We start from the raw sequence: 72,089 nt of genomic DNA on the forward strand, positions 1-72,089 counted from the left end.
CGCGTTATAATGTTTAATAATATTATTATAGTACGGTGATTGGCAGTTCTGATTTTTTTCTTATTTAATTAAATTATAATTATTAGAATTTCCATTAACAATATACCCACGCATGTAGAATATAACATAATATCATTATGACAATATACGTATTCTGTATGAACGAAGCGACGCTGTGATTGACAACTGCGCTAGACAGGTCTGGGGAAAACGATGAAAGCAATGTTCGGTTTGGTTGTTTTACACTGTATATGTATAATATATATAGTTGACTCGAATCGACGTAAATTTAAATAATGATGAAAATTCTCCGTCGACGTCATAACATAATATATTTATTATTATCACCAGCAAAAACATAATAATATTATTTTGTAATTATTATAATTTTCGCAATAATGGCATAATGTATACACGTTTTACGAAACATAATATAATAATAATCATACCTATATTTAAGCTAATAATTACTCTAACGACTAGGTGCTTTTTATATAATTAAAAATAAATATTTTTACATAATAGAAGTTATTATTTGGAAATCAGCGTATATTATGCATTTATCCTTCCTTCTCATCCCAACATAGCAAATATCCTGGAGAGTTCTATTTATGTATAACTACGAAATGATTTAATCAACCTGCATCCTTGTATTCTGCATTGTAATTAGATGTATAATAAAAAACATCTAAAAAAAAAAAATTCAAAGAATAATAATTTAAATATTGTTATTTTATTAACTACGTATAATAGATCTGGATCTACCACCGTCCACTTCCTCCTCACAACTAGTGTATTGTTCATTATAATATATATTATATTTAATACAATGACGGGTAATTTTTTGCATTGAGTTTTCTTTCAATTACAAGACCCCACGGTCGGTTGACGTTCTGCGAAAATGCCTTAGGAGACTTAAGTCACGCACTCAATAATATACCACGGTGACGCAACTCTGCAATGTTTAAACATTTCATACTTACGTAACTGTATTCAATAAAGCCCGTAATATAACATTCACGAAATCCCAGAAGAGACCACAGCAGCCGTCGATATACATATTATATTACATTGTTGTTATTGCTATCTTCCTCATCACGCTTTGTGAATAACTGTATCGATAATTCGAACGAGTAGGTATGTACTCAACAGCCTACTCGCGTTTCGGGGAAATCTGATACCCACAGCTTGTACGTATCACTATCACAACATTTTTAAGAGATGTCTCAAGCAATCGGTATTTTTTATTAGTTCAGACCATATTTTCAAAAATTTAAATCGGATAATCGTTTATTTTATTCCACTTTCGTGTGGTATATCAGTTTTAACTATGGAGTACAAAAATTGTGTATCTAACTTGAAAAATGTTTTATAACTATCAATTTTTCTTTTCATTTTACCAATTAAAAACAATCATTTATAATACTATTATATCATTATTCGTTGTTGCATTGTTCTTGTGATTACCCGCTACATGATAGATACAGAGGGACTTTCGAAGTGAGTTTCAACTCCTCGACTTTCGACTACTAGACCTACCTAATGTGTTAATGATAAACCGTGTTCTCTGTAGTGAACTGAGCAAACAGCAAGACTTAAAACTATTTATCGTAGTGTTATTTCACTTGCTCAGAGCAAAATATTTGAAGATTAATGTCCCAAAAATATTCTACGGAAGGGGGACTAGTGAAGGGTAGGATATCACTCGAAATAATCATTTTCAATTGAAATATTAATAATCAAGATATTGCCATTATCACTCAATCAAAATAATCGAAATGTTCTGAAAGAAAAATCGAATAATATCTAGTGATGGGAATTATCAAATTAGTTATCATGACAATCGCTTGAAACCAAATTTTTAAATAATTCTATTCAATTGGTAAGAAATACAGATTATTTTTTACTATAGTAAACTTTTAGCTATTATACTTATTATGTCTACTGAATAATAGAAAACATTCGATGCGTTATAAATTTATTCAAACATTTTAATTGTTAATAAAATACTTTTATAAATATACCTACATAGATATATATGTATATATATATATATATATAGATAGAGTACTAATAATATTAATAAAATAAAAACTGAATTTAAAAGATATTCAAATTACTCCGTTGTTGACGAGTCGGAAATACGAAGACTCGAAGTCAACAACAATTTAATAATAATTCGATTATGATTTATGATAGTTAAAAGCAGTTTTCTCTCATTTCATGGATATCATTCAAAATAATTTTTATTCGATTTCAATTATATACATTTTGAGATCAAAAATTCCTTATTTTCAAAACAAACGAGATATTATTCAATTATAATATTATCATCTATTTTATTTCAATAATCGAAACATCCCGATTGTGCCCATTACTGTGTGGAACCATAAGCACTTACGGACTATTTGGTTGTTGCATTAATGAGACAGTAACATACTAAATTCTTAAGTGACGACCGCCGTTTCAACGTACAAATTAAAGAATTTCGTACTATTCGATTATACAATTTTAATAGAATTCATTAAGAACAATAATATAGTATTACCTAATCTACTGTAGGGTCTTGGCGATTAGTCGGTAGCGGTGGATACTTTGACTTCGATACATGCGAGTTTGTTTTTGGGCGGACTACACCTATACGCATTATCATGTCCCCAATAATAATCCAGAGGAGTTAATTATCGTTAACGAGTCTTAAAGTTTCTTACGGTAACAATGAGGTACAATTGCGTTATATTATTTTATACGTTTTATATTTGGAGTAAATATATATTTTGAATCTAAACATTGATAATCGTTAAGGCTATCAATAATTTATTTTAGTATGAATAATATTTAAGTAAATTCTAACATTTTTAATTCCGCGAAGATGGTGATTGATTATAATAGTATCAAACTAATATAATAATATTATTATTATTAGTATTATGTTACCAAATACATTCTAAAATTATGATTCACTTAATTACATATTACAATTTAAAAACGGATTTCATGGTTTTCCGAAATACAGCATTGAGCGCTTAATAGAAATTAATATACACCATGTCAATAAATGTATAAACAAACCGCTAAATAAATAAGTGGACTTTAAAATGTGAAATATAAGTTGATACTGAACATTTTCTGTTTTCTAAGCTATACAAAATAATACTGTAATGAAAAGATATACAACTGTTCAGTAAATAAATAAAATAAATAATATTATCATTACACAAATAAAAAAGTAGGAAAAGAGAAGAAGGTGAAATTTGCTCTTGAAGACGTTATTATTGTATTATATTTTATGTCTTAGGTTTCTGAAAATATCAAAATTCATAAAATTTACGTATATTTTACATTTATAATAAATATTATAAAATATAATATAGATCACGCCACGTACAAAAGATTGATCGGACAGAACTGCCACCGAGTCCCAAAACAGCCAAAACAAACTATCGTATTATAAATACGACGTAGTAAAGCGCACATAAAAATTCGTGTTGTTTAATGGCAATTATTTCGTGTTAGCGACTTCACGCACGGAACATTATTGTTGCTGTTGTTGTTAATATTATTTTTCTTAAGTATTTTCAGTGTTATTTTTTCATCGTTCAACTACTACTCATTCTTGCATTAATTCGGGTCTTACACCGACACGCAAACGTAAAACTTATTGTTTACGATTTTCTACGACTACGCACGACATAATACCTTTAACCGTGCAGTCTGCTGACCTTAAGGTAAACTTTTTGTTAGAAACATTTTACTATTTCAATGCGGTTTCGGTAGAAATCGTCATGCGTTTGGCGCAAGTCGATCAATACGCGTCTGTGAATATTTCATATGACCAGCGTTTGTATTATATGACTACATCATGACGTATTATATTAAAAAAGGTATATTATAATATTGTTATTATTTAATTAGGTTTCTGAATTATGAGTAGATATACAAAAATAATACTAAAAAGGTAAGAAAGTGGGTACTGCTCTGCCGTAGATTAGGAATCAAGTTGTGGGTCACTATTTTAGGTGTGTTAGATTTTTCATTAATTAATGATTATATCATTGTATACGAAAAACGATTCTGAGCGAAAACGGTCCATTAACCTATATCACCAAATGTTATGGTTTTTTGTTGTTATATTGTATATATATATATATTTAAGTCATTTATTTTATTGTTATAATAATTAATAATATTTATTTATACCATACTATATCAAATTATATAACATAAAGCTTAATATCTAATAATAGATTTTATATACCTATAAATGAAATATAATATTTTAAAATAAATCAAAAATATTATTGCATACCTATAGCAAAATAATTTATATATATTATAATATAAATTACATAATAGTTTAAGGGTCTGAACAGACGACAGGCAAAAGCCGGACGTTTGAATCTCACATGGGTTTGCCGGACGGGCTATCCGGCAATTTTGTATGTTAAATTTCGGGTCACCGGACGGAGATCGCCGGACGTGTGTTTACTCATATCATTTTATATATATTTTACTATAACGCGTAATAATTATCTTCCGGTGTTTTGCCGTCCGACTGCCGGATACCATCTAGCGTGGTAATTTAGCCGGACTGGTGAGTTCTGCGGTGAACTGACCGTTCGGCGAAAACCGTCAACGTCTGTTTACTCTAATCTAACTCAATGTAAATAAAGACCGTCCGATTTTTGCCGTCCGCCAAAAACCTGTCGTCTGTTCAGACCCTAAGTTTCCATGAGTGTTTTCAAATTATGATAAAATAATTAACACACCATATCGCTATTTATCGTTTAAATAAGTAATTTCGTCCAATTGAAACTTAAAATGTCTATAAATAATAATTGTCTAAACAATTTTTAGGTTTTATGATTTCAGTATGATGTATTTATTTAGAATCTTATGTAATATTTTAAAAACATAGATACAAAAAGAAAAGTTTTGATGAACTTTTAACCATAAAATAGCTTGCAATTTTTTATGATTATGACGAAATACATCAAAATTCTAACTTCAAATGTATATAAAAAATTATGACTGTTTTTTTTTTTTAATATATTTTTAAACAAATATATGAATAACTTTTGTAATATCTTGTATTAAACTTTCAAAATTTTTTTATTAAAATTGAAAATTTCCCATGCCTATAAATAACTCAAAAATAGTTGAAACATTTTGAAAACATTATCATACAATAAAAATAATAATAGAAATAATTGGTAAAAATTTCAAGTATATATTAATAGATTTATTTTTGTTTTTCAAAAATTGTTTAAGGAGAAATTACTATTTTACAAGTATATTTCTTACGTCTTAAACATTTGAATGTGAAATAATCATAAAAAAATTAATTTGGTTTTCCAGTAGAATTTTTATTAAAAATAGAGCAATGTTTATGTTTGTATGTTTTTTTACGGTTATTTAATTTTTAGAAAATAATGATAATTTAAAAAAAATAAAAATAATATTTTAAATCCTCGTTATTCACTAAAATATTGTAATGATTTGGATTACATATTATTATACTCATACAAAACGTCTTTCATTTTATATTTAATTTAGTAAAATACTAAGATCATTATATCATTATTATTCAATACTACTATTATTTATTATTTCAGTATTTACTATAAAAATTTTATAATTTATAATATACATGTCTACTATAGTATTAAATATACTTTGTTCATAATGTTTTTACATCTATTTGGAGTGAAATCAATTTATAATCATATGACTTAAAATACAAAGCTAACTATTGTTTTTAATATTTAATTATTTAAAATTAAAAATAATTATGTTTTTACTTTAATTAAATAATTGTAAAAAAATTTGAACAAAAGTTGTATGAATAGTCATCTAAATAAAATTTTATTAATTTTGATTAACGCTCTTCTCTGCCTGCCGATAACACGGCGTACTAATAGACAATTTAGCTACACTGCGGTTTGGGCCAATAGTTACATAATAATATTATTGTTTCTAGCATATTATTTTACTAAGAAGATTCGAAATGTATAGTTTCTAATAAATTCTGTGTATGTAATACAAAGGGTAAATATTATACGATATTATAATATAGGTACTATACGTATTATAGACTAAATCGATATTTATTTTCACTATAGCCTATAATACAATACATCGATCCGATGATAATTTTTTTTTTTCATACACAGATTTGAATGCCATAGTATGTTTAATTTGGAATTCACAAACAACAAATGTATTCATCTGTTTATAGTAAATTCACTATTCGCAATATTTACACATCATAAATAGTTAAATACTTTGATGAGTGTAAGTCAAGTTTATTTAATGTAATTTTTAGTGGGGTATAACGAAGATAAGACAATGTGTATCCAAACACCTTATCACCTTATCAGATGGAATAAAAATATGCCATTCATTAGAAAAACAGTCTATTTTGAATCCTTTTCATGATAATAATGTAATACCTTCTGTTATACTTATCAAGTAGGTAATTCAGTTCAAAACGGATTAAATTCAACGCTTTGTGATACTTCCGTTTTTCATACAGCTGTTTCTTATAACAAAATTTATTGAATTGACAATAGTTATTGTTATTTTAAAATAATATAATATAATATTTATATGGCAATTGTCATAATAATATGATGTGACGATAAATAATTATGTTTTAACAATCGATAAAATAAATAAAAACAATAATAAATATCACTTGTTGTCTTATAAATCAGAAATCAATAATACAGTAATAATAAATTCGTATGAGCAATTCGTTACCATTAATATATACGACGTGATAGTTAAGTAAAACGACGAGTATTTTTTCATATTTTTTAACCTAATTTTTGCACTCAAATACTTATGACAATAATATATTATGTATATTGTTATTAATCGCTGAAATCGTGACATTCTCGTGACTTCCGGTGATCACTTGGTGCCTTTGGTCTTTTCGTACTCGTCCTTAAGTAACCTCCTCAATATTTTGCCAGCTGCGCTTTTTGGCAAAGATTCAACGAACCGCACACCAGCTGAGATCTGTTTGTACGGTGCCACTCGTTCCGCTACGAACGCCTTTATGTCTGCCTCGCTGGCGGCCGGTTTGTCCTGGTCTAGCACAATGTACGCCAACGGTGCCTCGCCTGTTCGATCGTCCGGCACGCCGATGACAGCTGCGTCCAGCACGGCCGGGTGAGTCCTCAGCACTCCTTCCAGCTCAGCCGGTGGAACCTAAACCATGAAATGTCTATTATTAGAAAAAAATTGTTGTAGGTATATTACAATTGTATCCAAATGAATAAAATGTAGCATTTCACTTTCAATGAATTCAACATAATTTGTTTACACGGTAAAATTAAGTCTGGTATTTGTTTTTGGATTTTTTTTTTCTAATATTATAACATAACAATTTATTATTGCAATGCTGAACGAGTTAAGGCTGTTGAAAGCGAACTATTTTTAAGGGGTCATATTTAGGCAATATTCGTGAGTTAAGCGTAACTGTGTGTGTTGTGACTGATCATTAGTGTGCGTGAGTTCCTCGAACGCTATAGGTAATTAAGGATAGACTGCGGGCTAAGATTCTTGGAAATCAGTAACGTACATACGCGCAGCCACATATCACATAATTTTGCGATAAAAAAATGTTTACATAAAAATTCCAAAAAACGAAAGAACAATTCACCCAGTACCTAAAGTCTGATTTTAATAAAATTTTATTATATTATATTATATTTTATATTTGAACTCCTTAGTCTCTTTACTAGGTTTTGTAGGAAATGGATTTTTGATTTTTTGTATTGTTTAATTACTATAGTAACAAATAAATCATACTTAAATATATTTTTTTTTTCAAAATTCACCTTAATTTAGTGTTACTAAAAAAAAAAAAATCGAAAATGCATTTGCTACAAAACCTAGAAAAGAGAATAAGGAATTCAAATATGTTTTCAAATTAAAATTGGACTTTTGTTACTAGATAATTTTTTTTTCGCTTATTGGTCTAAAATTTACGAAAAAACGATCAAAAATCGACCCGCTTTCATCAGCTTTAATAAAAGGTTTATTATAAGTTAATTTTAATTTATTCACGAGTATTGCATTTTTGTTTTTTAATAACATATTATGTTTAAAAATAATTATAATATTACAACAAAACACTAATTTAAGCTTTTAAATTCATTTAACTAAAGTAGTTATAATTATAATAACAAATCAGTTAGTTATTATTTTTAAATTTAAGTTATGTATACAATTTGATAAAATATTGATGTAGAGTTTAAGAGTATAAGTCACGTTATTGTTTATTTCGATTTAGTCTGTTTGGTTAGTTCATTATTTTGAATTATTGAGAAAATTCACGTTTTAATTCGCTCACTTTCCATGAATTGAATAGAAACTACAAAAAATTAACCTGATAGCCTTGGACTTTGATCAGCTCCTTAATACGATCAACTATGAAGAATTCATCTTTATCGTTATAGTAACCAATGTCCCCAGTACTCAGCCATCCTTCCGGACTTATAGTGTTAGCCGTGGCTTTGGGGTTGTTGTGGTAGCCGATCATCACCTATACACAATATAATTTGTTCATAGTTATAAATAATATTAATATTTGTCAGATTAATAACCATTTGTTTCCATTGTTTATAATAGTATGTTTATTGTTATTGCTCACCTGTGGCCCTTTGACCTGAATTTCTCCAGTTTCACCGGGACCGTATTCAACTGAGTTGTCTGTGGGATCGACGACTCTAGCTAGAGTGTTAGATACGGGAGGACCAACAGTCAAATAATCGAACAATGAAGAATTCCTGGATACAAACACGGCTGGTGATGATTCTGTCATGCCATACGCTGCCATGTTCATAAAAAAATTTCCGAGTGAATATTTTTATTTTTTAATAGATTTAAATTTATTCTATATAGTATATAATATACACATAAAATATAACATATATATATTATATATATAATATATACATAAGAACTTCAGCATTTTACGATTCAAAATTCGATTTAGACAATATTTGAGACAACGATGATTAATAATTGTACAATAATAGCTAATTGAATTATGTTGATATATTTTTTAATAGTTTGTGTACTACATTATAAAGAAATTCGTGGAAAAAATTATAAATAATTAAAATAAAAACTGTTACAAACCTTTTACTAATACATAACAAAATAAAAATAATCGTAAATAATAGAATAAAATAATAAGATATATGAATATATCTGTCACTGAAAATGAAAGCTTGTATTATAGGAAGGTAAATGCGATCAAGTTTTGTTAAGTCATATGTATGATCCACGGTCAAAATTCAAAATTTCAAACTATCTCTTTGTAAAAAATATATATATTTTGCATTTCGTTAGTTTTGGTTTGAAGTTAATAATATATTGTTATTTTGATATCATTTTTTATTTTTTCGTATTCAACAAGTACTAATAACTAAATTAAATTAAAAAAAAAGTTCTACACACCTTGACAAAAACGTACATTTTTATTGTTGGTCCTGGCAAGTACTTTTTCAGCGTCTGCTTCTTTCACAGGACCAGCACCATTACAAATAATTCTCACACTTTGAAAGTGTTCAGGTGTAATGTTTTTATTTTGACCCAACAACAGCACTATTGGTGGTACTACGTACAATAAAGTCGCCTAAAATAGAATACAAAAAAAGCAAATAAAAAACGTTACTTTCGCGTATAAAATACAACATCCATTATACCTTATGGTTTTTAAGTATGTTCAAAAATGATTCCGACTCAAGTTTGGGCAATGTCACCAATTTACATCCAGAGCTTAGCCCCCTCAAAAGAAGCATTGTCAAACCATAAATATGGTAAAAGGGTAAAATAGACGGCAACACATCTTGATAATTTTCTACGAAAAAAAAAATTATTACTTCAGTTGGATGTTTTTCATTATTATTCTTATTAATCATCATTATTGACACTAGGGATTTCTACTGTTTAATCGGTGAACTGAAAAATAATATAATACATCAAAATACGAATGGGATATAGTTTTTTCATTATTATTCATACCTCATAATATTATTATTTAATGTAACACATATTATAATTATAGGTGCAATAGGTGTATGGATTGGATATAACATAGTATTCAAACACTGTTGTTGAAATCGTTTCTGCAGTTATACAATATAACTATCTATTTCCACACAATCTATTGTTCATGTTCAAAAATATCATTTTTTAAATTGATTTTGATTTTTGACCACAATAAACTAACAGCTTTTTTATTTAGGTATATGATACTACGAAAATGGTGTACCAAGTAGTACACGTTTATTGATGAAATAGATTTATTCAGAAAAACTATACTATGTGAAAACTGAAAATACAAGAAGACTTATAAATAATAATATACATTTTTTAAAATCCAAACCATAGGGAATGTTGAAAGAAAATTGCTAACCTCCTTAATCCCTCTTAGTTTGTCAGTTTTTTTCAGTTCATTCCATTTTGTATTGTTTGAAACAATGGAATTTCATACCTGTGATGAGTTTACAACCAAGTCTTCAAAATAATAAAAGGTTGATATTTTTGTTGGACTTGATAAATCATTTTATTTCGTTATAGTATTTATTTTCGTTTTGGGCGTAGATGTCTAAAGTTTATAGATTTTTGTGTTTTATGGACAATTTCTATTCATACAAGTGAGTGAATAAACTAACACTAAAATTATGTATGGTTTAGCGACACAATAATACAACTACATGGCATAGCGATCGATAATAATAGTATTTTTGTTCATATTTAATAAAACACAGATTGGTTCGACTTCGTCCATCCGATCTGTATATAAATATATTTATTAAATATGATGTGTATATATATATATATATATAATTTTCTAATAATTAGTGAAAAAAAAGTTATATTAAATTAAATAACATTGTATTTCTATAGGTCTAAGTGGTTTACTACTAAAAAAATCATTCAAGTTACAATAAACACAACTTTGTATGTAGGTAAAGTCAATAGATATTAAATAAAAACTATACAATAATTATTTACATCTACTTTCTACTTTACTTATTTTCTAAAAGTCTGTTATACTGTTTAAAATAATTGAGCACTGTTAATATCACAATAATAATAGCGTATAAAAATATATCATGACACCAACGAAGTTTTTACGTTTCTAATTTAAATATTTGAAGGTGAACAAAAAAAAAAAAAACATTGAAGGTAATGATAATGTTTTACTATTACCGAAATAGATTATCACTACATACATTTTTGAATTTATTATAGTTGTGTACCGAAATTTTCTGACAAACTCGATTTATAGAATCATATAATATTTATAACTTTTTAAAATTAATTGTATATCGTTATCAAAATATTATGTACACAGCACTGCAATAACTGGAACCATTCACAACATATATAATAACTTGTTTACGGATACTCTATATTTTGTAATATTTGTATATGTTTGTTTAATTTTATGATAATAAAATGCAATACATTATAATTTTAACAATGACCTATATTTAAATAATTTTATAACCGGCGACCGAAAATCCGAGTGAACTTGTGTTTGACATGATGATATAATTATCATTTTTTCATATTATGTATATACATAATATATATCATTATGCAAAAACAAATCGAGATTTCGTATGTGTAAGTATTCCAATGGCATTAATACATATTATACTATGAATACATATTATAGTAAATTGTAATCAATGTTTTATAGCTAAAAACACCCAAGCAATTAATATTTCGTATTAATATAATATTTTTAAGTGTTAAGTTACCGATTTAATTGATAGTGCAATACGCATAAACTGTAAGATATTTGAAGTCGGATTATTTTTGATTGTTTTTTTATTCTAAAAGTTAATCATGGTCCAAAATTAACACAAGGTTGGATTCAAGTTAAATCAATATAAATGTAGTATTACACTTATTTAATTAATAATAAATAGGTATATCATATTAAAATATTTATATTAAATACACATGTTATAATAATTGTAAAACAACGAAAAATTCACGCAAAAAACTTCAGTCAGAAATATCTAGTTGGCTAAAACCAAGTACGCAAGTATAAACCGATGTGATAATTTTGTTTAACTAAGGGTCACAACGATTACTAAATAATAAATATAATTATAATGTGTGTATTTTTTTAAAACTAGTTGATGTTTATGTAATATATTATTATTTATTTAGAGTTAGGATGTTTATGAGTTTTCATATTTTTGCTATTAGTCGTTTATATTGTAGGCCAAGTTTAAAAATTCGTTTGGCATGATATAAAATCAAATACATCATAATTAATTTCACATACATAACATGAACTAAACAGTGAAAAATATTAAATTTTAATAAAAAAAATATATATATATATTATATTTTATTGGTATTTATTTATGTAACCGTAAAGGTTTTTCTGTCGTTAGTTGATTATAGGTGTCACTATTGAGTATTGACACGAACATGCGACTATGATATACGTAGTTCCCATTATTACCCATTATTATTTACATTTATTGATGATTATACTTGATCGTTTTTTAAAATCAAGAACCGTGATTGTGTAACAATGTAGTTGCCATCCAGCTATAACTTAAAATAACTCATGAACTGTTAGTTAATATATTTGATGTGTCGCGAAAGAATTGTGTTTCTGTATTATTTTTGTGTTTGAGTTTTCTTAAAGTATTTTATCTTCATTAAAATGACCAAAGTTAAATTTCAGATGCTACGAGTCAATCTAAATTTGTAATACAGAGTTCAGAGAAGAAGTATTTTCAATAGATGGTTTAGTAGTTTTTTGTAAAGTATGTTAAGTTTATAAATTATAAATGAAAAAAATATTTTACAATAACATGCCTATTATTAGTGAAAAATGTTTGAGAGCATTCCAACACAAGGATACTTAAGATAAAGTTACAATAAAAATACGTATTTATTTCCAACACCAAAAAATTATCCTTCAATGAAGAATTTGATCAGATAGTTTTTAAAAAAATGTACCAAATGCGATGGTTCAAATAGGTTAGGCTTATTCGGATCAAAGAAGTCCGTTTCACAAAATTGATACACTAATACAATGTTTCAAATCAGAAAATACATTAAAAACAATAAATATTGGTTCTGATTGATAAAAATATTGATATAAATGGAAAGTATGTTTGCAGTTTAATAGTTAAAATACTAGAAGTTAACAAGATTGTTCAATTATTTGACAGTTTATTTCATGTTTTTATTATTTTCAGAAAATAAAAGACTTGAACATTTAAAAAAATTTCTCACGTTACACGACAAAAGCTGGAAGTATAAAGAATAGTACAATATATAAAATGTCAAAATCTAACGTGTTTGAATAGCCAAATAGCTTATGAAATTAGAAAAAGGTTTCCGGGAATAAACGACATTAAAATATATATTATATAATTGCGAAAAGTATTATTAAAACGCTTTATCATAAACGCTTAAATGTGATTTAACAAGTCGAGTTGTGTTGCCTTTGGCAAAAACGAGTACATGTTTATTATGGTAGTTAACTATTGTTATAAGAACTACTCTGAAATTAAATTTGTTATTTTCAAATTAAATCACGAAGACCCTTTTATTACGAAAATGCACAAAAATTAATTGAAAAATAAAAATTAAAAACCTGCTTAATTTTTATTAAGGCTAATTTAAAAATTATATTAATAATATCCAAAATATCTCGCTTAAAAATTCACTTATTAGTATCTGAATCTATCTGAATAATTTACAAAATTTAAGAATAATTGAAAAATGAACCAAATAATGGTGGTTAAATTGTTAAATACAAAATGGAGTAATTTTAAATTCGGATAAAAAAACAGTATTGAAGATAACTAAAATAATTGCAAAAAAAATTGAAAAGAAACTTAAAAATTTAGTTCATTCAGACGAATTGACAGTTGATGATTATTGTGTATATTTTCGAAATGTCGATATTGAACAACGTTTTTCCTCTTAATAAAATTTATTATCTGACAACTAACGCAAGTTCTTGTTCAAAAACATGAACAAATTCTAATCGTTCAAATCGATTCAGAAAGTATGTAAAATAGTATGTAAAAAAAATAAATATTTTAATTATTTTTATCTACAATTAAATTTGTGCATTATTATTTATTATATAATTAAATTAAAAGCTAAAAAAAAAATAAGTGACATGTAGTAACACTGTTATACTAAAATCCATGCATTTAAATTACCTAAGTAAGAAAATTGTATACTAAAATTATCAGTACATTTGAAGCTACAATATGCTTGCATATATTTTATAATGTCATAAAAATCCTAACCCTAGTTATTATTATATTTTAATATGTAATTTATTATACCTGTCGTATCAAGAAAGTGTTTTATATCTGGATGGCTGGTCTGCTCGATGTTGGCCAAGAGGTTCCGGTGCGACAGTGACACACCTTTAGACAGACCAGTTGTACCACTCGAGTACGGCATGAATGCCACGTCACTGTTTGATCTGCTCTTTTTCAGAATAGAAGTGTCCACCATTGGATCAAGCATTTCATTAAAGTCCCACGCGCCATCAGGTCTTGAACCTTTGCCGTTGACAGATATTATGTACAGTGGTTTCACGCCGGGCCCCTTCATCAGCTGTTGGGCTTCAAAAACTTTGGGCAACAACTCAGGAATCGTCACCACACCTTGTGCACCGGAGTCCTTAAACTGGTGAGCTAGTTCGACTAAAACAAAAACAGGAATAAGTTACAAGATCACGTAGGTATAACTTGCAAAAATGTCGATTATAGAAAACCAGCACAATTATATTATTATCATGATGCTAAATGCCAAGTTAAAACTTCATGAAATAGATGAAATAGAAACTGCGAGAAATGACATTGCTGTTATTAAATTTCAATAAATTATACATAGAAATCCTAATCTAAAAGAAAATTTATATAGATAGTACGAACACTTCTCGAAAATGTAAGTTTAATTTCTTTTTTTAAACATAACTTTAACCGATATATTTTAATATTCTCTTACAGTTAGTAAAAAAAATTAGTTCAGATTTTGTGAAAATGTTTCATATGGTATAATACTATATATCCTTATTATGTTAAATATAAATTTATTTTATTGATTCAAATATAACCAAATAATTGACTATACTATTGTTAAGACTTTGTGTATTATAAATCACATTATTAGAGGATATAGAATCCAGAAATTATGTTTCCTCTCAATTAAAAATTGGGAAAATTTGTCTGATCACGTTTATGTTTTCTATAATTATTACTGTCGTTTAAACATAATATAATATTAACATAGTATTATTTCACACAGTTTTAGTGGGCGAAAATCGATATTTCCTATATCGAATTTGCGAGTGATTTTATATACTTATGTTTCTCAATATTGTTGAATTCCAGTCAGCTGTCGATGACGTTATACCACCACCGGTTGACTCAAGCGCAAGTATCTGCGTAATGGTTTTTTGATTACCTACCGGAGAGCGATTTTTACCCCATATTATTTACGACGTTTCTTTATATTATAATAATTATTTCGTTATTGATTTTATCGTTCCTGTATTTTAGGGATTTAAATATAATTTTTTTATAACCGAAAAGGCGGTTCTCAAAACTCTGAAATAAAGAATAAATGTGTTGAATGAAAATTAATGTCCGAATAAACGTAAAAAAAAAAAATACAGGAAAAATTGAAAATGAAAGACATCATTCTCTCAGAAAATATCTTTAATATTATATAAGGGATTCATTATGTTAACTTATATAGGTTACTTATTATACTCCATGCACTTGGATACTGTTTTTTTTTATTTTATAAAGTTTTCAAAACCATTTGTCTACAGTAGTCTATGAGATAATTCCTATTAAATTGTATTAAATTTACAATTCTGCATCAATAAATCTATGAAAACTTAAAAAAATTGCTATGCGCAACAATAATGTTTGTTCGAATAAATCGAGATAAATATAAGACGGTATCCCATGATACCTTTTTTACTACGAATTTCAATAGTAAAAGTATAATGACACGGCGTCTTGAATAGGCAATTTCCCTACTCTTCAAAGTTTTTTTTTTTTTTTTTGGTATTTTATGTATGAATATATTTTATAAATTATATACGATCGCAGTATGTCTCATATTTTTAACAAAAAAATCATTAACCGTTACGAAAATCATAATAATTAGTTATGGACACACTAAAGAAGCTACGTTTTAAATAAGTCACAAACAACGACTTAATCAGTGCTATATCTATTCAATTGTTTTCATGTTTATGTATTGACCAAGAAAACCAGTATAATTATTACATCAATAATATGTCAATAATATCAATGATAGTTTAAGCTAGCAAACAAAACTATTGAAAATATGCATTCTTAATGTATACTATTAATCTTATGTGAATATTGTACATCCATAATATTATAGTGTTGAAGGACATTTCCTTTAACCGAAACACCTATATCCACATAATATATTACCTATATCATTTCATAATCGTAAAATCAATATTTAATTGTACTGCAGTAAATTTCACTTATCGTCTGTATACTTTTGAAAGTATGTGTTTTCTTAGTAATTAAATTGAAATCATCAATATAAAACTGATTAAAATCTCGATAAATTGTTATCTAATTTAATATTTATTTTATAGGATGATACTTTTATCAGAAAACAAAAAGTTATCATGTTAAATTTGCTGAGTTTAGTTTTTCATTTTTTTTCTTTTAAGATACCTCAGAATTTAATATTTTTTAACAACGACTCGCAATTTTAAATACTTATAATCTAAAGTAATTGAAAATTTGTTACAAAAATAACAGATTGATTTACTTATACTAAAATATGTTGAATGATAAATAAATTTAGTTTTTTGGTTACACCGTTTCAGATTTTTAAATGATTGAAATTTGCAACTTTCAAGAGGATAACTATCCCTACATATGGCATGCATACATTAAATCTAGATAAAAATGTTGTTGACTTAATATGTAAGCCATTAATACCTAGGTCAAAAAAAAAAAAAAAAAAATACAATGAATTGGACGAAAAATGTAATTTGAAGAAAGAAATGAAATAAATAGCCTGTTTTAAAAAAAAAAATACTAAAAATAAGTTTATTTTTGTATATATTTTTGTATATATTATTTATTATTATTATTATTATTTTTTTTTTTTTCATTAATTTGTAATAATTTATAAAAACAGTAATATTATATTTTTTAAACAGGTTGTTTTAAGTCGTTTTTAAAATTTTGGTGTTTAGCCTTATATCCTTATATTATTGATTTGTTTAACCTAGAAGTATTTAGGTATTGGATATTTTTTTTACTTATTATTTATTTTAGTATAGGATGTTTTTTCTCAATTCCAATATTATTTTTATTTGTCATCTATATCGGACTATTTTTAGGTATATAAATATTATAATATGGTCAAAAAACCGTTGCGCACATGGCGTGTAGATTGGATTGATCGTCGTCACGACCAGACCTGCTTCTACGGCACCCAGCGAGGCTACAGCGAACTCTGGAATGTTGGGCAACAATACAGCGAACACTTGGCCAGGTGTTGCACCTCTCTTCTTCAAACTAGCCGCAAACCTTTTGCACGCCAGCCGCGTCTCGTGGTACGTGAATTTCCTATTAGTTATTCCGCAAACCTATATGGGGGACAAAAATAACATGATGACATTAATAAGAAAAATGGGTACATTTAATTGACGAAACAACTAAACGTGTTCACATAATAATATAAAATTTACTCGGAAAAGTTTTAATGATTTTCATTCAACAATAATACAAATAAGTATATAGTATAATTTATAAATTTGTGATTTTATGATAATGCATGTCAATACTTAATAATGATTTCAGGTAAAATAAATATGATTTTAATAATAAATAAATCGAACTTCTTTAGTTATTTATTTATAAAAAAAAAAAAAAACTAACAGTTAAATACGGAGAAAAACCTAGTATTAGGATACACAATTTTAATTTAAAAAGTATGCACTGAAATAACAAGGTTTTTTAAATAATTGCACCAACAATTACAAAAAAAAAAACATTTAAATTATATCCACTCATGGTTTTAATGAAACATATGTATATAGTAATAAATCTAAGTGTCACTTATAGTTCATCCAAAAAAAAAAAAAAAGCTTTACTGTTTGCAACAATACTTTCACCATATAACTATAATTATACAAATATTTGTAATACATAATATAAACAATTATGGTTTATGACTTGATTTTTGCAAATATATTATATTATTACATTATGAAAAATCGAAAAACGGACATTGAGTTATTATGGTTAATGATTTTAAATTTTTACAGAAATATGGAACATAATTTGTCTTTACTTATCAGTGTTTTTTTTTTTTTTCATCGTCACGATGAAATACATTAGTACTCGTACCTACTAATAGTAATTAATGACCTGATGCGGTGAAATAACTCGGAAACAATTAACCATGAATTATATTAATTAAATATGCTTAATTCTTTTTTGTTAAATTTAGTTTATAAAAAGATAATTGTTAAATATTTTATAATTTTATTTTTAGTTAAATTGGTTCAAATTAAAAATCAGCTGAATCAACCATGCGTATTCCATGAATACATTTTTTTTCCATATTATTATAATATTTACATATCTGTTCTAATAAATTCAGCCAGGCTATAAAAATATACTTTTAACTCGTTAAATATAGTATATAGAATTAAGTATGGATGGTTAAATCTTAAATGTATTTACAGTTTTAAATATAGTTAAAAAAACAAAGTACTGATATTCTTTCGCACAGAATGATGTTTGAATGTTTATAAACATCTCACATAACAATATTTGTACGTCATCTCTACTTGTGTGGTTATTTAATAAATTAGCAAATGCATTTTCAACGACTCGTTTCAAAAGTATAATTTTTAATTTTTATACAGTTAGGCTTCCAGCATTATCAATGCTTGATGTTTACTTTGCCTGGTATAACATAAAATAATAATTATTAATACCGTACACACAATCATTAAAATAAAAATAAAAATAAAAACATTTTCAACGAGGTCAAAAAAAAAAGAAAAAAATACACACGCAATATTTAAGAGGTTTTGTATTTAAAAAAAAAAATAATATTCACATAAATATATATTTTAATGATACCCATTGTACCTGCTTATATTTTACATCAGTTGTTTTATTTAAGCAAAATGAGGACATTTCCCTCGTTTGATAAAAAGTAGTTTGTAATTATGTACACGCGTGTGTATTGTGCATTCATGCATACCACTGCACTGACGTGTATATCGTATATTATATATGTATACAAGAAACTTCATTGATCATTTTGAGTTAAGTATTATCATTTGGTATAGTTATCCGTACGACATAGATTCACAAAATAGATTCATATTATACACATACAATATTGTTAAAAAAAATTAACGATTTTGATCAAAAAAATCAAAGCGAAATGCTTATACTACAATAATAGTTAAATTATATTTTGACATTATCGAAAATAAATTATGCAAAATAACGAGTTATTATAAAACACCTAAACTATAGTAAAAGTATAAATAAGCAATTAAATTCATTTCTCGCAAAATGTGTAAATCAATTAATATACGCATGTATAATATTTGTTTAAACAATTTCTCACTCGCAAATATAATATTATGTTTGAAGTCTTTACCATTTATTTATGTATTTTATCGTAGAAATATTGTAGGACAGTAAATGTACAATATTTAAACGTAGTTAGCTAAAAAAAAATATATATATGACAAGTTAAGTACGAAATTCTGTGTACAAGTCGATATAATATAACAGTATAATATTAAGGACATAAATAAAACGGCAATAAGTCGGTTAGCTATTTATCAATAATCTCAATTTTTTTTTTTTTTAAATAATATTATAATAGGTACATATTTTAATATCATAAAATTTTAGTTTGTTAAAAAATAAATAGTTATATTTAATAGTCTTAATTTAAATAGATATGTGACTATAAATACGATTATACGAATATCAAAGACATTAAAAGTCTATAAAAATTAATTTTAGTTAGATTTTTATAAGTGCAAAAATCTCATTTTCTGATATTTTATTATCGACTATGTTCGCATACTCGTGTTAATGAACCCAAAGCCACAGCACAGTTCTGATATATTATAGATATATTAAACATTAATTGGCTCATTCGTGACATCAATCGCGATTGTTAAAATGAAATTCACTTACCAGTGCGTCTTTGTCCGGCCATCTTTCCAGCCCACTCCACACGTACTCATCTACTAAATTTTCCGGTATCTGAACGTCCGAAAACGGCGAACGAACTACTTTAGACTCGGTGCGATGTCGAGCCGGTTGACTTAGATCTTTGTGGGTCAACAGAACGCACGTCTGTCGCAAATTACCTCGGCACAAAAGTCGTCCCCATTGTAGTCTTACAGGTATCATGATGCGAGAAATACCGAATGAAATAGCCGGTAAAAGATTTCAGCTAAAACAACAAATAAACAACTTCATTTTTAAATATATCTAAATACTATAGTTAATTGGCAGTGTAAAATAATCAATAAATGGTGATAATAATCAGTAAACATCGAACCTTATTTTATTTGTTTTTAGGATTATAGTGTGTTTTAATCAACATAGACAAATATCGGCAAAATCGATAAAACCCCATACTATTCAGTTATATTTATATTGAAATAATATTATAATAATATGTTTTACTATTATTATTGCGGTATAAACTATAAATACCTATAGCTTAAAATTAGTCTAAATATTTTTAGAATGTAATTGTATATAAACAAGTATAATAAAACATACAAGTAGTAACAATTTCAAGTTCTCACGAATTTATTTTCAATATGTGTACCTACTTTGTACATATTGATATTATAAGGATGATGATTCGATAAATAAATAATAATAATAATAATCATAATAATAAGTTACAAAATAATTTGTAGCAGCTGTTCTTGAATTTGACAAATTTTCAAGTAACAAACCATTTTGCTAGAAGTTGATTCAAGTTGTTTACCCGGATTGACGAGTTAGGTAAGGTTAGGTTAAGAAAATACTCGAGAAAATATAAATCATTTAATCTTTCACCAATGCATAAGACACAAATCTATATTATTATATGATCCAGACTCAAAATTAAATTAAATTAACGTACCTACGTGTATACATACAAGTTTCGATTCCGATAATTAGTTTATCAAGAAATAAATTCATAGAGTTAAAAATAATAATAACAGTAATAAACACTGCTGTGATGATTGGAACACGGTTGGTGGATTTAGGCTTTCAAATGTATACTTTTCCGACAATTATCTCGGTCGTCTCACGGAGTTGTTGAATTTGTAAATTTTAAATAATTAAAATCCTCTTAAACAAATGCTTTTACATTAATTATGAAAAACACATAATTGCCTTTTGGACTACGATGTCGTTTTATTTTATTTACAGATTATGGATTTTCAGTAATCATCATCGTGATCTTAATTTTATTTTAAAATAAATAAACAAACACCACAATGCGAAATAAAGGGTATTGTACAAATAAATTGTCTTACAATATTATTTAATAGCAATGATATTTTAAAATTCTTTGAAACTTTGAAACTAGGTATATTACTTTAAGCAACTATAATATTTTTTAATCACTTTGAAACAGCTTATACCTACAATATAGCTATAAAGTTATATATTATAATATAATGTATTAATGTCTAAAGAGTTATATATTTTATTAGCTAACACTCAAAAAAATCGTTATTGATACGTAATTGATATTACCATATTTACCTATAGTGACATGTATTGACACTGGTCTTATACTTATAACAACAAATAATATATTATCTACATGTGCTTCGTATTTGCATAAGTTTCAAAAAATATAAGTTTATAGCACACATAAAAATTATATGCATATTATACAGAGTGACCAAATATACTCACTTTTTTTTTCAATAATTCAGTTATTGATTTTTAAATACTTGAAAATTCCAAAAATCAGACTTTGAATAAATAAATTATATAAAAGAAAAAATGGTGTTGAGCATATTTGGAAAATCGTCCTGTATATAATAGCATTAAAACAATGATATTGTGTAATTTCCTAAGTGTTTTGCAGTTAGCAGTGAACCCGCATGAAACAATTTAGTAGGTGTATAGTTAAAGTATATTAATCTGCTAAATACAATATACAAACTGTAGGTATTTAAATAATGATTAGGACTCTAATAGTAATCTATTCTGATATTGAACTAAATAATATGCAAATCAGCACACCATAATAGACAATAGTCAATTAAGATAAAAAAAAATCTAAACGATACATAAAGCAATGTATAATACGATATAATTATTTTATATACAACACAATTAATACAGAAAAATTCGGGCACTTCTGAAATAATAAATATATTTAATGTGTGTTAAGATAGAAACACTAAGTAACGTCGGACTTCTAAATTCATTATAAATAATAGATTTTTGTACAGATGTATATACAATATTAAAACATTTCATAGTTTACCTAACGATCAATAATCAAATAACCAATTTTACATTAAGTAATCGATGTTGTCATTGAAAAAAACTAAATAATAATATTACGTTTGATTACACTGGAAATAACATGGCATAAGTAATATAAATATTTCAATTAATATTATGAAGTTTTTGTTTTGTTAGTATTAAAAATAAATAGATGTTACAATAAAACTTACGATTTGTAAGCTCTAAAAACAAAAGTATTATAGTGTAGTTAAATAAATATTGTGAAAATAAAATTTATATTATGTAAAATAATCTTAAATTCGCTTACCCAAATGTATTAAACTGCTTTATTGGGCAAATAAAGTCACAAATTATCTTACTATTATAATATTTATTAAGTTTGTTTACAATAATATACTCCCGTATAATTATATGGTTCAGTACACATAAGTCATTAAATAAATCTATTTTTTAAATAACTCCAAATGAATAATTGTTAAATAATTTAGTATAATTAAAAATTAAAACTGGATATCAATATAGTAAACATTGGCTATCTTTAGTTATTAATCAATAATATTTATTTCCGTTACGATTTTGTCAACACTGACTGTCGAACATAGACTGACACGTTTTGGCGTGTAAAAATCATTTTTATATTTCATAGTTTTATGACGTCATTATTCGACGCGCCATGGTGGATAGTCATACTCGTTGATTATTACTTATCAGTGATAAGTTATCACTGGATGATATATAATACTTAAATCGATTATCTATTTTATACATAATATGCTATTTTTTTATTCAAAATATAAAATATTTAAAGTCAATGTTTCCCTTTGTTTTTAAATTGTATATGTCAATTATTTCTCTATTAACTAAAACTTACAGTCTTAATTATAATATATTGGTTTATTTATGATTAATTAATACTAATTTTCTCTTACTATAGATATGTATCTAATTTAAGCACATAACTATAAAGTAGGTATTCTTTAGGTTTTTAAGTGTTTAATCAATTAAGTCACACACCGCACCGGATTAAATAAATGAAGTGCCTAAAACCAACCTATTAAAGGTTAAGTAGCTTTTCAAAAAGAAAACAAATTTGGTACACTCATCAAATAAAAAAAAAAGCGCGTGTAAATGAGTAACGATCTGTTGTACATTAGTTATCCACTGAGTCACTATTATGGGCATATTAAATTTGAATTCAATAATTTATCATTGTACATGAAAAACGATTCTGAGTGGAAACAATTGTCAAAATCATATATTATACTTTTAGTAATTTAGTAAATTAATATATTTTTTTCCCAAAAATATTACATTTATTATATTATTCATGTTTAATTATTATATAATTTATACGTATATTTATGCCGTATTGTATCAACTTATAGGTATAGCTCAAAATGTAACTCTTTCGTAAATAACGTAAGACAGTTGATAATTATATATCATCAACTAAAATGCAACACTTTCTATAAACATATAATATTATTACTAAAAATACAATAAACTCAATTAAAATGTTTACATAAGTACCTTTAATAAATAAATACATCGATTAAATTTAGTTATTACAATCTAACTAAGTTAGTTGTTGAATCATGAATTTATGAATTTGTAGATACAAGTGTTTATGACCTCTAAAATATTGACGACATTAATCACTAATTGTATAAGTTAAACATAGCTAAGTAGTATACATATTATATAAGTTAACATCATATATTTTTACCTCTTTAAGAGTTCATATTTTAAATTTTATTTTGCATACTTGACTCTATTTTTACTCATGATGCGTGTTTGGTTAGTATTCTTATATGAATGCGTATTTTGAACATATTATTAATATAGAAACTATTTGGATAATAATCTTATATGGATGTGCATTTTATACATATTCTTGATATAAAAACTATTTGTCTATCAAAAAAAAAATATATATTTATATATACATATAGAATACACACGTTTTGTTGTACCAAATAAGTAGCAGAGACCTCTTCGTGTAAAAATAATAAAAGTAAAATAGATTCATTGAATATAATTGGAAATATAGTCAAATAGTAAGACAAAATAAAATTGTATGCTTGATATTGTTGTTGGTAAAGTACGAAAATAGGAATACAATAGTAGCGCCATCTGTTAAGTAAAATACAATTTAAAATATTTTTCCAGTTGGACGCAGGTAATATAAAATATAAAAATGATGGTCAAGAGGGTAACGCTCTTCTGTACAGTAGGTATCGAGTGGACATCAGATATACAGTAGATTACTTTAATGGGTGTGTTAAATTAACTTAAATTTGAATCCAATGATAAGATTATTGTTATGAAAAACGATTCTGAATGGAAATAATTTGTCAGATTTTGGATTTCGTAAAAATTTAAATATAATTTTAAATTTTTTAATTAACGGACTCTTATTTTCTTTAATAATAATTGTAAGCCAAACTTATGGAAAATCGTATATTAAATGTTCAATTCTTAGCTACTTATCTATATAACATTTTTTATAAACTTTTAATTATAAAAAAAAATTGCAAAGATTCATGATTTTGACGCATTTTATTAATATTTGAACATCAAATGCTAATAAAAAAAAATATTAAAAAATATAAATTTGTATAGCCAAAAAAATTGTACCGATATTTTTAAAATAAAAAAAAACTAAACAAAAACTAATATTTCAAATACTGATAAATAGTTTATTCAAAATATTATGCGAAATATTTTAAATACTAAATTATGTAAATATAATGCTCATCTAAATAAATAGAGACATTTTCAGGTATAAATCGGTATCTTTACACGATTTCGTAAAAATTTAAAATTCAAAAGCTCATAACAGTTTTTCTCATGATGACGTTTCGAGTTTTCTTTTTAGCTATTTAAAGGAAAACTTATTTAAGACTTAGTGTTGAAGAAATTTAACCTTAGACATAAATACAAAACATTTTATGTTTTTTTTACTACAAAATTTACTTACACATTTTTGCGATTTTGACATACTTCGAAAACATTTTTGACAACAATTATTTATAAAAAACATTATATTGAATTTTCAAGTTGGTTTGGCCAATCAAAATTCTTTAATTGACATTTCAAAAAAAAAAAAAAAAATATTTTGAAAAATCGAAATTTTTAGTGGTTTATAAATAGCTAAAAACAACCAGAATACTTTGAAAATTTAACTGTGTGTCTATATAACACTTATATAAAAAGTTGGTAAAAATTCCAAGTATTTACAGTTATTCGTTTTTGAGTTACAATAATATAAAAATAAAAATTTTGTTAAAAACTGGTTTTGCGTAAAAATTCAAGTTTTTCCGTCACTTTTTTTGTAGTTTTTCTCGATGTTTTTGAAAATTACTGAAAACTTCTTACTTTTGACCTTAATTTACCACCTGAAACCACTCTTTAAGTTTTAAATGAAAGCATGAATGTAGTTTTCTCTCGTCGACTCATCAAACTATTACAGACGATGAAGGAGTGGGAAGACGAATCCCCATATATTACAAAATCACCACTTATCAATCCCTGCACCGATTGAAAAAAAAAATGAATGCCTATGTAGTATGTAGTATGTAGTATGTATAATTGTTGCCATGCATGATATTCAGACTGGAAATATTTAGAAGTACACGGTCGCTGCAGCTTATAATATTTATAGATATATGACGTTTCATATTATAAAGCATTTTGTAAGGACATAATATATTGAAAATAACCCAATCGATGTGCGTGCGTGTCGTGTATTCGTGCAAGGTGCCGTTATTATTATATGTATAATATATTTACTAAATAGCATATTATTATTTGTTTGTACGAAGTATATCGACAATTTGATGAACTTAAGAGTTTAAAGAGCAGCACACGTTATTTAAAAATAAAATAAAGTGCACATGTCTACAAATTATACCACTCAGTCTATATCGGTAAACAGTAATATTCAAAAAATTAAAAAAAAAAAAATATTTTTTTATTTTTTTGTAACCTAACAACGATATTGAAGGTCCTAAAATAATAAACAATCTATAGAACTGTCTTATTCGACTACCGCAATTGAGCTAGTATTCAATCTTATATTAATTGTTTATTCATACATTAAAAATACGAAGTGTATGAAGCATACACTTCGTATTTTTAATATGATGTACCCACAATAGGTACCAATCCGTATCGTAAAGAATAAAATATAAAGTCAATATAAGACTATAACGAGTCGGCACGCACAACGTAATTCAGTACTTACTGGACGTTTACGGAAATCTCTGATCTCTCTGATATAAATAATATGATGAGCTTTACGATTTGTATACAATCACAAAATCACGCTCAAATGCATATATTTATTATATGTATATTATATATTTCAAAACGTGACGACCTTAGACCTATTGTCATAAGCAGAAATTTGAAAAGTGTATATTATTGTACAATATGTTATATATATAATGTCATAATATACAAATACATATTGAAGTGTATACCTATATTGTACGCATTTGATTATAAGTACGGAGAAAACTCTTGAACATCAAATACAAAAGCTTTTCATTAACCCTCGATATTATAGTTCTTAAACTTCAAAGTGATATTAACTCATACACAAACCTTTTACTCTGTATTTTATTTCAACAATATAATTAATGTAAAATACGTCGTAATTTGTTATGTTTATACATAATATTCAACCTATTTTGACATAACTATCATTTTAATAATTATATGTAATACACTCACACATATACATATTATTATATATTTACAATATACATACTTTATCGTTATAAACAACGTAAAAATACAATTTAAATTAACCATATTATTGTGCCACTGCTAGAAAGGGCTTAAGTTAATTTTGTACACAATAAAACATTAAAATAGATCCACTTATTTTTAGTTTTAATTGTTGGTCCAGGCCCCAAAAGTGTATGTCACATAAGTCAATGGTATATTTTTTAATAATTTAAATAGTAAGAAATAGACATATTTTTAAATAATGAAATAATGTTCACAGCATTATTTAGTATAAAGAGCATAAGATAACTATTTAATTTAGCATCATTCTTATTAATTTGGTATAAATGTTTAATGTAACTTGCACGTATGATGTATCGTAAATATCATTAAAAATAATCAAGTAAAGAAAAATCTATATATTTTATTTATGATTATATTATAAATAAAACAATTATTATGATAAATGTTAATATTATAAAATTAGTAAAATTGAGTAAAATTACAAAACATTGAAAACAGAATATACTCATTATACTGTTATTATGATTAATATTATATAAATGTACATAATAGGTTGTCCAAATGTAATTCAACTAGAAATACTGTACTTTAAATCAGATTTCCTTTAAATTTACTCGAGTAGAAAATATTTAAGAAACACGTAAATGCCAACATTATTCTTCGCTAATTACACACTGAGTAATATAATGAATTTAGTAGTGTAGAAAAATGTATTTTGGAAGCAACATTATTTTTGTTTACGTATAAAATAATTATACGTTAAGAAATTCCATCTTTTTAGGAATGAAATATTAATTTTAATCGTATCTTGTTTCTTTTGAAATAGAATTCGAAGCACGAATGAAAGGTTTTACAAGTTAGAACTTGGGGGATTCACGAGCTGTACATAATTACCTATATACCTACGTAATAAATGTGAACAATTTGATCTTGTACAATTTAAAACAACATTAATTACATTTCTATGTCTGAAACTAGGTCAAACAATCAATATAATGTTTAGAAATTGTAATATATTTTATTATATAATAATGAAAATATCTGAAATATATAAACTTAAATTTACATAATTACAAGCTCGTTGTGATTATGGGCCATAATGTTGAAAAAAGTGAGAAAAACATAGCTAAAAAAATATTATTTTAATAAGTATAAAAATATTCACAAAATCATTTTAACACATTAATAGGGTTAAGTTATAAAAGACGTAGCCATTTAGCTCCCGTTTTACGAACAGGTAAATTTCCAAACGGTTCCAGTTTTTTACCACACAAATTCATTTTCATATTTTCATACAGACTTTAAACTGCTTCAAAAGAGGTGTGGTTAAATATGCGTTGCTGTAAACTAAGTAAATTATAAAAACTATATACTTATATATAAAAAAAATTATAGGTATATTATTGTACATTTTTATTAAAATATTATTATATTTTTGCGTAAAAAAAAAAATAAAAAAAGCGGGTAAGTGGGTACCGCTCTGCTGTACATTAGGTGCCGTGTGGATCACTATTAGATATATATTATAGGAGTGTTAAATTTGAATCCAATGATAGGTATCATTGTATACGAAAAACGATTCTGAACGAAGATGATTTGTTAGCCTTGGATATAATTTCCAGTGGTTGGTAAAAAATGGCTTATGTTTTAATGGCTTGAATACACAAAAATGTAAGTTCTTTTATAATTATTGTAACCTAAACTTATAGAAAATCTTGTATTCAATTTTAAACTCTTAGCCACCTATACAAAAACTTATATGAATTATACCTACAAAATAATTTGCAAATATTCATGATTTCGGCATATTTCGTAAAAATTTAAACTATAAACGCTTATAAAAAAAAAAAAAATGTGATTAACGATTTTTGATTTTTTTTTTTACTACAATAAAAACAACTCATAAGGATACTTGTATTCGATTTTCAAGTTTTTTTGGCCATCCTAATTTTTTTTATCAACACTTCAAAAAAAAAAATTCTCAGATAAATCGAAAAATTTTGTGGTTTAAAAATAGTTCAAAAAAAGTCAAAATATTATTAAAATTTAACTATGTATTAATAACAGTAACATAAACATGTGGTGAAAATTTCAAGTATTTACAGAGATTAGTTTTTGAATTACAACCATATAAAAAAAAACGATTTGGGCGAAAACTGGTTTTGCGTAAAAATTTCCGTTTTTTCATCACTTTTTTTTGTTTTTCTCGGTTTTTTTGAAAACTGTTGGAAAATGTTTACTTTTGACCTCTATAATGCACCAAGGATATTCACTTTATCATCGGAAACCACCCCCAAAGTTTGAAATAGAAGCATTATTTCGACTAGTTATACTGTACACAGACACAAAAAAATCACACATCATTATAAAATCAATACATTCATCACTTCGTTTAGAATCTAAAAAATGCATGTAGAAATATAAAAAATCATACATTGAGTAATTTCTTTTATGCAAAATTCTTTTGTATTATGTATACGTGTTTTTCATTTAATGAAAATTTGTCAATGATGTTTTTAATGAGCTCCTGATTCTTTAAAAATGTAGGTGTGTTAACCTGACTGAGCATTAATTTAATTTTTTTTATGGGAGAGGTTTTGAAATCTGTCTATTCGTTACCGTTTTTGATGGAAACCGTTTGGGATCCACCAGTTATAAGTGATACATTTTAAATAACTAATATTGTCGTTAGTATTGTACAAAACTATTTGATGCTCATATAGTGTATACGATGTCACTATACACGATAAAAGCGATAACGGATATTACCTTAAGTCACAATAATAATGACAGTCTAATAAAGATTATATTATTATTTATAGTTTTTTTCCTATTCACTATTCACTATTTACTACAAAAACAAGAGTTTTCTCCTAAACATTCGATGTATTATTTTTCGCTATAATTTAGTCTCGTTATTTTTAATTTCAATATTTTTAATTCGCTATTTTTCAATTCGCAATTTCTAAGCTTTCAATATACATCTGCGATGTACAATAATATGATGAGTTATTAAAAACATATTTTAAGAGTTTCCACTTCGAAAAATTATAATAGGTAATACTAGTTTTAGTTTTAATTTATTGAAATAGTTTTTCCCTTTATTTACTATTAATTCGGAATCACTAGATCTCAGAAAATGCAATGTCATTCCATATAAAAAATAACAAATTATAAATGCATTTTTCATTTCGGGAGCGGCCCGGTCCTCCTTGGCCCTCCCATAAATACGCCACTGAATAACTTATCTTCTGGATTAAATTTTGCAATGCTAAGCGAAAACAGGATAACTCGATTTTTCGTAAAAATAAGATTTTTTTCATAATTTTTGATCAATTTTTATATAAAAACGCTATTTTTAGACTTGGTTTACTATTAACAACGTTATTTTCTGCTTCTCAAAGATCATGTTAACTGGAGTTATCCTACTTTCGGTTAGCATGGTAGAATAATTCTGATTGTACCTTGACCGCTTATAGTTTATTCAATCATTGCCGTACGCCGTAAATGTCGTATATACGGCTTTGTATTTTTTGATACAACATTAATAGTATAAGTTCATATACCTACGTCTAGGTTATAATTTCAAAATTATACGGTACAGTATTTTGTACATAACATTACGTAACATGAATAAATAAGAATAAGGTCTTATGCCATTGCCATATTATTGTCTTAAGAATATTTTTTTTTATTTAAAATTTTTAAAGTGTTATAGCCATATTAATACAACACATACAAACACACGCATAATGCATGCATAAACACATACGAAATGATGATACGGATTACATTATAAATATTTTAATTAACTGATTTAAATCGCAATCAAAATTATGACCAAATCGTATTTTTTTTAAATTATGAGTGAAAAATATTTAAGTAGAAAAATTGCTATGAAAATCTACAAAATGTTGTATGCCTAATTGATTTTTTTGCGATAGATAATACTATAATAAGACTATAATCTGTACCTATATGACATGATATTGTGAAAAATCTATATGTTTGTCCAAACATTTCACTAATTTATTAATATTATAAGAACTATGAATATTATAAAATATTATGACGATAATGGAGCGTGAAATTTAATTTTATTTGTTACTATACGAACGAATGTAATATTTTTATTTATATTTAAACATGTCGAGTTGTCGTGACACACCCTGTAAATATATAATATGTACGAAATAGCGATATATATTATTGTCCGAAACCAAGTTGGGGACTCCTAAACACATTTAGCTAATACAGCTGATTTATGTGAAGCACGTGCACTATCGCCGAAGAAAAGAAGAAAAATAGAATAAAAAATACCAAACAAATAAAAATAAAAACGAAAACGCAATGAGTGTACAGTGTACACATAACTTACATATAATATTATGTGTATATATTGTACACGACGTTGTTGAAACGAATTTGTTACCATCCGTTAACCGTTTGTTTTATATTTTTATCTATAACAAGTAGGAACCTACCTACTTATTGATTTCATTAAATGTATACGTATTTAAATTAAAAAAAAAATCATTGTGCATTACTTAAAATATAAGATTTATATCCATCAACAATGTGTAGGTAATATTTTAAAATTAAACATGAAATGACTGAAAAGGGTAATCAGTTAAGTAAAAGATAATGTTAATTTAATAAATTACATGTTTTTTGTCCAAGAGCTTTGTATTTCCCAAAAATAATCGAGATTCAATTATAAAATGATGCTTACTTACATTTCTCTACCAGGTCCTCCTATTTTTATACATCTTTCTTAATTTTTCCTGATATTCTCGACGTCTATACTGGAAATTTGATACTGTAAAGTACAAGGAGTGTTAAATTTCAAATCTAAAATAATGGTACTGCTTCGTGAAACATAGATATCTTTTTTTACTACCCGAACAAGTGTTTGTCAGAGAAACACAAAAAAAAAAATTACGTTGTAAACCCATCATAATATGCATTAAGCCACTACACTCGTCCTCTGCAAAGTAAAAAGAAACTAGAAATTAGCTCTGCTATACATAGTAGTAGATATATATTATACAGTTAAGGATTAGCTTGTAATTTAGTAGTTTACTATGAAGGTTGTGTACAATTTGAATTCAATGATAAGTCATTATCTATTATGGAGTGGAAAATTATTCCGACTAGAGATGGTCTATCAGCATATAATATTTTTAATCATATTTTATTATATAGGTACTTATATCGATATTGGAAATTTATTTTGTTTATATTATTACTATGGAAGGTTAAATTAATTTTTGGCTATCATAAATTACATAATACATTATACAAATTATATTATTTTATAAAACATTACTTTACTATAGCCGTCATTAAATTAAATCTAATTTATAAGTAAATATATATGATTTTTTATACTTTACAAGTTCATGCAGCATAAATGTTTTAAATTAATCTTAATATATTAAATTTTGGTATGAAAAAAACTTTCAATTCCCTGCCAATAATATATTTTTTTAATTATAACTCGAAATCTATCTAAAATCGTTATATTTTTATAATTTCACAATTTTGTTAAAATTTGAACTTAAATCTAAAAACAATTTACAAAAAGTATTTTTAATCGACATGTATGGTTTATAGTTTATAGAAATATATTTTAATTATAAAAAGTATAATTTTTTTTAACGTTTTAATTATAAAATAAAAACGTAGAAAATACCAATCTCGATTTTTTATTTATGAATAATTTGCACATTAACAATATATATCATTATACTTACCCTTTTGATGTGAAAAAAATATAGGTATAGTTCAAAGTGAATGAGTCGATGACTATTATAGATTATTATTTTATACTTTACGTATCAGAAATATTGTTTGGACAATTTTTTTATTTCAACAATTTGCAATATACATATTTTTAATTACAATGATGAGAAATCAAAGAATTTTATTCAATATTAATTTTAAAATTGTTTTAGTATACGATACCTTTTGGATAAAAGTACTATTCATGGCATGCACTCCAAATATCAGATGACCTCAACTCAATAAATCGTTTTATTAAAGATAATTTTTCTTCGATAATTTCAAATTTAAATAATATTAACTTAAGTAGTCGTGATGTGGAGATCAAAGCAACTGCTGATTCGTGTCTGTATGGTCCGTTAGTTTGTATATTTTCCTTATTTTAAATTTAATTATTTTTGTAAGGTAAGTAATATAATATATGTATGATGAATATAAACAAAATTTTATTCTGAACTAAAAGAACACCGTCAGTGCATATTTCATAAAAATGTTTCAAAAAACTTATTAATTTATCAACAATTAGACATTCTCTGTAAATGTTCAGAAAAAATAACTTTATAAAAACTATTGAATTGAGTATTTATATTGATGAACGTCGTTTTGAAACAAATAAAATAATATTTAACTTTTCTTATTATATACCTGTGTTTTAACAACATTTAATGATATAGGTACAATATATAAATTGTAATGAGCAATTTTAAGTAAGTAGGTAAAACTAATTACAATTATTGATATATATATATATATATAATGTAAACAATTTTGTAATTTTAAACTGTTCGTTATTGGTTTTATTACAAAAATTATTAATAGAAATACAATTTAATTTTATGATTTCGACGGTAAAATATCTGAATGCATTTTTTAAGCTAGTAGTCAACAACTGACGGCTCGCGGTTCATTAACGACCGGAATGTTCCAAAATTACATTAAATTTAACTTTAATTATACATTTTAAAATAAGATAATACAATTTTAAGTTTTTTTCAATACGGATCAAGCAGTTTTTAGATTTTTGAATGTCACCAAAAAGTCCAAAAAAATGGCCTAAGCGATTGATGCCAGCACCAATTTAGAATAATAAAATTAATGCGCAGTTTATAATGTGGCATAATTATTATGTTTTATAAATAAAGTATAATTTATTAAAGTGGATTATATATCGCTCTAAATTTAATATTAATGATTTAAATAAATTTACGATGTAAAAAAACAAGAAAAAACTTCACGCAATTATTTCAATAAATCATATACCAATAATTCGGCTGATGAAAAAATCTAATAATAAATAGAAAACTAACATTTAAATATTTAAAAAAAAAATCTTATCATGTCGATTCATCTCTGAACAACGTGTTTGTAATTATCGTTTTTTTTTTTTTTTGTATAAAAAATTATCTATCACATATAATACCATGTAATTTTTTTTTGTATTAAGAAGTTACAATCAATTATAGAACTATTACTATGTATTACAAAATATAGGAATTTGTACTTTTATTTCGTATAAAATACTAATCGTACAATTATTATTTTTTATGATAAAATGTTCTATGCATGACGTGAAAATAATAAATTTAGTCTTTTACGCTAATAATAATAATAATAATAATAATTAACTATGTTATGAACAACATGGTAAACTTTACAAAGCATAATATCTATACATATAGGTATTGTGTATACGAGTTTCTGGCAGTTCTTACCAAGAAGTTATGAACAAAATTCAAAGGTTCACGTCATCACATACCTGTTACCTGTCAATATATGATATTTAAAGGTAACAATAACCGGTACTAAAATGTTTTAACATTAAAAGGATTTCTCTTTTTATTTTTTAAAATTAGTTTATAGTTTTTAAAGAATATTTATAAGTTTTCCCCAACTAAAATTGTATTGATATTAGTTTTATTATTGATAAAAATGTTTAAAAAAATATGAAAATATATTGTAGAATTAAATGTTAAGCACAATTAGCTATTGTTATTTTATTTATAATTATGTAGAGATTATTATTTTCATGGTTACTTTTGAGAAAAGGCAAATATCGATAAAAATGAAATAAAAAAATAATAAAAAAAAAGGATTCTGAACTACGTTTAAAGAAATTTTTTCAAATTCCTTTACAGCCTATAGCTTAGTTATTTCTATAACACTGAAAAAACTACTGATAAATTTGAAAAATCACCAATTTTTTGTGTACCTACCAACAATTCACAATTGATAATTAATATCTAGGGCTATTTAAAATTTTTGAAAATATTTTAATACTAAAAAGCCATTAACGTGAATTATCATAGTAAAACAAATAAAATAAATTCACATTTAATTTATTTTCAGAATCAAAAATAATGTCACTAACAATTTTTGTATTTTAATCCATTTTAGAGAAAATTATTAAATAATGGATTTTTATTCGACGCAAACCTACTTATAGGTGTTTTAATTTTTTGAATGCTACTATATTATTCTGTAATACCTGTAAATATAAGGAATCTAAAATTAAAATAAACGCGACGATTATTGTTGTTAAATCGTACTATTATTATTTATTACTGATATAATATCGTATGAAGCTTTCCAATTTTTTTTTGGTACGATACACTCATTACTGGAGAGCTATATTTAATGACAATACAAATATTATTGTTACAAATTATGATGCGCGAGTATAATATAAAACTACTGTATGATATACATATTATAATAAGTATATTTTACAGGTTGGTGGTTTTAAATTCTTCGGAATATATCTATAACGATCTTAATATTATGCATTTTGATAAATAGCGCACCTTTATTTATTTATTAATCGGATAATATTTTATAAACACCGTTTTATTGCACTTTACGTTTGTAATTCACCTACATATTATATTGATACCTTATGAATATAATACAAAATATTTTACCTAAGTACTTCACTTTTATTGAACGGTGAAAAATCGACTTTATCTTCAACAATTATTATTTGGTAACGATATAACGTAATATTTTTGTTTTTCAGCGGTGATTTACCTACTCGGAAATATTAAAACAATATATATATTATATATATATATAATATTATTATACCAAGTAATTGAAAACTTATTAATAATTTAATATACTACTTCTACGCCTTAAACAAAGATCAGAGATCACACGTGCTTACTTGTGATAATCATAATATATTATAATTGGTAATGATAATATTAATATTATAATGTAGGTAGGTATGTTGTATAGATAATATTAATTATTTTATTGTGAGACTTTAAAACGGTCTGATGAAAAGAAAAATACTCGTCGGCAATAATTCGGCATGGTTTATACCTTATATACCTATACGCTTTTAAACAGAAACATTATTTTTATCTAACTAATAAGTATAACATCATCGGGATTTTTAAATGCCAATACATAAATGTTTACGCAGGCAAAAGTGTATATCGTATACATAATTAAGATAATATTATACGGTTTTAATTTTTCTTATTGTATAGAAATTGAAAATATCCTGAAACACTAAGGTATTATTTTTTTTCTCAAAATATGTTTAACATTTTACGGGGAACTACAGCTTTACTTTGAAGCACTAAAATAATACTATAGAATATTTTAATAGGGTTTACTTTGGGCCAAACGTCTACCATTAAGCACTGTCTTATTTTAATATATAAATATATTTAAAATTTTAAAGAACTATACTGACTTTATGATATATACAATGAATGATGTAGAACAAATATTTCAAAGTTACTGACAAATCATAAAACTTTCATGATAATTTCAAACCTAAAAGTTTACTTACCATTTCAACATTGCAAAAACTTATGAGTTGCGCCAGTACTAAACATAATTAACTTGTATTTTAAAGTAACTATAGGCATCAAAAACAATAAATTTGTTAAAATAATTTTTAACTATAAATTTGTGCATTAATATTAAATTTATTAAATTATTTGTATTAATAAATAATTTATAATTTTGCTAACGTTAATTATGATTATAAACTATTATCGAACGATTTATAGTATTTTTCAAGTTAATACTTATTTATAACAACAATGATTTATGATAGAAGAAAATACATTTATAGTGACATCTCTCTAACTTATTATTGATAAAACATATAAAACTCAGCCAGATATTTAGAATTTTATTTATATACACAATATTTCTATAGTTAATATAATATTATACTTATAGTTTCTAGCGACTCTACCCATTTGCAATATTAGTAGATAACATTATTATGCCAATCGAATAAGTAGTTTAATGGAATGAAAATAAATATTTAAGCATTATTGGTAGGTATAAGTACCTTAAAGTGAATAATTTAATGAATTACAAGTTACAAAGCACGAATAAAAATAAAAATTCCTAGGAAGTAAAAGTTATCGGTTGCAATAAAAAAAAACAACTACAATATTATTATAGTTATTACTTATTAGTTATTACTATACAAACCTCAAAACACGAATACAGTACTAAAAAGTTTAAGAAATTAAACATGAAACTTCAATAAAAACATTTGGTTTGTTTTACATAAACTACATAAATTCATACCAACAATTATAGGTATAATGACTCATTGACGTATTTCTATACATGTGTGATTAACAAAACAGTGAAATAATAATATTGATTGATTTGAAATAAATTTTTATATTGTTTTACTTGCTGCAGAGTTGTCGAAGTACGTTGAATTAAAACGTTATGTTATAATTTTATTGCCATCTAATATAATTTTCGTGGACAGAGGTTTATTGTTAGATATCGGTGGTAGCCTAACCTATTAGTTATTACTTATTAGTTATTAGTAATAAGTAAAAAATAAAATGAAATGTATTCTGAATTCTTATACAATAGGTATATCTAATTATATAATCATAAATTATAATGCAAGCGAATTATTGAAAATATAATATTTTATGATGGTGTGAAATGTGGATGTCAAAATTGGAAATAATTATTAAGCCCCATCATCAGGATTTGTTTTAAGCCAATAAATGTCATGTACATCTTTATTCTGTCAGAGATAGAAAGTCGTCAATTTTTATCCACTTGTAAAAATTTTGACACCCACCACTGCGCTATAACTTTTTTGAGTTAAATCAAAGTCATATAACCATATAGGACTGCAATCGTATAAACGTGCAAAGGGTAAGAAACTGATAATAATTTATATCGTGAGCAAACGATTTTTCTTAACCACCTATACCTATTATCGTGGTTGAAATATCTCAGATTTTTTTTCAGCCATACACACACCTTTGCCAATGTAATTTATGAAACCTTTTTTCCGAATTCTTGGAATAAATCCAAACAGTCTTAAAGCTAACGTACAATACGAATTCGTATTATAGGTAGTAGAGATAGTGTAGTAAGTAATCGTCTAAATTTCGTCAACAAATTTCGATTAAGCTAATACCAACACTGGTATGTACCTACTACCTACTTATATATATATATATATATATATATATTGGATGGCAAATATATGACATACAAATCCTTTATGATACGGAATGCATTTTAGTGACAAGTGCAATTGTCAACAAAGATTACTTAGTGTAAAACAAATTAAAAATCAATCATAAAAAATCTACGATTAGCATGAATGTTTAATAACATATAACATTAAATACTTATGTATAATTTATATTTTTAGTGTTTAATAAAACCTAACAAGTATTACATACTCAAATAAAAAATATTTTTAAGAAAAATAATTTGTGTCTTAAGTTGAATATTTAGATTTTTGATGGTGACGGACAACTAAATAATTTTTGTACTTGCACACACCATAAAAAATTTCGACTGTACCTTTGATAAATATGCTGAAATCTTATTGACGGATAACTAGGTATATTAAATTAATCACGATGTAAATGCGATGTAAAATCAAAGTCGTCAGTCTTTACGCAACAAAATATATGGTTGGTGAGCATACTCAACTACAAAGGAGTTTTGATTTCACATGAAAGTAATTTCATGAATATATAATAATAATATACTATACAGAAGATTCATGGAAGTCATAGGCATATTAAATACTTGTATATTATGTGTAGAGTTCACGTATATCTAATATTATACGGTAGTTAGATTCTCGTAAAGTCGTAGACACTATCATTATTACGGGATGGCACGCGTGGTAGACATTATTATATTGTTCGCAAAAGTAGAACAATACGAAATATTATATCACAGTATCTAAACTATCATACATAGGCATTATTAAGATTTGGGGTAACACGAGTGAAGATGCCTCTTAAAAAAAATAATGTGGTTAGTTATAATAAATTTATCTAGGTATATAAAAATGACGCACCTACATTTAATATTATGTTGAATAGGTTTGCAAGAGTAGAATATATGAATTTGTAAGGAAGTGCGTTGTTAATGTTATTTAAAAAACATAGATTTCTTAACAATACATTTAATTTTGAAACTTTTATTTTGCATTTTTAATTTTTTTTTTTTTTTAGTTCAATTGGTCATTTTATTTTTATCAAATTCTCAAAATTAACAACTTACAACAAATATTTTTTTTTATTTTACACTAGTTCTATAAAATATGATTTTTATATTTAATAAATAATATACTTATTTTTAAAATATTTCACATAAGTTGTGTATTTACTATAAATACAAATTAATATAACATAAATACACAAGTTGATTCGATAAGGCTATTAAATCCATTAATTATTTTGACATATTATGAGTAGTGAATGTTTAGAGTAAGGTTAATCTTAGTAGAAACCTAAGTATCTGTGAACTATTAGAGCTATTTTTATCTACGTAAAATTAATATGAGCATAACTATTAAAATACATTTCTTTTTACTAATAAGAAAACAATTTTTAAAAATGTAAGAATTTAAAAATTGTATAGATTTTTCCATTGCATTTTTATGGGATTATACTACATTAAATTCACAGCCCTAGTGGTTAATATTTAATAATACACCGGTAAATATTACGTGATAGCTGGTTATAGGTATAAAGGTAAGTACCATTAATGCGAGGATCGTGAGTCTTAGTCACAGTACATTGTTAGCTCCATAACGTTTAATTATTTATACCACAAACGTGAGCATAGGTATATAGTATATTATGTAATATGTACAACAACAGTGTGTATTATTATTATTTAGAGTAATGGCGCTTACTGTAAAGAACGAACGTACTATAAAATATTTCTAATGATTATTTATCTCTTTAACGGATTCGATGACCGATATATACCTTAACCATGGTAAATTAATATTATGAAAGTATAACACGCAAACGTCTGAGTGTACATCATTTTAGCATACAACCATTAAGTTATAATTATAGAAGAATAAAATAATAATTAATAACTAATAAATACGGTTCAAGCCGGTTTCATTTCGCATAAATAGCAATGGTGGTAACACGTTAAGTATACCTGGTATACTTGAAGTTTAAAACACTAGTAAAATTATTAAGCTTTACAGCCTGTAAAGGTCAGGTTATATAAAGTTATATAAAAGCCGCATCTAGGGGGGTTTAACCCCCCACAACCTGAATTGTATTCGTGGTATAACTTATATTATATGGTTAGGTATGCTATATGTATTAAATTATCTATACAATATTAATACACAAATTTTTAGCTTAAAACCCTTCCCGAAATTAATTTCCAGTTACGGCCTTATTTACAGGAAGCATATACAAAGTATAGTCATAGATAATTATAATAAAATAATACATATAATATATGTATAAGATATTTATTATATTAAAGTGAGATGAAGAGGTTCTATATGTGTATGAGCGATTTAGTGAAGCTTAGGGGTAATATAGCATCCCTAATGTTAGCAACCTCTAATATGTTTCGTGTTTATAAGATCTTCGTTCATAATAAATAAATAAAAACAGTTCATCATTATTAATAAGAATTAGACTAAATATTAAATCTATTCTTTATTTATTCTAAAATTATTCTTAAAAATAAATTAGATAGATAAAATTATTCCTGTACATAACGTAAAAACTCAAAAACTGCTCATTCGAATTCAAAAGTAGATGCTCCAAAAATAAGAAAAAAATCAAATGCTTTTATAATAAAATTGGTTTTTATTAATAAAAAGTTGTATTGATACAGTAGAATTTTTTGAATAGTAAAAAAAATATATTTGAATTTTATCTACTTAAAATTTAAAAAAAAAAAAGATAGAATTTGAATAAATTCACAATTAAATTAAAAATGGCAGAGAGCATACTTGATGAATCACTCTGTATATTTTAACAGTATAAGTAAAAAAGCAATAATGTCACTATAGTTTAAATAATCGGCGGCGCCTTCCTAAAGTCTTAACACTAAGTACGGCAAGCATATTTTGGTATGAGGAACGAAACGAGACTAAGCACTAAGGGAATACATTATTTTGATTTAAATAAAACAATACAAGAAACTTTCGAAGAATACAGAACTTGTCAGTAGTGTATCACAATATAATGTATTTTCATCACTTCTACAAGAATCTGTTGTCCCGATTCGAATGATCATAATACATAGCTGTCATCAGTCACGAGTACTTAATAAATAACAGCAAAAAACTAAATTTTTAATAAACTTTACCTAGCATACTATATTTTAAAATCTTTTGATTTTAACGGAATTGAAATGTGAATCAAATAGTTGTGGATTTAAAACAGTTAAATCAGAAGTGTACCTACTATTAGGAAAGAGTATGATGATTGTATCTTAACTTTGTTATCGATTATTCCGATAATGTATCAGAAGAGCGAACTGTTAATTTCACGACTTCTATTACCTAGGTATATAAATTATAATAATAAATAGTAACAGGAAACAATACCGTAAAATATTTGTTTTTTAGCAAGAAAATCTGAGCGTTATACGAACTAGACATTAATCACAATTCACGATATGTAAAATTATTATAAAAATTATATCGAAATTACTCGTACTAAGTGTGATCTATTCAAATTATCGGTATTCCATACGAGCAAGCAAAACATTTAGTGCTAGAACCGGAAGATAATGTATTATCATTGCATATTTTTTTTATACATACGATACAAAAAATATGTGTGTATGTGTTTTTTATGAGTGATGGGATATCACGATTTTTTTTTACACTTTATTTCTTGCCAAAAACAGTGACATTTACGTAAGATAAATGCATCGCTATCGCTGCAGTGAATAACGTCATCACCGTCTGCTCCTCGGTAGCCGATGGCCATTAAGAATACATTATAATAATAATATATAAAACAACACAAAACGCTCTAAATGACAGTTTCTTTGAAATGACGGCGACAAAAGCAGAACGAAGGAAAAAAAAGAAAAGATTATAATATCTCTTTTAATATACAGATTCTATAATACAGCTCACGGCATTTTCTATTGTGGGCGTTTCGAACGATCTGAAATGGTTATGCGGTATACTATTATTGTTATTATTATCATGCACTCACGCGGAGTTTCATCTATAAAAGGCATACCACGCGTAGTACGACGAAATACGATTGCGAGTATATTATATTATTTTCATCTATATAGGTATATATCGTAAACTTACATCTCTGCAAACGACCGGATGGACGCGTACTACTCCGTAGGTACTTAATATCATAGTCTATATTAATATAATATGTACGTACTCTACATATCACCATCAAGATGTTTTCAAGCTTAATATATTATATATTTTTTTTATACCATATGATATTTATATAAATTAGAATTTGGAAAATAAATTCACACAACTTATTCATACAGTCATACGCGAGTAAATATTACATACAAAATGTATTCACAATAACTAAGTTCATAAGGCATATTAACAAAAATAGAGAAATATCATACGTCTAAAGATGGATTTGGGTGTAATAAAACCATAATGATTATCTAGATGTGAGTTGAATACATATATCTAATTCTAAATGCAATTAGGATTTGACCAATTACCTATATTCATTTTGAAATTTATTGATTTTTTCCAATGAAAAAAAATACATGAATTCTACGTACAAATAAATTGCATTTTATATTAATAAAAATATATATTTATATTAGGTACCAATGAATCTTTTTAAACTAAATAATTTTTAATAATTAAATTGTATATAATTTTAAAAACAGACTTTTTAATGATATTTTCATAATCGGATAAAAAAATAATATAAACAATTATTTTAGAATCTGGATTTTTCTGACTCTGATTATGCCTTGCATTATATTACCTAACTATAGTATATATATATATTATATAAATATTATGTGTAAATAAAAAAATATTTTCTAATCACATTAAAATAGTTTTGATTTATATAAGTTTATATTGTATTTATTTTTACTTTTAAATGAAATTATAGAAGATGCCATGTTTTTTAGTATTTTTAAATTAATATCAGTAAAAAAGATTTAAAACTGTTGATATTATATTTTAATAGAAAATTAAATTATAGGAACGAATTAATGTTAACCTGAGAAAAATATTATCATTTGTATATGTAATTTCCACTTGCAATACGTCATATATTATAATAATAAATAATAGTTATTTGTATAAATCGTCATAATTATTTCACGAAAGTATCCACTGAATAAAATTAAAATAAAAAAAATAATAATTTCATGAAACCAATCCCCAGACAAGAATAAATAAAATTAAGAATATGACATACTTTTAGCGAGCAAAAAAGTGCTGCTCACAATAATACTATTGTTCAAATTATATTATAGTTAAAGCTCGGATTTATATGTAAATACATATTTTTACTGTGACTACATAATTTAACTAAGGCAAAAGATCAATTAATTTAAAATGATTTGTAATAAAATAAGCTGTACTTGATATAACACAACTTTTATGTACCGTCATATATTTTGTCAACTGTATAATTTTAAGTCTAACCAATAACAACTAGGTGGGGGACACGGCTAAGTGCAGTCAAATATACTATTGCAATAACTTGGATAAAATAAAAGTGATCGTATTCGATTGGTTCTACTTCAGCAATTTCTATCAAAAAGCGATTAAACTATTCAGTAAAAATGATATAAAAATGATTACCTAAGTTTATATATCTGTCAACTTAAAATTTTTGGAGAATACGAAAAACAACTAAAAACATGTAAAATTATTTTAATTCAAAATTTAGGACTCATAAAAGAAGCTTAAAGAGCATAATATGATAAGTACAGGAGCCATTCGGGAGTGACTGTTAAAGAAAAAAGCACAGTGTATTAAATAAAAATTCTGGTTAAAATTTCATAAAATTAATTAGATATGTACGTTGTGGAAAAAATGAGATATTATTGCAGAATGAACTCACTAATTGCAGACATTGTAAGAATACAATTTGCGCCAATTACATCTGATTGAGGTTGAACGTTTCTTTAGTTGGTATAAATCTGTGTAACGGCCAAATTTTAGAATATTCAATGTTGAAAATTTGAGTATGTATATATGGTATCTCATTGCTATCAATATCAATAAGAATTAGGTTCAATTTCATAATAATTTCAATTCAATTTTATTTTAGTTTTTTTTTTTCAATAATATTTTGTTTTTGTACATTTTTATAAATTTCAATTTTTTCATTTTTTTTTTTTAATACATATAAATCCAAGCCCTAAACTTATACATTTATAGTTATTATAGCATCGTGTTTGATGGGTTCATCGTTCGTGGCTCTACATCAAACAAGGTATTCCAACAGCTGCGAACACTAAACATTTACATATATTATGTATAGTATTGTAGCATAGCTAGTGTTTATAAATACTACTTGTATTCAACTGTATGTCTATATATCTACATGAGAATAATCATAGGCTTTTTATACTCGTATAATATAAATACGTGAACGTCAGTAAATCAAATCCTTTCTCTGATTATAACGATACTATATACAAACACTTTTCTATGGTTCAAAGTATTATTAACTCTTAAAAATAATAATAATAAACATGTTTGAATAATTATTATTCTAAATATTCCAAATTCATAAATCGTTATTATCAATAAACCTAAATTAGCCGATTATAATACTGATGGTAAATAATATAACCAATGTACATGATTAAAATGGTTAACATTTGTTACTTAATCGTAACTATTGTAATGCCTAGATTTTTATCATTTTTTTTTTTTTTTTTTAAGAAACAATATAAAATCATAAAATTATGTAGGTTATTATAGAGTTGTATACACGATGAATGAAATCAGTAGTCGGATACAAACAAAACAACCGTAAAGAAACATTGAATGAAAATAATTATAATAAATTAATAAAACTATAGATAAAAATCATAAAATAGTTACGTAATCCTAGACAGACTAATATAATATTATGAGTTAAAAGTATAAGTACTCAAAATAGTTTATAATCGAAACTCTTAATTTATTATTTTTTACAAAGTTTTACTCTGGTATAATTCTTACTGTCGGACACAGAAGTAGGTTGCTGTGCATGGTCTATGAAAAAAAACTTGACATAGTGTTTCAATTATGAGGTTTAAGTGACTATTTTATATACAGGTAATCTCGTAATTAAATAAGACGAGAATTCTAATGTAAACGTAAATACGTGTTTTTTTTTATATAAACAAGATAAAAATTATCTGAATAGTATATGTATATAAATATAGAGTAAGTCGATATTATTATTACACACTTTACTTATTTCGAAATACGGTATTGATGAAATGAATGAATGAATGGGAGTGTAATGAATTAAAATTTAACCTCAAATGCTACAGTACGTGAACAATTGGAGGACAACGATTAGCAGGTTTCATAATATTATTATATTATAATACGTTAAGTTTAAAAATAATTAGTAATAAATAATTAATACTATACCAATATAATGAGCATAATACGTATGTATTACCGTAATAACAATATTTCAATGCCTCATCGTCAAAATTTTACCGTTTTAACCTTTTCAAAAAACAATATTTTTGGTCATATTATGCAACTATATAATAATAATACTAAAGTATTTGAAATTTATAAAGTATTACATCATAATTATTATGGTTTTAATCATATATTTATTTTTTAATATTTTTGTGACATATTATTTAATTATTTACTTATAAGTTATAATTTTTATTGATTACATTGTACATGTTTTTGGCTTTTGTAGTATACGTCATAAAAATAGATTATCATTATTGTATCTAATATTTTAGTCAAGTACTCAATAGACAGTTGGGACTAAAATATAAATAATGAGAAAAAAATAATTAATTAGAATTTAATAGAGAAAATTTAAGCTTGAATACTACTAGAATAAGTAAGATATAAATTATTTGAATGCTATAGCTAGTAGTATAGTAGCAAAGTTATAATAATAATTAAGTCATCGTTTAAAATGAGAAACATTTTAAAATTTCAGATTTGAAGTCCATTGTCCTGAATTCAATATTTTATTCAATTTGACTCTAGAAATTGTACGCTTAAAGACTATATTTAGTAGATATATTATTATTATTAAGTACCTATATTATTTTTATTCACTTTGTTTTTCTATGATGAGTGACATTCTGAAATATAAATATATATAATATGTTTATTAGATTTTATATATTATGACGAAGCAATGGATATTAATATAGGTACAATATAGTGGGTTGGCTAATATTTGAGGTTCTTGTCATAGTTAAATGAAGGTAGGTTTTATTTATAAAACCAAAATTTATTTGTTATTGTAATTAATTTAAATTTTTTGTTAAAATGTAAATAAAAATAAATAATAAAATAAAATAAAATATATTTATAAACATTTTGACTCTTAATATAATTGTATTTGTCAATGTGTTTATCGCTAACACGTTCATGTTTGGCCACCCCTGTTGCTTTATTATAGTATAGTTTATATAGTCAGTATATGGTTTAACAATTGCGTGTTTTTAAACATTTATTTAGTTAACAGTTTTGTTGGAAACTAAAAGAAGTTCAACGTTTCATGTAGCACACCTATCATGATTGGAAACAAAACGCAAATTGTGCTTAAGCAGCACATTTTGCAGTATTTTTTTTGAAAAATCGGAAGAAAACGTGAAATAAAAGTAAAGAAAAAATTTAGTTTATGATCAGTAGTTTACAAAGTACCCTATTTTCGTTTTTTATTCTTTCTAACCAACGCCATTTACTTTTTGAACTTTAGTTCTTTGAAGTTAATTACCGTCAAATCCAAAGCTGAGTGTTATTGGTAACTGATTATTTTTATTAGCATGCCCTACAATCTACTTATTATAGTTTGACCGAAAAAAAGTTGATTATCTTAACTTTCAAGAAAAAAATCATCCCACCCGTGTAAATTGTCAATTTTGCAAAAAAATTTCTATTAGAAGCAACAATAATCTTATCATTAAAATATGATTATTGATTACAAATAATCATATTATCAGATTACCTATATAATATGTTAAAATATTAACTGAATCGTCAAAATAAATTTACATTTTAAAATCAAATGAATGAGAACCAATTAAAACTATTTTTTAGTGTGTTTAATGCTTGTATTATGAATTATGTAATTTATTTCCATTAAAAACATGTAATATTCTCTATAAGACTTAAACTATCAAATCTTATTTGACTATTACCTACTTTATAGAATGAATCAACAAATTTTCATCTTTCGGATACAATCAAGGACGTGACATAAATTAATGTAAGCTCGTAGTATATAAATGGTACCTAGTATTAATATTACACGGTATGTATGTTATAGCAGATACCGGTTTTAACTTAAGACTTGGATCTTCACGACTTAGATAATATTATATTTTTTTAAGATAATATCATTGAAATAATGATTAAAAATATAAAAATAATAAATTATTGTTTATTTCTAATTTCTACATTTTGGTTAGGTTAGATGTAGTCAATACATAATAATACTGACTATTTATGTCTTCACAAAGGTTCGAAAACCGGTTCAGATATTTTTATAACAGCCATAGAATACGAACATTCCTGTTTCTATACACTTTCACATACACATTCACATAAAACAATGTACACGAATATTATAGACGATGGTAGATGTAGAACAGTTGTTCATGCGACTCTCGGCGGTTCTGAAATTTTGAATATTTATACATAGTACACACAACACATTCACGAGTTATCGTTGCAGGGTCACACATTATTATACCTTCTCTTCGTCACGAGATAAAACTTACAGCGTTTCATAGTTGTATTTTCACTCGCATATGTTTGTGTTACAACCAAATAATATTATGTAAATCTGAACGTCATCGTTTTCAAGGTCGAAATGATATAATATGTATAAAAACATATTAAAAAAATGGAAAAATCAAAAAAATATAAACACCATTAATGATTAAAAAAATACATACAATTGTAAAAATTGATCTTAATCAATTATAATGATTGATGATTGTTCTGGTATAACAGGTTATGGGCACACTTTATTATGCACTATCTGCACATTTCACGTCTAATGGAATTGTTTTTTATCCGAACTTCATATATTAAAATATGTGTGATATTGACATATTATACATTGAAAATAAATGTTAACAGTATTTTGAAGGAAACGACAGCAACCCTCTCACTACATAGTTGTCTCACATGAAAAAAATATGATGTATACATAGATGCACTAATATCATAAAATTAACAACTTCCAATTCGCAAAACATAAATTACATCGATGTTGGAAAATAACTTTTTTGGATTTTGAAATCAGCATTGTGTTCAAGTGCATGAAGTACAATCCGAGTATATACAACCAGTGTCACTTTATTAAACTTATAAATGCACCGTGTTTACCGGATGACAGTGACCAATTAAATGTAAATTGATTATGACCCGGGCATTCACCCGACGAATTTATTACATGCGTTGTTATCATAATTAATGTTACAATTATGATTGAGAAAAAAAAGAATCATAACTCATAACTAAAATTATGAGATATATTTTATAGAAAATATACCTATACATTACCAATCTAGAGAATACAGCAACTGCTATCATTACTCATTAGGACAAAATAAGATATTTAGTGTTTTATTTATATCACAGGCGGACGACGTCCAAATGATTAAAACGCGATTTTAAGGTCGTTTGTCGTTCGTCGCGACATAATATGTCTAAAACATTGCAGGATCTTCCGTTTTAATTTTTATCATTTTATTACGACATTAAAAACGCAACTTATTACTACGAGTATTATTATTACTGACATTATGTATACTGCAATTTCGCTTTTGCCAGTCTTCCACGCGAAACGGCCCGAAGATCTAAAATAATTCGTACTCTTTGTGGGTATAGTGTCGTTCGCGACTTGGCGTTATTATTTTTATTAACGCAGTCACATTCTTGACACACATTTTTTCATTCTATTATAGCCAACCGATCGTTATGCGGTGTTTACGTTTTTTATTTCATCAATGCGGGACTTGTGCCCGATTTATGGCTCATCATCCCGAATGTTTTATACTTTTGGGCATACAGTGCCAAACAACAACGATGACAATGATACTATATGACATTTGGTTGAGAGAGCGCGTTTCTCGTAAAACTGGTGATAAAATACAGCGGTGGGTTACCTACCTATAGTATTGTTATGTACACGAGAAGTCCTCTTCAGACGGTTTTGGCTCGGTAAAAATCCACCAATTGGCAATGCGTCACTCTTAACGTTTTCCTCTGGACCAACAATAACTACTTTAATACATTAATATAAATTTGCCGCAGTTCGAACAATTAACAAAAAAAAAACTCGAATATGAAATCGTTCATTCGCGGACCCGATGAAACAACGACCACCTGCACACTCGCAGCGAGAATACAAAATGCTATTTTACTATTATTATATTATAAATAGGTGTTAAAATATGTTATTTAAATTTAAATTATATGTCGTGTTTCACCAACCGCAGCACACCTAATGCGCCGACGACCGACAACCAACAGGTCAATCTCTGCCATAATAGTGATGTGCTACCGCCGCCGCCGCCGTCGCCTCCTCCTCCTCCGATCATTTAAAAAAACGGTTAACAGGGTGGACAGCGGTGGTACGTGAAATATCCCACAGTTTCGTTTCTCGTTTCCGTGAACCAAGTAACATTAATCTTAAGTACACCTTACACATTAGTAGCACACGTTTAGGGGTTGTACATATGAAGGGGCCTCATACCCCAAAATATTGGATTTCACGAATCAAACATAAACGATAAAATATGATAATATTGTGTGATTCATGTATAAGCAACACGATTCAAATAAAACAGTATTAATTGTAAATGGATTTTAATAACTGAAAATATTAGTATTGGCTTGGTACCGAGATATTAATAATAACATTGGCTTTATGCCTATACATTGTTATGTTAATTTTGTTCAATACGCTATTTTTTCATTTGTTTGTTTAGTGGATTTGACTCCTCAGGCCCAATATTCAGTAGTCGAAATTTTGCTAGAGATGCTTGTAATTACTACTATCTATCTTGTGTTATAATATTACCTAGGAATTAATTCATAATCCGTAAGTAATTTATTAATTCTTTTTATTATTATCTCACAAGTGTCATGTATAATAGATTTCTTGGCTGTCCGATTATGATCAGTCCATGACAACTATTTCAAGCAAAAAATTGGTAACTAATATTTACTATAAAACATAGATTATTATGTTGAGAATTACAATTTATGAGTTCCCGAAGGCTGTAAAAACTTAATAGTTAGGTACTAAGGGTATCCAGTCATCTGATGGATATTAGCGATGTTTTTATATTCTGTTGTTTTTTTTTTTTGTTCCAATAAATCATATTGCAAGTCTCACAAAAGTTGAGCAACCTTTATAAGAATGAGGGTACGCAATAAGAAATTGGAAAAAGATACATTTCACAATGTATTATTACAATAGAATACATTATACTGTTTCATATTTGTTGTGTATATGTCGAACTTAATTTTTTTTTTTAAATACTTAAGAAATATTGTTTTCAAAATATCTGTCCATTACTTGTCTACACATTATCAGTGAAAACCTTATTTAATTATAAATTAATTATTAAAACTACATTTTTTATAACAAACTGCAAAATAATAAGAATATCATAATATTATTATTTTACTCACATAGCATAATATTATTGAACTAAACTTTATTTTTATTATAAACTATTACCTATATTATGGAATAAATTGGTCTAATGAACACGTTAATGTAAAACTTAGCTAGAATAATATGATAAGAAATTAGAAAATAAATAAAATATATTTTTAACCCAATAAATTTCTAATAATATAATTTAAATGACAATAATTAGTATTGTAATATGACGCTTTATTACGAAAAGTACATTAAACAATATTTTTATTTAAATGATTTAAAATAATATATAATATTATATTTGGAAATTTAATATTCCTTTGTATTTTTTTATTGAATTAATGAAATTAAAAATTATCTTTAAGTTGTTTAGATAGGTACATTATAACACATAAACTGATATATAAAAAGTGTTTGTAGATACTAGGCTGACTTTCTCGTGAACTGTGGCAGACTTAAACAAAAAAAAGCTTTATTGTATAATATTGTTTTTATTTGTCGGAGTTCAATCAGAAAAATACCTGAATCCCCCTACCTCCCTGTATACGTGCCTGTATCCAAAACCCATGATTTTTTAGACTTATAATAATACTTTGTATACGTATAAAAATTGTACGTCTTAACTTCTGGATGAACAAAAAGAAATAAATGTGCTGTTATATTTTTTCTGTGTGCTATCCTATCATCGCGTTTTGGAGCAGACTTTTTTCTGTAATCTTTAACTTTAAAGGTTTTTGCAAGTTTGATCAATTTGAAATGTTGAAAGGTCGAAAGTAGAAAATTCTTACTTAATTTCTTAATAGTTGATAAACGCGCTGATAGAAAAGGAGATTATTTACGCAACATCAGTTTCAACAAAATCGTCTTTGTTTTTTATTTTTATTTTAAAAAGACAAAGGATTAACCATTGACTTAACATTTTTACTATGTATTATTAAATATTTATGCTATTTTTTTCTTAACATAATACAATTTTTAAAATATTTTAGCTTATATTGAGCTATTTTAGACATTCGATTTAACCATTTAATTCTTTTTTTCATTTTTGTTTAATAAATTTGCTAAAAAGATTTAATCCATGAATGCACAATTTAAAAAAAAAAAAAAAAATAGTTCTTAAAAACTGAGTGAATTGTAGAATATTATGCTTAAAAAAAAGATAATTTATCCCGAAAATAAATTTATTTATATTAGTTATATTATAAGTGTTTAATTAATAATTAGTAATATAAATTATGTTACCATGGTATATCAACTTAAATAACTCGAAGTTTAATAACATGTTTCTATAAATACCGTAAAATAGAAGAAATAAATATCCTAAAATTGATCAAAAATATCACTGCGTATAATAAAAGCAACGTTTTTAAATAATAACAAAATAATTAACATCATTATTATTGTTACATAAATGATTTCGTCCAAATTTGAACTTAAAATATCTATAAAGAATAATTGTCTTTATATACTTTATAGATTTTATGGTTTCTGCAGTATGACTTATTTTTGATGAATTGCGTTTTAATATTACTCAAATATATAGTAGTAATGCAATTCATTAGCTGTCTGAAATAATAATTAAAGAAAATTTAGTGGTTAAGTGGCTCTAATAGTAATTTTTACTAAGGGCTACAAACACTTGTTTAGAATCTTGAATTAAAATACTTATTCTTTTCAAACTATATTATTTTTGTGGATCATCTTACACCTAATATCCATCAAAGTATTGTTCCGCGTCGCATTACATTTTAGTATTTTACACGGATGCTTGCGTATGCGTATACCTATAATATAAATATTAACTACTTATATAATATATGTTTGTTTAAAATACCTATACAAAAAAAAAAGGTATACGAGTCATGCTAAAAAATGTAATATTTTCTAACATCGTAAAATTACAACACAAATTTATAAATTACGAGGCCGTATTAATTTATGAATATATACTACTGTAATTAGAAGTTAAGCATCATATAACTAACTTACTAAGATTTATTCATATAAATAGTTTAACTGTGAATCTGTTTCTGTTTATGAATATATTTATCATTTTATTATGATATTCAAGCAGAATACATGTTACAGCTACCAAAGTGACCTATACCACATTCACACGCACACAATGGTTATAATTTTGATAAATAGTATTTAGATAAAGTGGTTTGTAGTGATTGATGTTTGATTTTATCAGAGGGTAGGAATTTAAGGCCAGAGTATTGGTTTTTTTTTTGCCGAAATGGTACTTAAAACTTAAATTATATTACACCATATTGTATGTCAGGGACGGGGACGTAATTTGGGGTTATATGTGTTATATGGTTATTATGTGGCACAATTTTTTCCTGTACCCTATTGGCCTACTTCAATTTTATGTTGTGCCGGTATAGATTAAATATTAAAATGCAATAAATATAATAATAAGTATACAATAAAAAATATTTTATAAAGAAATAATAATATATTATTTTCTTTCATCTATATTGTAGTTGACATTATTTGACAGTAGTTGTAACTTGTAAGATAACAATCATCGTTAAAAACTTGTAAATTAAAAAAAAAATTTACCACTGTCTTATTCACTTCTTAAAATTGTGATTTAAATATAAATTATTGAAAATTAATAAAATTTAATCTCACGTTATCAATTTTGTTTATTATTTTAAAACTCTTAATTTCTAACTCCAAATAATTCATTGATTTTCAAATAGTTGTTTGCTTACAGTTAAAATTATTTTTTCTAATTCAATACTTATTGCTTTATTTATATAAGTAAAAATTCGATTTTAATTTATGGTATGAGTCCTTTTTAATTATGATGCTAAAACTAAAATATATTTGAATTTTATTTATAGATAATAACAATGTTATCAAGATTCAAAGTAATATAATGGGTAATAAAATACAAATTATTACTGATTCCTACTATTAATTTAAAAGCAATAAAAGTTCATAAGTTTATATGGTTCTTCTTTTATTATTGTAGACTTTTTGAAAATGTTTTATTCATGACTAGTAAAATTCTGAAATGACTTCTACATTTTACCGTTATTACTATGGTCTAGCGGTGGAAAAATTTGGCAACCCTATTTTAAAACTGAAATGGCGTCCCTGATTAATGTGTATTTTTTGATTAGTCTTTAAGTAATAAAATAATATTATTAAATAAGATCAAAATATCATTAAACGATGAATCAAGTATAGAAACTAAATATATATATGATATATGTGATATATGTAAATAATTTATTTAATAATTATAATTATTATGTAGTGATTGCCGATTGGTGGATTAAGGATGACTGGGTGTGTATTCCCAGAAATATTTTATCAAATTTAACATACAATTTACCATGCCATATTAAAGACTAAATCACTTAAAACTGTATGATTATCTCTTATTTTTTTGATTTATTTATTGAATACATTTTACTAAAGAAAATTATTTTTACTCATTAGAAATAGATTTTTTATTTTAGATAAATCTATTAGTTCAGGCATGGTCACTGTACCTATAGACATATTTTCACAACGGTTGGTCTAAAAACTGTAGCCTATAATGGAAATGTACTCTACAAGTTTAATATGAGTATTTTATCAAAACAAATATTAGTATTCTAAATATGTTTTAGTATAATATAAAGCAATGAAAAAATATCGTTTTGCGATCATTGAAATTTCAGTTGAAAAAAGTAATATTAAAATTAGCCTTGATAAAAACATAATTATAGTAAACTTTATAAGTTATAAATTAATTAAAATTCTTCAAGCTCATATCTCACAATGTTGTCAGCTGACATACTTTTGTACTGTTTTAAGTGGCTTGAAAGAAGTGATGATAATATAAACTTTGATATCATATACTGAAAAGCTACCAAAATACCGTCATATCAATTTGACTCTATTTTTCATGGCTTACTATTGCAGTAAAATATGCTATAGAAATTTAAGACAAACGATGATAGAACATCGAATAACTTGACGTCATACCATGTAATATGACGAACCGGTTAATTTGACACTATAGTTAACGGCTCTTGAATAATTAATATCGGATTACGACGGATTTTGTTATTCTGGGTTTTATAATTAAATTTAGAGACATCTAGAACGTGTTATTATTATTTATAACAACAAAAAGGACATCAATTCATTTTTAAAAAGTTCACGGATTCTTTTTTTTTTAATATTATGTGACATTTTTACTCTTATTTTAAATTCATATATTATTCTTAGAACAGTACGTGTTTTTTCAGATTTTTCAGAAATATTTTTTTTTTTTTTAAATGATTTAGTTTTTAGTAAAAAAATATATGTTTTTCCATATAATTATTTTTTAAACACGTCGTACCTATATATAAGAACAAATTACCTCGTTAAAATTATTTTTGATAATATAGTGTTGATTTTTGATACATTTAAAAAGTTTAATGTATTGATCAAATCACAAAGCTTTTTTTCATATTTCTTGTACAAATGTTTCTATATTTATTCTTATGTTATAATATATACAAGAAACAAAAAAATATTACGTTTTCTCTTCTTCAATAAACAAAATATATTTACCTATAGCCTATATATATTCAATTCGTTTATAGAATTGTACTTTGTAACTTAAGACATTTATATTATTATTTTTATTTAATTTTTTTTTTTTTTACCAACATATTTATAATTGATTAAATAATAAATAAAAAATATATAGTATTAATATAATATACCTATATGTGTTTTTATAGTTGTAATATTAAAACAAATTGATTGGTCCTTATCCTTCTAAAACAATCTGGTCTATGTTTTCTCCTACAAAGGAGACAAATCTGAGTATTACACTGCCTGCCGCTATTTAAACTTTTTCGTTTTATTCGTTTTGGAATACTCACTGTATAATATTCTTGTACAGTTTTCGTTACTCGCTATCCACTTAATGAAGACAACTCCCCCCTCAATTCTCCTTTTCGGTGTCGTTTAAACCCGTAAAACTGTCAACGTTTTCGAGTTGTATGCAAACTACTCTTGCACACAAACGATCCAATTATTGTTTCCGCTTTAGGGAAGAGAATATTCGTGTATATACTTCCGGACACTATTTTAGGAATGAAAGCTGTCTACGTCATTTATTTCGAAAAACACACCACTGTTACAATAAAATATAAATCTACCGAAAAAAAATCAATGTTTTTTTTTACTCAAATATTCTTTGATTTAATTAATGAAATGCGAAATAGGATACGATTTTAATCTGCATTTAGTTAATCAAGAAAATTGATTTGTTTACCCTCTGCTGCAGCTCTGCTTTAGAAATAAACGTAATGTATTTATACACAGTGCACATACACATACACACAAATAATGTGCACATTTTATTAAACCATATAAGATAAGCATTTTTTAATAATAGAATCCATTGCTTTAGAGTAAAATGATTTGAAGTATTGTTTTAAATAGAATATATTAATTTACATTATTAATTTTAATGTTCATCAAATCAATACATTCGTATAACAAGAGCTCTAATTTGTATGCAATAAAAAGTAAAAATTATTACGATATCTATGCGATGAAATATATATTGCAAAAATCACAGAAATATGCACCAGAAATCTAAACAAAGAAGTTATAGTATAACAATACGAACGCACTTAAATCGTTTAATTATTTAATAGCTATTAATTTTTAGGTTTTAAAAATAATTTAAAATTAATACAACTTATTATATACTTAGTCCTAAGTTACTTAGTACAATTTTTAAGAAGATAGTTTATTTCTTATTAAAAATTAAAAATTAAAAATGATAAAATTAACAAATAACATGTCTTTTAGATTCGTAATCGACAGAATTTATAATTAGAAAATATTCTACTGGATTAAATGTTATTTTATGTCTGTATTAGTTTTATAAACGATATATTATTGTTTATATTTTAAATTTAACTTTAATATTCAATAAATATAATTTTTTTTAAAAATATGTAGATATGTAAATAAAATTATTGACATTGAGCTTGAAACTATCAAGATACTACGTAAAATAAATTACAAATAAAAATCCAAAAATATAAAAAGAATAAAAACATACGATTCTATAATAAGATTCTATGCTTTACTTACAACAAACATGTGGCAACTCTTTTTGAGGTGCATTGATGCTTGTTTGACATCGAAGTAGGCGGCTGGTATCTGCAGGTATTGCAGTATACTGCAATCATATCACTATAGCTTGTTAAATTATTTAATTTTTAATTCATCGTTATTTTTACGTAAAAAACTAATGATTAATTTAAACTTGTCATAGTCACATACTGCACATATACACTATGTGGATTTATTTATTCACATACATAAAGTCGTGATTTTTTTTTAGTAAATCATGCAGTAATACATATTCGTTATAGTATAATATAATACTATGTATATTATGATCCATACCTAGAGCCGGATTAACACCATTTGGAACCTATAGGCACTTACTTTCTTTACCAACCTCCTTCCACCCAATACATATATCCAAATGGTTCTAAAATGTATCATTTAAATATTATGCATTAACTATTTTAGTATAAACATTAAAATACAAACAAAAATGATAATATTTGTTTCGACTTTATTAAAACAAATATTCATATTTGTAACAAATACGGGGCAAGCATTTTTAATCCTTAAAAACCTTTGAAAATTGTTGTGATTTTATTTTTCTTAATAATATTTTATGGATAATGTTCTCCTGTAGGTATATGTGTATTACGAGTACACTGTGCAATATAACAATAAATCACATGCCTCATGTTTATATTATTGACAACTACCTATTTGTCGTCATTCCATGATCGTTATACGAAAATTGTTGTTTATAAGTTATAGGTATTATTTTTTGTTTTAGTAACTAATACTAATAATAACACTAACGATTCATTAAAAAATAGTAAAAATATTGTTTTATCTCTTGTACAAGTATTTTTTTATGCACATGTCAGCAAGTATGATAATATGGAGATAACAAACAAAATGATTAAAGAGGGACTATCTACTAAAACCGAAACAAAAAGTGTCCCGTTTGAAATTATTTGTTGGAGCATGGTGATGTGGTGTTTAAAAAAGGGACAATTCCGTTTTAAACGAAACGTATGGTCACTCTAGTGTAATACATCAAAAGTAATACAAAACAATTTATATATATATAATATAATATTACATTGTTATAAAATAAATGAACGTTTCCTAGCTTCACAATAAGAGAACTCATTTACTAAATCGATTTTTTTAAATGATTTGTTTCCAATGTAAAGTATCACAAATTCACAAAGCATTGCCAGAGGATTTAAACGGGGAAAACGAATTGTAAACCTCAAGTAATTTTTGACAAGTTGCAAAAATTAATCAACTTATATTTAAAAAAAATATATATTATATGGAGCTTAATGGTTAATCCAGAACTGTCCATAACCATACAATTATATTTATAATGTACAGCAATCTATTTATTTGTTTTTCCTTTATCAAAAATATTACATGTTGTGCAATACACATTATATTAATATTAACACATCACATATATAAATAACAGTTAATTATAATGTGTTGCATAATTGCATATTAAACTTGCATATTTGCGTCATAACGTAGAAGGGAAAGACTCAAGTTATAAAATTTGATTTTATCGTAAAGCAAACTAAAACAACTGTTCAGTTTTCTCCTAAGGCGATTTTGTTATTTTAACATAGTTTCTTGATAAGACCTCTTAGTATAGGTTAAATAATTGATTAATTCACCTCTAGGTATGAATTTCATCTGCAGGACTCACTTTACTCACCAAAAGATTGTGACTATGATCTTGCGAACTGATTGTTTTAAACTTCTTGGACTATTATGAATAAGTTATGTGTCACCACTGTTTGTCTATTGATTTTGGATTCAGGGATGTAGATGATACCCACAAGTTTTAACACCGTCAAAATTGAATCAAATAATTCTTCTATTTCGGTCACCGATTGGAGTTTGAAATCGGTGGAATACAATTCTAGTAATTATTTTGATATCCACCTCAAAAATCACATTTTGTATCACAATATTCTTGTAACAATTTTAGCGATACAACTTCAAGAGATATTAGGGAAAATTCGTTAAAATTACTATTGCGTACTTTAATCACTACATGAGAGGGTTATATTATAATTATTTAACGTACCTATTTTTTATTTTAATAACGAAAACACATAAAATGTATTATTATGCTTTAATTATATTTGTAAGTTATTTTAGTAAAGGATTTTTTATTTACTTATTTACATATGTGTATTATTTTTGTTTTAAATTATTTTTATTTATATTAGTTATATGCAAGTATATATGGGCGTTACGATAATTTTCGTATATTTGTAATATAAGTTTGTAATATTATGATAAATTTATAAATATATATATATATATGTGTATATTAATACTTTTATTAAACGTAATAATTAATTTCAAATATAATGTTGTATAAGATATATAATGTATAGACACGTCATATGTTCTGCGTGCAATGTAATTAAAACGTATGATAACTCTGTCAAAACGCGTGTACGGTAATACGGCGTACGCGTGGTATAATAAATTTAGTACCTAACAGTTTTACAATAATTAATTAAAATCTCATAAACTTGAACTTCTGGGTTCCTAATACGCTTGCGGTAGACACCATTACATAATACTATACAGGCTTAAATATTCGCAGCGTGTTTAAAATGATGCCACAGCACCGCGTAACAAACTAAATTATTAGGTATTCAATATGTCAAGACACAATAACAATACTGTAACATCGATGTAACATTGTAACATATGTTAATATAGTGTGTACCTAAAAATCGTAAAAATAAATAGATGCATAGTCGTAAGTGATTGGTGACTAATCTCCATAATCGTAAATTATTTACATAGGTAATTATTAAAAACATTGTGAAGTCGGTGTAATGTTGAATTAGAAAACTGAAAATTAATTAAGTAATATAATAGGTAGATAGCCGTTTTTGAATTATGTCAAAAATCTCAATACGACTTGTCACATCAAAATAAAATATTTTTATGTTCAATAAGAAAAATATAACTCCAAATAATTGGTTTTTACATAAAATCGAATAAGAAAAAACTATTTTATGCCGTTCTTTTTTGTGGTTTGGACAGATTTATTGAATATTGTCAATTATGATTATGTAACAAAAAAAAAAAAAAAAAATGAACGCAATTCAATACAATAATTATATCATTTTGTAATACGAAGTTCTTTTAAACTACCTACTCGAGATTTTATTGAACATTTTTAAATGTCACCATTCATTTCATATAGCTAGAAATTCAACGAAAAATAAAAAATATTTATTATATATTTAAATATAATATAAAAGTAATCCAAGCGTTGAAGTACCCTTTACTACGTGTTTATGAGTGACTGCTCCCTATAAAATATTACGATAAATTATGTTTTTTGTTTAATTTTAATCTTCGTTAAAAGCTTTGATTTAAAACCAAAAATAGTAGTCCTATAAAATCAATCGCTACTTAGTTAATAAATATATTTTTTTTTGTTAACTACGAACGTGGGTACCGTAGAAAGGTAATGCCGCATTTAAAAGTTTTCATGTTCTAAGAGCAATGATTGGAAACCAGAAGATAATGCGATAGGCCACCGGTACGCGGCATACCTATACGTCACTAAGCGTCCATTATTATTCAGCGCAGTGACATAAACATCATTGTGTGATCGTCTAGCGCGATTAAATTAATAAATGATACGTTGACGTTTGAAATTCATAAGTGGATTAATTAAATTATAAAACAAAGAAACTAATATATTATTTTGTATGATATATGATAAGATGTTGTTTCCCGAGAAAAACACGCAAATATCAAAGAATTTTTTTTCCTTAAACTTTGTAAGCTTTTATATTTTTATATACATATTATTATAGATTATATAGATGTCAAAGTTTCGACAAGATGTCGTTCAAATAAAACCGAATCGATACAAAATGGATAATTAAAAAAAATTAATCCCATCAATTAACGAAAACACGGGTAATTATTTTCGGTTTTCTTGGTAAATGTAATCAATATTAAAACTCAAAGTAATGGACAGTAAAGTACGTGTCGTTTTTTAAAATTAAATTACTAATTACTTTGTTACATAAATTAATATAGATTTTGTTATTTTTGTTCCATCGCCTGTCTATAAGTTTTTTTTCAACAATGGTTCAACAAAACAGAGGTATTATAAATTTCAAAAAATTGTCTCGTAAGTTATTTACAGATGTATTCATAAAATCTAAGTACACCTGATATACTTTGTATTTGATCTTACAAAGTACGAGTATAATGTTTGAAATTTCAATGTAAGTTGTGTAACAATCCATATTACGTATACCTAGGTTAGGTTAGGTTAGGTTAACAAACGTACATGCAGGAATAAGCCCCTTACCTAATCAATATAAGTTGTACCACTGTACAAGTAAATAATGTACACAATCTATAATTCATAATTTCGTCAACACCGGATCAGTATAGGACTCAAATTTATCATGAGATTTGAGCTGAATGGTCCTTGCGGACAATATTATAGTATACCGTGGTGAAATTTATTGAATAATCAGAGGTCACTATTGAATGGAATAAAAACAACCCAATTAATTTAAAATCCTTAAAAAATATCTAGTAAGAGTATGTTAGAAAAATTACATCAATCAATATTCATTATAGTGAACACGTCATCATTATAATAATATAGATTACTTAGTACGATGATTATTTTATAATATAAACCTTTTTGCAGAGATATTTTTCGCGAATCATACATATTTCTATTTCAAATATGTGTCACAAATATCTTAATAGGGAACTTTGACAACTGAAATTCATCTATTTCAAGTCATGAAAGCAAAGGTTTTTTTGTTATTTTTGTTGATCGGTGGTGTTACAGAAAAGTGGGAACCTTTCATCGTAGAAGAAAATACGTAAAGGTATAAAGACGACGTCATATAATATCAATACACGAATATATACGTAACTACTCAGCTATACTCTCTTTTATATTATTATTCCCTACGTTTCTTTGCGTTCCACAAAAAGATTTTCTATAGCACCTATTTTAACGAAATTTATTGTTATTCAGAAAAAGTTTCTTTTGTGCTTATCGTAAAATTCGGATTTGAGTAAAGATTTAATAACGGTTTGATAAAATAACGATTACAATATTTAAGTATTCCTATTTACTACTCTACTCCTTTGTTAGCCTTTTATAATGTTTCGTTGGTTGAATGTTAATATAATTTTTTAATAATATAATTTAAATAAAAACATCATTATTACTAAATAAAAAAAAAAAAAACATTTTATAGATTATGATAATATATATTATAATATAAAAATCTATACCTTAGATACAAATAGTTAGTTATTTGTCTCAACTATATAAAAGAATATAAATGATATAAAAACAAATGAGGCTGAACAAAATGTTTGAAATATCAATCTCTGATTTCCGTTTTAGTTCTTAAAAAGAAGATTTAAAAAATACATTTCGACGATAGTTTCGTCGAGTTATTTTTAAGACTTTTTCGGATAATATTGATTTGATTTCAGCCTATACTTTAAGTTTATTTCAAAATAAGTCAATACAACTATTATTCATCATAGTTATTCAGAATAATATTTATATTATTATACGTCTTCTTCCGAACTACTAGAAAAAAAAAAGATAAAAGGTAGGTAAGTGGTTATAACGCATTGGTTTATTTTAGGTTCAAGTGATCCACTATTATGGATGCATTAAATTTGAATTCAATGACATATTATCATTATTTACCATACACGATTCTGAGCAAAAGCGATCTGTAAGTCTTACCAAGTATATTTAATAATATATTTTTTGATAAAGATAGTCAGTTATTTTACTAAATATGAATACTGTAATATACTAATTATATCTTACGAGAATACTCACGTGAATAATACACATATTTTTAATGAAAAAATAAGAACTTTGCTGTATTATATAATTTAGCATTATGTCATATTGTTGGCGATATTAAGTCAACTCAGTTAAACACAACAGTAGACTATAATTTTCCACACGTGTGATTATAACACAATATCATTAACTGTCTGTAAATACGCATATTATAATTATGTACCTATTAATATATGATATTATCATGTAGACAAATATTTAATAAAATATAATGCGAATGGTTAGCTATTATAACTATTTAAGGAAGCTCGCAATAAACCATTATTATAGAGTCATAAAGCATCATTTGTACAATATGCATCACTATATTATTATAAATATTAATCTACGAATAATTGTCCAAAGTTATTTTACATCGCGCGTGCTCGCACACACACATCCATAAACACACATTTGCATAATATTTATAATTAAGTTTCGAGTTCATTCATAATAATATAGTATTTAATAATTTTTATAAACTGACAATATTATGTTCATAAAATATAATATCAAACTATATTGACGTAGTGAACTAATATTTGTCTATTGATTGATAAAATATTGTTATATATTAAATAATATATGTATACATAATATTATATTAAATATAATTCAAACATTGTATATTTGCTCTTTCCAATCTTTGATGAATACAATTTTAATATTAGAGTAGCGACGTATAAAATCATCCTAAATATTAGATAATAATAAATAGGTAATAAGTGCATTGATTTATAAAATAAAATTCAATAAATTGGTTATAAAAATATATATTGTATCCATCAATTGTCACTGTAGAAAACGTTTGAAAACGTACACATAAACGCCATTACTTGTAATTTTAAACATTTTTTTTCGAAAATTGTTTGTTAGCTTATATGTTTTATTATACTTATACGAGGTCCATTTACAATTTATTTATTTGAGTTGATGATTTATTGAAATTTAATTTCCAACAAGTACCAAGATAATTAGTCGCAAGTATTTTAAGTATGGATAAAAAAATGAGATGGCAAAGTTGTACCCCTAAAATTGATATTTTACTATTTCACTCACCTTTACTTATGGCTAATTAACTACACGTTTAAAGTTTGATTTTTATAATGTATTAAAATTCTTTGAAAAACACGCTCTTTAGGAATATGTAGTTAAAAATTGTGTGCTGTCATTTAAAAAAAGTAAAACTTAAAAAAGGTTATAACGATAAAACATAATAATATTATATTGCGTTATTTTATAATTTATATTTATTTATATATTTTTTTAATATTTTATGCATATTATGTATAATGATACTTATCATCAGGCCATGAATATATAATTATAACCACACATTTTTAAATTTGTAATATTCATTTCCTTTTTTTTTTTTTTGATTGTACGAGTGCATGCATATTTCATGTTTTTATAGTGTTTTACTGAAATCATAGTCATACCTAGTTATAATATGCATACACTATACACACGCATATATATATATATATATATATATATATATATATATACTATTATTGTACCCACGAACAAATGATTTATCGCCAAAACTCCGAGTTCGGTATTTGTGCAATGATTACTGTTAATAATGAATAGAGTATAATATACGCATAAGTGGCTGAGTATACACATATACATACTATATTATATACGTAACGAGCTCGCGGTGGACGTATACACACACACGTTCCAACTAGATACTCGGGTTGCGTTTGTGGGTCTGTATTCAATGGGTCTGAGGCCGATCCCCAACTTTGATACCATTTAGAACCGAGCTTATATATGTGTAGTTACTGTATTGGCGCTAGGAAGTATTTACCGCCCAGGTAGATCGTTAATTAAATAATATATAATATCTTTCCATACCGTGATATAATAATATTACGTGGACCGGGCACCGTGTTTTAGTTCAAAATACGAGGCACCGCTAAGATAAAATAATATTATTAGGAAGAAACGTGGTCCACAGCTCCAGAGATGTTAAAAACTTAATTTAAAAAAAACAATCTATAAAACAAATAATCAACGCTCTGATGGGTGACAGAAATTCACATAAACGTAGTGGCATATTATGTAATAGCGTCGTAACATGGTGAATTCAACGGTTGTTTATTATAATATCACTTTATGTCTTGTGTATCGACAGAGTTTTTATAATGTTTTGTCGACAACCTCTATTTTTATCTTATAACTAGATGATAATATAGTAAATATTATCGAAAAAATGTTAGTCTGTAATTTATTACCGATTATTGAATAAAAACATTTTAATGTATAAGAATTCAACATTTTTGTGAGTCTAGTAAAATTACAATGTGAGTTATGGGTATAACTCCTTTTAAGTTATGGTTCACTAGACGACTTCTGAAAACTAAAAATATAATAGTCATTGACAATATAAATTATTAAATTATGGTAAAAAGAAAAAACCATATATTTATTCGTAAAAACGTAGCCTCATAGATACTTCAACATTTTAATTGTAGTACACAAAAATTAACAAATTGATAAATACACATACTTTAGCCATTTAAACGAATCACTCCGTGTGTATATATTATAAGTATAAATATTTTAAGCATTATGGTGCGACAAATATTTTTGTATACATACTAACTAGTGTACAGTAGCTATACATTAATTTTTATACTATTAGGTATATATAAAGCACGCAATGTTTACGCGTGATTTACGATTATGGAGAGTACTTTTATTGCCAAAAACTTAGGGTTTTTCACTGATATTTCGGCTTTTGTACAAAAAATAAAATCTCTACCTGAGTGTGTAGATAGACATTATGCGTATATTGGCTGTAAAAAAAAAATCATCTCGTGACAGCACTATTATATATATATACGATGGGACTCGACCAAAGACGAATGCCGACGATTGTGCTATACTATATACCTACCTTTTTTTTTTATTATTATTATTATTAACGTCATTATCATTGTCGTCATTATCATCGTAGACGTCACCATCGTCATCGTTATTTCCCTGCCGCTCCGTTCGACACTTCTCCTCTCGTTGCGCCACTTATAATATGGGGTACCTACCCTATATAAATAATATTATTATACCCATCTCATGATCCGGGTCGTTCTCTTATTGTTCTCGTCTAAACATACACGCAGCAACACTATAATGTGCGCATGATATGTTATACATATAATATATATATAAACATAATATATTATAACATATTGTTATATTCTCTACACATTCAAATTAGCTTGTGACCATCAAGCCAATGTTCCTCTACCATACCACCGTAAAGACATCTTGATAGTTAGTCCAGTCGCGTTTTCACACACGTAAATGTAAGCCACCAACCCACTCGTCCGAAACATATAATTACCTTACCTCATCACCGAGTATAGTTGTTGGTCATTTGGAATTCAACATCCAAGTTTCCTTTTATCGACCTAATTCATCTATCCCACTTTTTTTTTTGTTTCCACCACCGCGACAATGACGTCTGTTTCCAAAACATTTTTTCATTTTCTGTAGATGGAAAATTTAACAATTTTTCTAGCTTGTTTCGACAAATCAGCGTAAAACTACGAGGGAGAGAGGGTAATGATTGTTCACGAGAGTTTAAAAATTATTTAGTTTTATTTTAATTTCTCACGTAATCGCTAATAATATAACGTGGATATGATAATTTAAAAATAATTTAGAAAAAACTCAATATTGTTTATTGTTATTATAATATCATCATTAAGTCGCATTAGTGTGGTTAAAGTTTTCGTAGTCTCTTATTATTTGCGTTTTTATAGTATTGTGAGCAATCCACTAGTAGATATTTAATTTTAAACATAAAATGCTCTTTTTATTATGTTATTTATGTTATTTATGTTATATATGTTCAAGATGATGACATATTTTAGTTATTTGTATATTATAACATTTTGCTGTAACTGTGTAAGAATCTTTACATTTTTCTCATGTAATTCTCAGAGAATTAGCATTCAGAAAGTTAATTGTACATACGAGAATAAGTGGTAATATGCTAAGTGTAAAACAAGTAAGATTAGTTATTAGTTTCACAAATATGAAGAATGAAACTTTTTAATTAGCTCTAACGATACATGATCTGATTTAACAAAATCGGTAAAATAAGAAGTCAATTTTATTGAAGGTTTTAAAGTATATAAAATAATTTCAAGAAAAAAATAATATTTTAAAAAAAAAATTCAAACTAAGTCAACTTTATTTTTTTATCTAGAAAGGTTAATTAATTAAAACAAAAACCATGTTAAAAAACGTAGAGACAATTTAAATACTAAAATAAAACAAAAAGTATTGTGTAGGAATCGTAGAATGCATTGCAACCAGACTAGAAGTAAATTTGTCATTTATGCAAACCTTTAGCATGATATCAAAAATAAACAATAAACTTAATCAAATAATAGTTGAAATAAGTTCATTGGAAAATAAAAAAAAACTTCATAGAATGTGTGTAAAAGAAACTTAATGAAAATGGAAAAAACATTTTTTTTTTACTAACAATGATCAACAAAAAAGTCACGTCATTCGACAGGTTGTACTTTTCAACATTTAAAAGAAACTAAAATTATGGCGTGATGGTATTTATTAATGTTTGTTTAAATATTAATTTTATTGAATATTGGTACTATACGACAAATATTTTAAATTTATACTTATCATAGATAATACCCTATGTAAAAATTGTATGTATCTAGAGATCACTTTTAAGTAAATAATAACAAATTGTTGACAACTTTGGTTAGAAATTAGAATTAAAGACGATATAAAATCCATTTGCTATAATCACATTATAATAACTAGCAGTATGAACATAAATACCGTTAGGTACCTAATCATAAATGATTAGATAGGTAACGAATATTTAGATAACTTTTCATAGTATGGTTTTGTGTCATGTATAACATACATACGAGAATTTAGTTTAGTACAAATCGTTATAAAATCAATATATTATTCATCACTCCACTATAGAATCTAAAAACACATTAAAATTGATATTATATATTTATTTCTACCTATATAATATTTATATATATAAAGACATAATTCAAATAACGTATTTAGATTTATATCAAGAAAATTTTTTTATAGACTTTTTGTCTACAAAGATTTTTTTTAACAATATTTAATTTAACTACATCAGAGATAAATAATTAGAATCTACTTAAGTAAAAATTGCCTGCAAGACTTCACTAAAGTAAATTTAAAAATATATTAAAATATTTGAAATATAATAATATTATAATACAATTATATTATACTATATTGCTAATTATAAGTGTATTAAAAAAAAAAAAAAAAAAAAAAAAATAGTTATTGCATAGGTTATGTATACTAAGTAATGATTTATCAGTAAACTTAAATATAATGAAAAAAAGTATTTAGAGGGTATATATGATAAGAAAGCAAATTAGACCAAAAAAAAAAAATCATTTTGTCTTAAGCTCATAGGCTATACTATACGTTTTAAATATTTTATCTCAAAGCCTTTTGTTTTAATAAAAATAATTTTACTGTAAAAGCAGGAACATTAAAAATAGTATTTATAAATTATAAATTATTTCTATAGATAAGATCATACTATTCATGGCTCATACATATTATGAGTTTTGTTTTTGTAAAATTATAACTCTCATTGTTTATGTAAATATATATATATAAATCGTAATCTAATTATATTTGTAATGGTTTTTATTTTATTTTATTCTGTTTTCTTATTTTTCTTATTATATTTTTCCACTTATATCATTATTAAAAAAATATATGCATTATATATAGTGTACTAATGTAACTTGCTATATTATGACCACAAACAATGCTTTAAAGTGGAAGGTATTATGATAATGTCAATACATTTTAAATAAAAAAAATAAACAAATAAAATAGTATGATCAATATTATTATACTATTGCGAGAATACAATTCTCGTTAAAAAAAAAAAAAATATAAGAATAAATAGTTATAATTGACAATAAAAATAATTTATATTGTTGCAATAGAATATCCATCATAAGGTTCCGTTTATTTTTGACCGGATTTAAATGATAATAACTAATATAATTTAAATTGAAAATAACCTTCCTTTTTTTATAACTATACGAGCTTCATATATTATAGATAATATCATAACTTATATATACGCATTTAAAAAAATATTTTGCATTTATTAGAATTGATTGGTTTCCATGAACAAGGTAGAGAAATGTCTAGATAATTATAAATAAAATCATGTTGATTTAAGTGTCTAACACATATGAAAACCATACATACGATTTGGACGTATGAACGTTATTATTTATTTAAATAAACTTTTCAGTTATATTCCATTCTGTAAATCGACGCACCACAAAGTTGTCCATGTACAACTAATAACCTAAAGGTTTAAGCTTTCAAAGTTTTCTAAATATCAATAATTGAGACACGTTACAATATTAAATTTTAGTATTGATAGTTGTATGGTAATGATATTATTAAAAAATAATTTATTGATTCCGTTACCTTGACACCAGATTACAGTTAAAACTAGCCTAAATATTATATTATATATTTTTTAAATTATATCTACTATACTATTTTTCTTATACATTTAGTTAATAATTGTATTATAATTAAGGCTGGGAATAAAATTACTAAAAAAATATTTTTGATTTAAAACTAAAAAAATATTTACTTAATTATTTATTTATTTTTTTAAACAAGGATTTAACTAAAAAAATATTTTTTGTTAAATTAAAAAAAAAAACTTTTGTAAGACTTCATAACTTCAAGTTAAAATAAATAAATACAATAAACTCAATACGTTTATATGGGTATTATTATTTATTGTTAATTATACAATTTAGTATATAAAGAAACAAAATGTTATCCTAAACAATTTAATGTTTAAAACGATAACAGAAACAATATATGATAAATATTATTTTACATACTTATCTGTTAATAATATTATAAAAGATGTTCTGCAAAATAGTAAAATAGGTATGTTATATTTTGTTTAATGTCGATAAAACATTACCAATATTACATAATGCGATGTTGATACACACCCCTAGTCTAATAGTATTATTAATAATAATATACTTAAGTGCAAGATTTCATATGAAATATCGAGGGTTTAAAGATCTACTGATATTATAATAGTAATATATAATTGGTTATCGATGCATGAATATCAAAATACTTTTATTTTTATTCTCATTCTCTAACATAAGCTATCTCTTTTATTCCTATCAACCTATCGTTCGTTCTTTCAAATCGATTTCATAATACTTCACGAGGTGTTCCGGCGAAGAACTTATACGGGCCATGACCTGTGTGCATTTTATCCTTTGGAGCGTAAACAATGGGCGTTTTCCATATAATATATAGTTTCGCGATTAACGGCCAACATGATTCAACGAACTTCGTCCAAACTTGTCTGCTAATGTGCTCTTATAATAATAATAATCAATGGGAAACAACGACCACGTATAGGACCGGACGCTGAGAAACGGTTTTTTTTACGTCCCTAGTGCGATCTCTGGGATAAAAGTTTGAATTTATGACAACTACTACAAAACTAGTGCGATTTATGATTTATACCTAGTAGAATATATAACTGCGAGATGTTACCGATTATACCACACGGTGTATAAACATCATATTTATCGAAAAAATGTTATAAAACGTAATTCTTGATAAGAAAAAATATAGCACTCCCGTCACACTATGGTTTAACCAATAAAGTATAATAGTTGTATTACCCGATTTTGCCTAAGAAAAAAATAAACAAAATACATAAAATACAATGCTATATTATAATATAGGTGTACTTTTGATTTAGTGTACCTATCTCAGTTCACGGATAAATCGGAGTCAATATACTTAATTTTGTATAAATACTCATCAAATCTCAAAGCATATAATAAATGCAACGTTTTGTGCCTTTTGGTTTAGTAGTTTCTAAGTATATCAGCCTCATCTAAGCATGCATTAATTTATAATATATTATATAATATATATACAGTTATAAAATAACGATAAAAGAAATGTACATATTACAATAATATTATTTCAACGCATCTGATTGAAGTTATCTAAAAAATAACCATCAATACTATAATTTTTCAAAATTATAATTCTATGAATTTTAAAATTTTTATCATAATTCATAGAAAATAAAAATTTACTCTAATCATAGAATTCGTAAGCATTATATAAAATATCATATACTTATATTATAACTGTACAAATTACTGAGTAAACCAAATTAAAAGCATTTTTTCAATTTCAATCAATTACAATAATATTCATAACCATGATATTGATTACGTCATAATACTTAAGTAGTTTTTAAAGTAACGCTCTATTAATAAACAAAGTTATTGATTTTTTAACTACATATATTTCAATTTATATAAAACACTTTTTTTAAAAGTACATATTTGATAAGAATGATAAGATAATTCTAATATAAGACTATCTTATAAAAATCACATATTTTTATTTTTTATTCTAAAATACAGAGGCAGTTTTTGTAATATTCCAAGGGTTAGGGGTGCGAAAATAATTGTACGCACGCAGACTTATGTGCAATACATTTAATACCTATAATACATTATAATACATGAAATATTTATCATATTATATAAATTATTTATATTTTGATGACCATGATGATCATCACAGTAATTATGCATTTAGATATTTATTTACACAAAAAAAGGAGAGAGGGATTGCCCATAATCTATCTCTTATAGCTCACCACTAGTGATACTCAACCATGCTCATTTAAATTTTAAAGTTTAAATAGTTTTAAGTAATTAAGTTTATTCAAAATTTGATTTTTAAACATTGAATTTTACTAAAAACATATTTTATTTTAGAATATTAAATAAA

The 72,089-nt window shown here is 25.5% G+C and overlaps 1 protein-coding gene across 2 annotated transcripts; it reads right to left on the reverse strand.

Annotated features, from left to right (window-relative positions):
- Window positions 1–6,687: 6,687 nt before the first annotated feature.
- Window positions 6,688–50,083, reverse strand: LOC114123376 (uncharacterized). Of its 2 annotated transcripts, none has more exons than XM_027986319.2 (9): window positions 49,717–50,083; window positions 20,277–20,538; window positions 17,479–17,686; window positions 14,367–14,732; window positions 9,723–9,877; window positions 9,475–9,652; window positions 8,663–8,841; window positions 8,399–8,554; window positions 6,688–7,215 (listed from the first exon to the last, which is right to left on the reverse strand). In XM_027986319.2, exons 2-9 carry the CDS (start codon window positions 20,493–20,495, stop codon window positions 6,916–6,918), a joined length of 1,761 nt encoding a protein of 586 aa, XP_027842120.2. In that variant the 5' UTR covers window positions 20,496–20,538; window positions 49,717–50,083; the 3' UTR covers window positions 6,688–6,915. The 2 variants fall into 2 exon arrangements, with proteins under 2 accessions (XP_027842120.2, XP_027842121.2); XM_027986320.2 differs by lacking the exon at window positions 49,717–50,083 and adding an exon at window positions 22,885–23,163.
- Between the last annotated feature and the right edge of the window lie 22,006 nt (window positions 50,084–72,089).

The sequence above is a fragment of the Aphis gossypii genome, chromosome 1 (genome assembly GCF_020184175.1).
Source record: "Aphis gossypii isolate Hap1 chromosome 1, ASM2018417v2, whole genome shotgun sequence".
Taxonomy (NCBI): Eukaryota; Metazoa; Arthropoda; class Insecta; order Hemiptera; family Aphididae; genus Aphis; species Aphis gossypii.

Excerpts from the sequence above, each read along its gene's own strand:
- LOC114123376 (XM_027986319.2), bottom strand. The coding sequence starts at position 20,495 with ATGATACCTGTAAGACTACAATGGGGACGACTTTTGTGCCGAGGTAAT. Across the intron at positions 9,878-14,366 it reads ACACTTTCTTGATACGACAG|AAAATTATCAAGATGTGTTG; the intron begins GTATAATAAATT and ends TTTTTTTCGTAG. Across the intron at positions 8,555-8,662 it reads TTCAGGTCAAAGGGCCACAG|GTGATGATCGGCTACCACAA; the intron begins GTGAGCAATAAC and ends TATTGTGTATAG.